The sequence below is a fragment of the Vanellus vanellus genome (genome assembly GCF_965231255.1).
Source record: "Vanellus vanellus genome assembly, chromosome: 4".
Lineage (NCBI taxonomy): Eukaryota > Metazoa > Chordata > Aves > Charadriiformes > Charadriidae > Vanellus > Vanellus vanellus.
In genome coordinates, this window is record NC_138909.1 from 46,313,179 (window position 1) to 46,384,797 (window position 71,619).

At 43.7% G+C, this 71,619-nt stretch overlaps 2 protein-coding genes across 2 annotated transcripts; both read left to right on the forward strand.

Annotated features, from left to right (window-relative positions):
* Window positions 1–3,576: 3,576 nt before the first annotated feature.
* LOC309671786 (uncharacterized protein) lies at window positions 3,577–4,528 on the forward strand (the record flags this gene model as incomplete). Its single annotated transcript, XM_082483082.1, is given in 3 exon segments — window positions 3,577–3,910; window positions 3,913–4,371; window positions 4,374–4,528. Coding segments are annotated over 3 exon segments (948 nt in total).
* Window positions 4,529–14,901: 10,373 nt separating this feature from the next.
* Window positions 14,902–54,545, forward strand: DDRGK1 (DDRGK domain containing 1). Its single transcript, XM_082482699.1, has 9 exons — window positions 14,902–15,013; window positions 21,162–21,320; window positions 31,116–31,222; window positions 33,176–33,277; window positions 43,090–43,212; window positions 45,460–45,498; window positions 50,088–50,144; window positions 51,609–51,657; window positions 52,958–54,545. Exons 1-9 carry the CDS (start codon window positions 14,926–14,928, stop codon window positions 53,128–53,130), a joined length of 897 nt encoding a protein of 298 aa, XP_082338825.1. The 5' UTR covers window positions 14,902–14,925; the 3' UTR covers window positions 53,131–54,545.
* Window positions 54,546–71,619: the final 17,074 nt, after the last annotated feature.

A 71,619-nucleotide genomic window follows, 5' to 3' on the forward strand; every position in this document is an offset into this window, starting at 1 on the left:
GAGTCTAATAAGGGGAAAGAATTAAGCCTGCAATCACTTGGACTGATTTAAATTAGGTTTTTTTCCTCTCGCTTTGATTAAAATAAGCTGATTTTCCTTTCCACCTGTGTTTCTTATGCAGGCAGAATTTCCATTAACTTCAGTCGATGCTTTTTTTAACTTCCTGAAGCTAAAACTTCATGGCATCCCTTCATCTGGTTGCCAGGAGTTTCCTTAGCACATTGCCACTCTTGTGATATTAATTATAACATCTCCCCACTTTATATACCGGTCACCTCCATTATTAAATGGACCTCCTGTGTGCCTTTCTTCTATCTTATTAAAGAACACTGACCTTCGTTATACATTACAGAATTATAATGAATATTCATTACAGAATAGTGATGATATTGAGCTTACATCGTCCCCAGGAAGATTTAGGTCACACATAAAGGAAATCCTTGTTCTGAACAGACACCGTGATGAACTGGAAAGGTTTGGGGGTGGGAGAGGGCACATGTCCCATCACTGGTGGCTTTCAAGCAGACAGCCAAATATCAGGTTTGCAGCAGGTAGGGCTGGTGCTGATCTGGGGCAGGTAGGTGGGATCCTAGCCACCCCTTGCACATCTGCACACTTTGTATGGAAGTAGGAACACTGGAAATCTTCCAGTAACTTCTACCAGTAGCCATCCAATAAAAGCAATAGCATAATGTTTATGTCCTGGTTTGAGGTAAAACAGGACCAATTTTGTTCGGTAACTTTATGTCTTAGCCAGGCCTCTTCTAACTACTGAAATAAACAGCATATTGTGCAGAAACTGTTCGCTCTCAGTGATAAGACCTATGTTTATAATTGATGCCCAGGCATGGTATGCAGAGAGGCTCCTGCTTATACTTATTGCTATAAATCCCAAGGCCAACCAACTTTGTTATTTGCCCCATTGGAGGGTCGGAAGTGGAAAAGCATAGTGGGGTACCACCTGCAGGGAGGACCAGACAGGACAGGTGACCCAAAACTGACCAACAGGGTATTCCATCCCATCTGCCTCATGCTCAGTATAAAAGCATCGGGATCAAAGGGTCAGCTCTCTTCCTTCAATGGCCGACGTCTGAGGAGGACTCTGTTCGTCTGCCTGTGATCCCGATCCTGAATCCAGATCTGGAATCCGGTTCCTGTCCATCACTGAGTCCAGCCTGGGACTGCCCCAGTGCCAGCCAGTGTCGTGACTGTCATCCTGGGAGCTTGATACGGTTTTGTATCTATTTCATTATTTTCTGTTTATTTTATTATTAATATTTCATTAAATTAGTTTAGTTCCTTCTAAACTCATAAGTCTCTTTTTCCCTCCTCTGCCTCTCTCTTTGAAGAAAGGTAGAGGGGAGCATCTGTCGGTCCCATCGGGGGTGCCCCATGTCCCAGTGGCTGGTGCAGCCCAAACCATGACAGATTTATTGGTGTCCAACGTGGGGCTCGAGCAGGGCCAGACCAGAGCTGTGATAGATTGCCTGAATAGTTTGAATCCCGGCTTGCTCAGAGACTAGAACAGACAGCTCACATCATGCCATTCTTAAACAAAATGTTATATCGTACATAATTTTCAAGCTCCGGACTAATCGTACAGTGATTAAATCAAAGAGAAGATAATGTAACCTGGGCAGTCATCACTGGCCATCAATTCGTTCTTCCAGCCCTGCGTTAACAGCACAAAAGACACTGTCCATCCCCACCACCATTGCTCTGATGTATTCATTAGTCTCCAAATATGAGCTCTTGCATGGGTCTGACCTCAAGAGGGGTTGCAAGAGGAGCCGCCGTTTAAGTAGCGGGTTTATTTGCTTGTCCCCAGGCCGACACCTGCACGGTCGAGCCTGAATCACACAATGTGGTACTGATCTCCTTCATGGGGAGCCTCCCTCTCTCCCTGTCTGATCCAGCCACTGTGAGTCAACATGATTTGGGAACAAAGCTGGGAGGGGACAAAATCAAATGTGTTTTTTCCTTGTGTTTGCACCAAAAAAAAAAAAAAGAAAGAGTTTAGCATTGTTCCACTTCCAATCAGTAAAATAAATAGTAGCTTGATTTTGAAAAGTCTGGTAAAATAGAAACAAATTCCCAGGACTAATATACTGCTTGAAAGGAAAAAAAAAAAAAAAAAAAAAAAAACACAAGAAAATACAGCCTCTGAAGTTGAACTATTGCTCTAAAATAAATGGGTACTACAGGAGTCTGAAAGCGAAATGAGACCTGGATTCTATTCCTGCTTCTCAGAGAGTTTATTTTAACCACCTACGTGTCCATGCAGTCCTCACCACATCAGAAACCACCCAGAAACCATCATTCCCACAGAACACCCCCTGTAAGTTTCTGTGCTCCCATCAGACATGATGCATCCTTTCCCAGAGAGCACAGAGAGGAGAGCTGGGTATGAACTGGGCAGCTCGAGCCCCTCTCATTTTAGTTACAGGAGCAAAGAAACCCAGAAGCTGTGATCTGAGCTTCTGTGGGAGCCAAGAGCCCCTCTCCCACCCTGACCAGGCTATTCCTTCCTGCATCCCACTCCAGCCCCAACAGGACTTGCACAGTGGGGAGCCATCAGCCTGGCTGTCAGACAGCTTCTCCCTGGCAGTGACATGAACCTGGGCAGGTGCCCTTCCTTTAAAGGCAAGTGGGGTGTCAGCACCAGATGTTTTCTTTTTACAACAAAGCAGCTACAATTATCTCTTGCCAAGGGTCTGATGATGCTGATACCGGCCATGCTGATGATCTCTGATGAGCTCTGGTAACACGGATCGGAGCAGGATCTCTATATCCAAACTGCTTAGCTGCTGGATCCCAAATGGCAAAGGGGTCCAGCTGCTCTGAGCGGGACATTTCTGCGCAAGCCCAGAGGTTGATCTGACAGCCCTGAGGGATGAGGAAATCAAGCCTGAGGGGTCTGGTGACATTCAGTGCCTGCTGGGTGGGATGGGTGGGAGTAAAGGAGAGGGCTGGACCACAGTAAAGACACAAACCTCTGCATTTCAGTCATGGGCTTTTTTTAATAGATTTTTTCCCCCAGAGTTTGTGCAGAATGACTCCCCTTTCACCTTCATATACATGGGACTCATGCACCATCCTGTTGCATCAAGCCAAATTTTTCATTGTCTCCAGCACCAAGTGACCAACCACAGCAAAAAGGTCCTCCCAATGCTCAATACAAGCTTCAAGCTAACTTCAGCTCTCAAGCACTCCCCCCAACCCCACCACTTCCTGCAGGGCTTTTCACTTGCAAGCCTGCCTACTTACACATGCAATATTTTCAGCCATGGCACACCTCCCTGCCTAATCTCCACCCTCCCTGGCCCTTCCAAGTGAGATAAGAGCAGCTGCACAGGCAGCAAAGCAAATAAAGCTAGTGGAGCAGTAGCCCACAAACCTTGTTGGGGAGCTGGGAACAGCCCCATGGAGAGAGGCGATAGCAATGCTTCCACCACCGAGACATGGTACAGAACCAGAGGCAGATGTGGTAGGTAGGTTCAACCAGCCAAGGCAAGGAGGAAGAAGTTAGGAAAGAAGCTGGGAAAGTCTATGGGAGCCCCTCTTCAGGCATCAGTTATGGTATGTAACCCTATTTCCATCTTCATTTCTTTCTTGGCATTTACCGGCACGGTAGGCAAATTCATCGTTCTCTTTGCCTTTATCAGTAATGCCATCTGGCACAAAATCCTTCAGCCCTTAGACAGGATCATTGTCAACATGGCCCTGGTGAACCTCTTACTCTGTTGCTATGAAGAGGTCCCAGCAGTCATCTCCTTTGCCGGCTCCAGTGTTTTTGGCGAGACAGGGTGCCACATCCTTCTCTACACATATCACATCCTGAGGCTGATCAGCATCTGGTCAGTGGAGAATCTAAGTTTCCTCCATCTGATAAAGATCCACAGACCTAACCATTGCTGTCCAAGTTCTTCTACAGGCACCAGGGGCAGTATGTGAACACCATCCTTGCTGGATGCTGGATCTTCAGCATCATCTTCCAATTGTCCTACCTTCAGTACAACGCAACAGCAGAGAGGGTAAGTAATGAAACCATCATATGTCTGGCTACCAGCACTTGCTTAGGTTCTCCAGGGAGTTTCATCATGAAGTTCACCACCTGTGCCTCTGTCAGCTTGGATCTCATCTTCATCATCCTTGTGATAGTCCTGAATGGATTCATCAATGACCTCTGGAGGCAAAGGAGAAAGATAAGTGCTGCCTCCACCACAGGGAGGACTTGGAACAAGCACGTGGCTCAGGCAACCAAGGTCTTGCTCTCACTGCTTTCCATTTATGTTGTCTGCTGGCTCTTCAACAACATCACCTGCGTTACTCTTGTTTCAGGACTCCTTAAGCACAATTTTGAGAACAGCATTCCAGAGGTCTCTATAGAGTGCTGTCCTGCATCTGTTACTCATCCAGTTCCTATGTCATTGTGTTTGGTTACAAGAAAGTCAGACGATACCTCCCTGAAGCTTGCTGGTGCCTGAGATGTGAGAAGCCTACCGTTGTCCAGAGCGTGGAGATGTAACGTACCAAAATCTTTCGTGGGTTGTCCAACTTTCCAGACAGAAATGCATGTCTGCTATGAGGGATTTCTTCAGGTGTTTAAAATAAACCCCTGCCACCTTTCTGGAAACACCTCTTGGATCATGCTTAAAATTCAGGGGGTTCCCATCAATCTTCTTGCACCTGTTGATAACATTGTGGGGTATCATCAACCAGATGAGGGAACTAATCAGAAAAAAAATCCAGTAGACATCAAACAATGGATTTGCCTCAGACGTGTCACAGAAAATATCCCAGAGAAAGTGCAGCAGCAGGTAAACATTTACCTTCAGCCAGATGAAAGCAAATGGAAATACTCTCATCATTGCCAGCCAGCAACAGCCCATAATAAACAAGAGATCAAGTATATATAGTCCCTAAGGACTTGTTACTTTTGAAAACTATAACAGTGAAAGTAGGCATTCTTCAGTATCATCATTGGCAGGCAAGCATTTCCATTTCCACAATAGCTCATTGAGAGAGAAAACAGGTAACAAAAAGCCATCTGAAAGCCCAGGCATTGCACTAATGTGGGCAGCAGCAGAACTGTTAGGTTCTAGGAAAAATTACTGCAAGATTATGTTTTCAGAATTCATGATTTTATGAAGATGAAAATATGACCAGACAAATGGTGCTATGCTTTAGAAGTTTATGGCTTCCAGCACCAAACATTTAATTCTCAACAAAACAGAAATCATGAAGTCACAATGCCAGGGTACATTTTCTTGTGTCAGATCATTCCGTGTATAATGCAGCTGTGAAAATAAAGGAAAATGTAACTCCAAACACTTATGTACCTTTCCCTCCTAGCCCCAAGACAGGTGTCTGGGAATAAAAGAAGGAAAACTTCTTGTGTGCCATTCTGTCGTGTGCCATTCTGTCTTTAAAAAAAAAAAAAATTGTTTCCATTATTATTTGGATTTGACTGATGTGCTTATGCATAATTAAATGTTAGCTGACATACTGAAAGGTGCTTCCCTTCCTTTCTAGTGCTGCCTAAAAACCTCCTCCTGCATTTGTGCTCCCCTTTTAAAGTGGCAATACCTGCAAAGCAGCTACTGGGGCTTTGGGGGGTCTCTTGTCTGTCTTGTCCACACAAGACTGCTAAATATTTGTATGTAGGCATCTTTTGCCATTTGGGGGTATATACCTCCAGGGTAACGACCTGCCTGCAATCCAGAGAGGCTGCTAAGTGCCTGGGGCATTTTAACAGATGCTCAACAAGGGATGGGCTATGCAGACACCTAGCCCAGGAGCTACCTAGCCTCTACACTGCTTTTTCCCTTACAATTTGGTTGCAACTGGCAGATGAAATCCAGTGAATCTCACTTACGGGGTTACTGGTTTTGCATCTCTCTCCAGAGGATCCAGTTTAGCTTCTTTTCCTTTAAGTTCTGCAACCAAGAGCAAAGATAATTTCTGAGCATCCTGACCTCTGTCGGAGATAGGTCCCTGCAGAAAGTGATCCCTGCAAAAGTGCTTTTCTTACTGCTTTTGAGGGAAAAATGTTGTCTGGGTTTCCCTGTTCTTCTTTTTTAGGGGTTCCAGGCTTTCATGATTCAACACACACTGCACATATAAGATTAACAGAGGCAGCAAAAGCCTCCTGGTAGCCCCCGGCAAAGGCCACGTATCAGTCCTGTCCTCTTCCCACCTACCCGGGGGATGCAAGCTGCCTTCCCCTGGCTGTCCCCTGTGGTCCAGGGCGCTGTGTCAACCCCAACCACTCGCCCCTACAACCCACTGTGGGTCTACACCACCATCAGCAAATCACAGCCTTCTAGAGACTCTTAGAAATTGCCCTGATTTTTGAAAATTGACCCTGCAAGGAAGGCAGACAGGGCAATATTTTGGGGAAAGGGGGAAAAAAGAATTCATTCTTCCCCTGAAGCCTTCTGTACGGCTTTTAAAATGGCCCCTGGAAACCTACCATGTTGGCCATCGAAGAAAGCAGGGTACTAGCTTACGTGTGCCTTGAGCCTAATCCAGCCTGACAGTCCTCATAATACGATGTTCCTCCGTTTTTCCACAGATTAGGTACAACAGAGACAACCACTCTGTTCCATTTTCTACACTGTCCAATTAACACTAGCTAGGAGCACCACTTGTTGGAGAGAGAAGGCAATTCAGTCGAAACACGTAACACAGGACATGAATGCAGTACCAGCAAAGACCACTAACTCACGATCCTGCTGGACCCCTACTAAGTGCTTTGATTTTAAGGTGGGTTTTTTTTAATTTATTTTTAAATAAAAATACTCTGTCTTCTCCTGCTCTCCTCTAACTTCCTCCAGCAACATAATCTATTTGGATTAGCTCCAGGAGATGAAAGTAGCCTTACTGCTCTCAGAGGTATCTGTGAACTCCATGCAGTTCAAGTAGAAAAGCAAATATTCCATGTCAGTGATGCAGCTGCCTTAGCTCTTGGCCAGCCATCGGCAAGGAGCTGCTGAAATGGAGTACTGTTATTTCAAAGCCAGATAAGGAGACCACACATACTGCTTTCAAACTGATCTCTTCTTGTACATGCAGTCCCCTCTGTTTTATTTCACAGTCATTTGCAGAATTCCATTAAAATTTAGGCTGGAAGGTACCTTGTCCAGCTGAGTGTTGAATACCTCAAAGAAAAGCAACGCTCCCACTTCTCTGGGCTTTCACCATCCTCACAGTGAAAACATTGTTCCTTGCATCCCATTGAATTTCCCTTACTGCAGCTTACACCCATTGCCTCTCGTCCTTTCATCGCACACCTTTGAGAGGAGTCAAGCGCCCCCTTCTCTATAATCTTAATTACATAGCTGAAAAGAGTGATTAGATCTTACTCAGCCTTCCCTTCTCCAGCCTACCCCAAGCCAGCTCCCTCAGCCTCTCCTCTTATGTCATGTGCTCCAGCCTCCTGACCATGTTCATTGGGACATTCACATGGTGCTACACGCAAGGCAAGACCTCATCTGGCCAAGTCGTTCATATTCAAGACAGAAAGACAGACACATGAAGAAGTGCAGAGAAGTTTGGCATCACTAGGGTAGGGAGCAAGAGGACCTGGGCTTGTTCAGCCTCACTGAAGAAGTCTGAAAGGGAGATGAACTCAGGCAGATAAACAGTCCGCTCTTGGGTTACACCAGTATTTTTTAATGCTGTTGTTCCACAGACACGTCTTTTGGTCATAAAAAGGTTATTAGAAGCTAGGATCGGTTCCCTGGCTCACGAGCACAGAAGGAAGGCACAGGTGAAGGGATGCTAAGAATGGCAGGAAGAAACCTTTAGAGGAAGGGAAGCTTTGCACCAGAGACAACATCTGGAAGAACCACAATTTAGCCTCTAGCCAAGACAAAGTCAAAATGCTTTCTTCTGTGTTGCATCCAGAAAGAGACGTGCAGGCTATGACTCAACCTGCTCATGCCAAAACCAACATGTTAAATGGTGAGCAGCATTCACATTAAATGGAATTTGTAATCCAGCTAAGCGCACTTGCTTGAAATAACTTGGCTGGAAACATGGATTTTTGCAGCTAAAGCCTCACCTCAAGCAACAATTGCCCTACAGTTGCAAATCCCCATCGGTCACTGGGAACAACCCGAGAGAGGTACCACTGTGTTACAGCACCTGCATCCCTGTTTTCTCTACCTGCCCATGTGCAGCAAAACAAATTGCATTTTGACATCTCTGGTTTTCTTTTCCATTAATGCTGGTGGATATGCGGAGAGAGAAGAACAGTTCTTCATTAATTTGTGCTGGAAAGTCTGATCATCCAGGTCTTGGTCACTACTTGCATGTTGTCAGCTGAGTCACGGACTTCTCAGGACATTTATTTCAAATGGAGACAACTGCCCTGAGAAGGAGATAGCCCATTTTAATTAAATGTGTTTAATGGAAACAAGGGAAGGGACAGGTGAAATTAAACTGGAGCTGCTGTGACAGACTTCTTAACTAATGACTTCTAAATTGGTTACAATTTACATTTTGAAAAGATACAGGAAGCTCATTAAGGCTCTAGACAAACAGCTTGGCTGGCCAGAGTGGGGAGGAGTGAGCTCTGCAGTCGGAGCTGCACTGCATGAGAAAGATACCCAGACCGATAGCAACTACTGAACATTAACACCACTGCTATTTATATAATGGTTGCCACTGTGTAGAAGGCCAGTATTTTTATCTCTGATTTTTCAGCTACAAAAAGCCAGGCACAGAAAAGTAACCTGGGACTGGGACTAAGCTCAGATGAGCTACGCGGAGTTAGTCAAGGATGATTTCCAGCAGAAAACGCAGGTCTAGCAGAACAGGTCTTTTCTGGGAATGTGTCCATTCCCAAGAAACGTTGGTTAGGAGCCATCTGGTATAATTTGTAGCCAAAAGAGATGAAGAAAACAATGCAGATGAATTGCTGGAAAGACATCCACATGCACAGATGCAGTCACAGGCACATGGTCCAAACCAGGCGGTCAGGGCATTAACCAGGGAGAGCCCCTGCTTGAAATCAAGGACATCCAGAACCACACACCCTGCATGGTTTCTCTGTTCACCTAAGAGCCTTTGAAAGGTTTTGGTTTTGCTTCAGTGCACACCAGGAAATTTTTGAGAATCACTTCTCACCCACGCTGCTCTTCCAGCTTAAGCCAGCGCCCCGTCTGCTGGGCTCCACCGCGCAGGGCTGAGTCATACCAAAAAGGTAAATCCCCACCTCTGTGGCTACACGAGAGGAAAGCATCTGAATTTCAGTCTTAGGGATTTCACTTCACCACTACGTTTTTCTTTAATCCCCCATTAGCACAGCAGTCTCCATCTCCAAATATTTTTGAAGACCTGCTCAGGGAAATCCGTGGATTTCTTTTAGATTTATATTTTTACTGGCGTTATTTGTTTCAATTCTTCCCCCAGCTTTTAGGGAGAAAGAGCCTTTACCTGATCACCGAGCCTCACTCCCTGTATCACTCAGCCAGTAATACCTGCCCCAGAAGAGGCTGTGGCTGGACGAGACCAGACACTCAAATCTTCAGAGCAGAAACAAACTGCCATGAAACACAACACAGCGGGACAAATCTTGCAACAGCTTCAAACCTTCCAGCACCTTTTGACGTGTTGTGGACTCTAAAGCAGGAAGACAGAAACGAATGGAAACTGCCACAGAGTGAGAACCAAGTTTTTGGTACCTCTTTTGCAAATGACAGTATAGCCCATGACTGTGATCACCTGGACTCCATAACGAAAAGGAAAATAAGGGGAGATAACCATGAGATCCCACCTAGCGGGGCCTTTCTCGTATAACTTCCAACAAAGCTCTGTTAGCTTTCTCACAGCCTAACCAAGGTAGAACCACAAAGCTTTGCCTGCATTCAGCGGCAGCCTGGGAGCACACAGGAGACAGAAATCCAGGGCTGCAGAGCAGAGCCCTGACAAACTGACCCCTTCGCTTAAAAGCTTCAGTAACTCTAGAACAAGAGACCCATGCAAGCAGAACCTAATTTTCCAGTCTTTTATTCATCTTGTTTTTGCGCATGTTTTAATTTTGCAGTTTTGTTATTAAAAACCAAGACTGTTCTGATTGAGTATACCTGCTACTTTTATTGAAATTTCTCTGTTTAAGGTAAATTTAAAAGTTATCTCAAGCAACAATAAGCCATGTTATTTCTCTTAAAACAAGCAATCCAAGTAGAGCAGTGAGAACAAAGCATCCAGGTCTCAGCAGACCAAGACAGGTCTCACAAGCTTCTTTAGAGGCTTTGGGGAGGTGCTGAGCGACCACATGGTGCACCCCGGTGCTGGATGGAGTTCATCCCAAATGTAGGGTTGCCAGGTCATTGCCCTGCAACTGTAAAATACATATGCAGCCCTTTAACTCTGGCACACTGATTCGGACACCTCCCAGAGGCTGATCCTGCAATCCACGGAGCGCTTCCCGGAAGGTACCGAAGAGTGGATCCAGAAACACATATTCATTAACACATTTATAGACGAGTATTTGGAAGAATACCCGCGGTTGATATCCAAGTGGGAGGGAGCAGGCAGGTAGCGCTTGCATTATTTCTCCCTGTACATACATTCTGTTATACGAAGGTCACATGCACGTTGTAAATTCAGGCATGCCCAGGCACTGGAAAGTAATCATCCATGTGAGAAAACTGTTAGAAAGTTCCCCAGCATAAATTTGGGTGCCAATTTGAATTTTCCTAGATAATTCCCAGGCACAGTTCAACGCACAGAACAGTCCAAGAACAACTCCCAGCAGGCAGTTTGCATCCAGTCACCCTCTCCTGGAAGGCAAGACAGTTTACAAGGTTGGAAGAGGGCATTTTGTGCCAGTCGGCCACAGGATACATTTAGTTCCTGGATGCACTTAGTTTATTAGCACTGATGAAGCTGAATTGCCTCTACTTAGAGTCTCGTTGCTGGACATCAATACATGACGCCACCGTACACCTACTGAATCAAACACTCCAGGACTGCACTGCCAACTGGATTAATTCTCGTTGCTATTACAAAGAAGTGACAATCACGCATGCAAGTGCGTATAAAATTCCTATATACAATGAGGCATTTGAGGGAGTAATGTGCTATCTGGCCTTTTGTCAAAGTAAAGAATAATTTGAAAAGCCACATATTTTCCCCCAAAACTGCTTGCACAAGGCTCAGGCACTGCCCCCATGCTGGCTTAGGAAATTGCATAGGTTTGCAAGTTCTGGATTACTATGATCCCACCACAGTGCAATATTTGCTAGATGGAGTGGCATGAGTTATGCTCCAAGAGGTGGTCCTTTAACTCAGGTAACACTCACTGCTCATCACAGCCTTCACATACATTCTCCTTGTGCCTTGTGTCCTGGTTTGAGGTAAAACAGAACCAATTTTGTTCGGTAACTTTGCTTCTTAGCTGGGCCTCTCTAACTACTGAAATTAACAGCATATTTTGCAGACAGCGTTCACTCTCTCAGAGTGATAAGACCAATTGTTTATAGCTGATGCCCAGGCATGGTATGCAGAGAGGCTCCTGCTTACACTTATTGCTGTAACAGCCAAGGCCAACCAACTTTGTTATTTGTCCCGTCGGAGGGTCGGAAGTGGAAAAGCATAGTGGAGTACCACCTGCAGGGAGCGGACAGGACAGGTGACCCAAGACTGACCAACAGGGTATTCCATCCCATCTGCTTCATGCTCAGTATAAAAGCATCGGGATCAAAGGGTCAGCTCTCTTCCTTCAATGGCCGACGTCTGAGGAGGATTCTGTTCGTCTGCCTGTGATCCCGATCCTAAATGCAGATCCGGAATTCAGTTCCCATCCGTCACTGAGTCCAGCCTGGGACTGCCGCAGTGCCAGACGGTGTCGTGATTGTCATCCTGGGAGGTTGATACGGTTTTGTATATGTTTCATTATTTCTTTTTATTTTATTATTAATATTTCATTAAATTAGTTTAGTTCCTTCTAAACTCCTAAGTCTCTTTTTCACTCCTCTGCCTCTCTCTTTGAAGAAAGGTAGAGGGGAGCATCTGTCGATCCCATCTGGGGTCCCCCAGGTCCCCAGTACCTGATTTGGCCTAAACCACGACACCTTGGTAGGAAGTCAACCTCAAAATCATGTGAAATCTACATGGTTATTAAAGAAACCAGAGGGACTTTTCCAGATCTAAACCAGGAAAAATACAAAAGGGCATCTGAGAAATACAGCCCAAGGGATGTAAAATGTTTCTGAAGAAGACCCCTGTGTCTTAACCAAACAGAACACCTGATGCACTGCCACTCATCTGTAGCTTGAGCTCTGTTTCTACATGGCACAATGGTGACACCTACAGGGAAAAACTCATGTGCTACCTCTGCAGTCCAGAAAGGAGCAGATGACATCACTTCATTAACATTATCTCCTTATTAAAGGCTGTAGGGACCGTGCAAGCAAATAAAATACATATCAGTCACACAAGTAAGCGTTGGCTGCAAACCAAGGTCATTAGCAGGATGATGACAAAACAGGATCTGGGAGCCACCAACTCCTTCCACATCTGCTGTAGCCACTGCTACCAAGCAAAGCACAAATGACAGCAAAATTAGGCAAACAAAAAAAAAAAAAAGTAAAATTACTGTAATAATGCTTCTTTCCAAATGCATCTTTTGAGCTTTGCTTGGTGTATACCCATGTGTGGCTCCAGGACAGGGCTACTTGTGCACCCAGAGAGCCTTGGACTGAACTACACTGAGACTATGGCTTAACACACAGGTTTGGGAGAACACCCCACCGCTTCCTGCTCCTTCAGCCATGAACTCAGTGCAGGGTAGAGCACAGGGTGGTATCCCATGCTTGGCTTGTGTGAGACTATCTTCTCAGCAGTGTTACAGGACTTGATACAGGGCTATAGAAGAATATTCAAACATTAGAGCACGTAATATTTCTTAGGAAGTTTAGTATGTTCTCTAATCAGAATGGATTTTAAGGAAGTGAAATATCCTACAGATAAAATAAATAAAAACTTTGTTTTTAACTCTCATTAAAGAGTCAGCATTTGTCAAATTTGCAAGCAAAGACATGGAAGAAAAAACCCAGACATTTGTCATTCCGTTTTTATTTTTACAAGCAACCCTGAGCATTACACATGATATAAAATAATCATTGTCTTAAGCACACCCTAAAGATAACCACCAGGAAAGCGTAAGTTCATAATTTATCTAATTGTCTATAGGTGCAATTTCCCTTGTGTTTCAAAAGTTACCTGAGGACACATCCTTTCTGACCACACAGTGATTAGACTAACCTGGTAAGACAGAAATAGACCACAGACAATACCGTTTGTGCAAAGCATGAACAAAGGGGCATTGTCATTGATTTCCAAAATGAGGCTTGAAAGACTGATATTAAAATAAAACTTTGTAATAAAACATCCAGTCTGTAGTTCAGCTCCTTTTTGAGAACTTCCCACTGTGTCACTGGTTCTACGCTGTTAAGACTTAGCAAAGCCGTTTCTGTGGCAGACAGATCTGAATTTGTCTCCAGCTCACGACAGTATGTACACAGGCAGCTGTGCAGTCCCCAGTAATGACTAATTAGCTAACAGTTCTTTTGATTATGTCTATATGTCCAATAGCCTCTAATTTCCATTTTCAATTGTGAAAGCATTTCCCAAAAAAATCCCTCCCAACAACAAAGACTGCTTTAAAAGGCCACACTAAAGGGATCTCCAAAGCAAAAAAGGGCTAGATCAGTCAGAATTTTACAGCCACAAAGCAAGTCAAATAAGTAAAAATTAAAATACTTTTCTCCTCACTCATAGGACTGGGGCAGAGCCCAACAAACGATTTCATATCTAACAGTGGGTGACCATCTAAAGGGAGAAAATTTTGTTCTCCACCCCTAGATACAAATTCCTGCAGTATCTCTTTGTACTGATACATGTTCTGATCTGGCTAAAAACTAAATCCAGAAAAAAAGAAAAAAAAAAAAAAAAAAAAGAGTTCCCTGCTGTGGCCCATCGTGTGGTCACAGGACATTGCTACCAGTAAAAGAGAAGCAACAGGTGGCTCCATTTGGCTGGACACCAGCATTAGATCAGCTTAAAGCAACTTATCATCTACAGCCAAAGCCCACCCACCTGCACTGGCTCTGCAAAGATCGGTGCAGACCTGATTTTTAAACAGATCAGCTTCCTTTGGTCAGCTTGCTTTACTACATTTTTACCAAATTAAGCCTGCTTACATCAAACAGATAGTTTGGGGCCATTTCAGGGTCAGCCTCTCCGATTTTGTGAGAGCCAGACTCGCTTTGGTTCAGGCCATACCAGGACATCATTTCTTCAGCTTCCTTGAGGTGCTGCTGACCCAGGCACCTTCACCTTGATTCCACGCCTCCATACTACTGACTTAAAGGCAGAAGTTATGGATTACTCATAGGTGTAACTTAAGCTTCATTGCCAGGGACGCCCTGACAGCCAGCATGCTCAGCGCCGCCTGCCCGGGGCGGACCCGCTGCACGCAACAGGCGCTCACCCCGCGACGCTGCTGAGGGAAGCGCGTCAGCAGCGGCCGCCCCGTTCCCCCAGCAGCCGTACCCGACGGACAGGCCCACCGGCGCCGCGTTCACGGGCAGCTTTGCCTCACAGTTTTTAATTCCTCCTTTCAACTTCCTTCCCGGGAGCCCCAGCGACCGGCCCGGGCCGAGCCGGGCCCCGCAGCCTCCCTCCCCGACCGCAACGCTCCCTCAGAGCCGCGCCTCTCCGCCAGGCCCCCTCGCCGCGCGCGGGCTGCCCGCCGTCACGCCGGCCCGGCCCCGCCGCGCCCGCCTCGGCGCCGGCCCGCTGCAGGCAGCCACCGGGCAGCCCGCACTCTGGGGCCTTTGCCATGGGACGTACCAAGTGCCGCCCCCTCCCCCCCCTCCACGGTTGATGTGGGCGGGGCCATGAGGGAGGATGGACGCGGTGCTGCTCGCCGCCGCAGCTGTGCTCCTCGCGGTCCTCCTCTTCTTCGCCACCCGCCTCCGCGGCCAGGCGAGGGCAGGTGGGTTACAGCCTGGCCGGGCCTCTCCCCCTTCCCTCCCCCATGGTCGCTCCCCGCCCCGGCTCAGCCTGCTCCCGCTCTCAATGGGTGCGCGGGGCGGGGGGAGGGGGCGTCTCTATGGAAACCGTGGGAGGGGGGCGCCTCGCCTCTAGGCCTTCCCCTGAGGGGGACCCGCCATGGTGGGGGGGGTCCCGCTGGTTCCCCCAGGATCCCTGGCGTCCTGCCCTTCCCTCCGCCCGCTGGGTTCGTCCCTCAGGCCCCAGGGTGGCAGCGCCAGGCGGCGGCGAGGCCTGCTGCTGCTGGCCGGGGCCCAGGCCCAGTTCCCGGGCGGTCCCAGGGTGAGGGGCGCTGGGTTTGCCGCAGGGTTGAAAGCCTGGCTGGGTTCCCGCTCTTGGGCCGGGCGGGCGGAGCGAAGGTGTCCCTGAGGCTCCTCCTGCACACCGGGAGTGAAATCCGCTGCGTGAGGTGACAGCGCAGCCTGGCTGGCAGGCGGGTCTTCGCCCCGGCTCCTCCCTGGCAGGTCCCGGGCAACGGCCGATTCATGTTCCTGTCAGACTTGAAAGGCAGGCCGGCCCCTTCTCCTGCCTCTGGCAGCCTGCTTTACCTACATTTCACAGAAATTGCCCACTTTTGCTCCTTTTCCACCTCGCCTGAGGCTGCGAGGGCTTTCTGGACACGCCAGGTTTAGGTGCTCCGCGGTCCCGTTCTGGGAACCGGTAGATGATGCAGCACTTCCAGTCCTTCTGTCTCTCTTATTGCTGACCAGCAGTTGTGGCAGCGTGAAACCGTGGTGGAAGCGACCTTGTGTGAGTTGAATGTTATGGGAAGAAATCAGATACACAACTTACCAGCCTTGTTGTGTTTTTCAAAGTGGAAGAAGGGAGGTTGTTTAGCTGTGGGTCTCAGATTCAACTGTTTAGCCAGGACAAGCACTGAAGCTTTGTCAACATAACACTACCCGTTCCAGGTTTTGGGCTTGAGGGTTTTTTGGTTTGGGGTTTTTTTTTTGAGAGGAGGAGGTAGCTTTGATAATCTTTTTAAGACAGGAAAAAAACCTCTAGTATAAATGCAGTCATGCTAGTGCAAGAGTACATGCTGGTAATTTTTGCTGATAATAAATTTTCCAGCATGTTTTCTCTCACACCACCTCTTGCACAGACTTGGTCTAAATCTTTCTCAACTGCTTGGAAACTGATGAAATTTTGTCAGATTCCTAGTTAGTTAAAGCTTTTGGTAAAAAGTGAGTGCACGTCCCAGAGAGATGAGACTGCTGGAAATACATAAGTTCCTGAACTTGACTTGTATCATGACTTACGGGGGCTTGGGAGGATTTCTTTTTCTTTTCTTTTTAAGTGTAAAATATTTTGACTTAACTTGAAGCCCAAACATTTGTTTTAAATGGTCTGAATTCTCAAAAGGCTTTAATTCTGTTTTTGAGCAGCTTGGTTAAAGTTAGTTTACATTCAGGATAATTTAATAATTTTGAAGCGTCTTTTTCAGTGGCATCTTTTTGACACTGCCACATCAGTCTTGCCTTTTTTATTGTGGTTTTAAGGTAATTTACCTTAATATACTGATTTCTGTCATTATAAAGTCCTTTACAGAATTCCAGATTGTGGGGGTGACTTTGTTCTCCTTACACAACAGAAATTATTTTTTAAAACCATTGGGATTGTGGTATATTTAAGATCTGCAAAATTTGGTCTTAAACAGAAATTTGCTTTCCTGTTCCTTTTTCTTCTGCGGAAAATGGAAGCTGCTACAATTCTGCTAGTAAATCTGTGTTGTCACATAGAAAAGAATTGAAACCAGGGATACCTCACGTAGACAACTGGTGGTAGCTCTCACCTTTTCTCGTTAAATGTCTGGGGATTGGGGCAAAAGCTTCTCTTTATGCTCTCTCTTCTGGAATTGTCCTTTCAAAAACATTCAAGACTTGACTGCTTTAGATAATGAAGGGAGCTAATGATCACAAGAGGTAAATCCTGTAACTTTGTATTTCCTTTGAAAGGTTATTTGGAGCAGCACAGTGTTTCCAGCAGGACCGTGCCTGGACTTGTGGGGTTTTTTTTTCCTGTTCTCAGTAGAACAACATAGCATTGCTGGCTTTTATACATAATTGGCATATCTATTTGTGAACAAGCTCTAATGTGATAAGCCGTGCTGGGCAAAAGCACCCCTTCGGGGAAGCCAAGCATACTTCCACCTGTTGCATTTTGAATCCCTTTCTCATTGAGTTTCACAGGTTAGGTTAGCATGAAGGTAGAAGATGCTGGATGCTGTCTGTGTGGTGGGAAGTACCACTAAGGTGTGAGGGTGCAGTAGGTGGAGCTCTCGCCGTGTCAGTGCAGAATGAGGGAGCTCACAAACTAGTAGCTGTGTCTTGCTGGACTGCCTCAAAACTTGCCAGCCCAGGTGTTACCCTGATGGACTTGCTTATCTGATACAATTGATGGTAATGTGCTGTGATAGGCAAAGGATTGCTTTGCAAGAAAAAAATACCTTTGCTCTGAGCAAGTGGAAATTTGCAAAGCTTTGTAAAGGAACAGATTTCTGCCTGAGGGATGTAAAATTAGATCCTAAGAAGTCTGGGCTCTGAAAGATTTCGTAGTATTCTTTGTGTTTCACACAACAACAGTGGTGCTTCACATGCAGTTTAGGAAAGAGCTCTGTTTTCAGAGCAGAGTTCTGCTCTGTTTCTCTTGTGGAAGGAGCTCTGACGGTACAACTGGAGTCTCACAGTTGCTGGTGTGTGCTGACTGACAAGTCAGATGAAATAATCTCCATTGCTGCCTCTGCACTGTGCTGATGTTTCTGAAAATGCAGAGGCAGAGCTGCTCTCAGCACAGCAGTAAACCTGCTGTCTTCAGAAAAGAGATATTACCTGGTTTTTGAAAGGCTGAGTCAGAAACTGGCAGACATTAAACTTCAAAATACAAATTAAACCCATGTCCATTTTCCAGACATCTGTTTAATTTTTTTTGGTTTGTATTGCCTGTTAATTTGAGGGCTTTATCTAATTAATTTATTCTGGCCTGCCGTTCTGCAAATCATCGAGCAACTCATGTATGACTCGTCTTGCCTATATAATGTTGGTCATTAAGTTTCACTCAGATGTTTCTATATCAAGTCTAATTAGTCCTTTTGTGACTAAGCTCTGCATGAACTGGCTAGCCTGGGGTGCCACTTACGTCTGAGATGTCTGCAGCTACAGGAAAATGAAGAGATGTATTCAGATAAGTGCAGTGGCCAAAACACGTCCTGTGCTGCAGGAGGAGATGAAAAAAACACAGGGCCAGACCCCAGAGAAGGTTATTCTTGACCTCAAATCTGACAGTCAGTCCAGTTTCAAGAGTAAGAGGGTTTTTAAGTATATCTTGTATTCTTTGAAACCACCAGTCACACCCCTCTGTGCGCAGCTCTAGTCAATCTATGATACTTCCCATTCAGAGGGAGAGAGAGCACATCTGAGTTTCTGGATACTGGAATAAATGTGTCTTGAGCCACATAGACAAATCGTTGACCTCTGAAGATCCAACCAGGTATAAGTGTGTTACAGGCAGAGTAAATGATTCTTTTCTCCTTCCCCTCACGAAGGATGGGAAGAATTGCAAGGACCAACGTTCGCATTTGTCAAATGACTGTCCAGCTGAATGCTTTGCAAACAGAAGCTATAGGGGAGGGGGGAAAGGAAAAAGCTGTATTAAAGCATGTCTTCTCCTACTAAATGACAATCCATAGCATCTAGGTGTCTTCAGTTGTTTGTCTCAATGTTTTGGAGATCTGTCCAAAGTATTGTCCAACAACTGCCTTGTGTGTTTGACCATGATATGGGTCGAGTTTGTGGGGTTTCTACTACTTTCTGAGCGCTGTTAACTCTGGTCAACTTTGAGGAATTACCGTGTCTCCAATAGAGAATTAAATTGAGACAACAGGATAGCTTGATTCACACGTTTGTCTGTGTGAGGATTAAGCACCTCAGTTTGAAATGAATACATGGCTTATAAATAGATTCCTCTTTCACAAAATGCAAAACAGTCTTTGTTTCGCAGGACAACAGGAACCAAAACCAAGGCCTAGAATGAATGAGCGCAAGAACTGCATGGCTGATAGGCTGTGCAGGGCTGCTTTTGGAAGTTATCGAGATAGACAGACTGAAGCTTTCAGGTGAAGGGATGCTAAGGTTTGAATTACACCATATCTTGAGAACTCAAGAGAAATGTTGCATTTGTATAGAAAGTCTTTTAGCAGACTGAGTATTTCTGGAATTTTAGTGTCCCAATAAGTGATCTGCTGCTCTGCCTTTGCAATATAATGCTTTCCTATAGCATGTTCTGTAGCGTTCAAAATAAGCATTATTATGCTATAAATAAGACTGGGCAAGCCTTGAAGCAAAATGATCAGATCCCTGGAGTCTACAGTCTGTAATTTATTCTAGATCTGTTTTGGTCCACAGATAAAAGAAGTGGATGAGAACAAGAGGGTGACAGCAGTGTGACAGTGCAGTGACTCAATTCAAAGTGTCATGGTGCATGTTAGTACTAGAGTTTGCTGGGGGACTGCTAACATCATTGGTGCAGCAATCCTGAACTGCTAATAGCTTTTTTGACCAAATACTTCCCCAGATTACTCTGTGTTGCAGCCTGTGCTGAGCTCAGTGCTGCTTCAGCTATATTGCTATCAGTACCAAAGTTAGCTGCATTGAAGCTAGTTGAGGTATAATGAGATGAGCTGCAAGCACACCTTTGATCGTCATGTAGATGTAGTCATAATGAATCTTATTTTCTGATCATATATATGCTAATAGTAGGGTCTTTTTAGGAAGGCATTGTTTGGATTAGAGGATGCTGGAAGCTTGGCAGACTGTAGAAAGCATTTTGTGCTCCTGCTGGGACACCATGTAATTCAGCAAAGCACAAAAATATGTGTCCTGGGTTTAAGTAAATGAGTAGTTCTGCAGCATTCCATGAGACCATTTGAAAATTTACCTGAATTAAGGCATAGTGTTTAATACTTTGCAGGATTGAGCAAGTAACAACATATAAAAATGTTACGTTTATCAACTGAATATGTAAAGCAGGTATTAAGAATGATGATATTTTACCATTATCTGATTGTTTCATCATGACTGCCATAGATGATAGCAACAGGATCATGGAGATCCAAAGAAAAACCTGGGGGAGGGTTTTCTATGGAGAACTTCTGAAATGAGCCCACCAGTCAGTTGCTTGCTCCCATGCTGTATCACGTCTGTTCCTCTGTTACGATATTCCTCATTTGTCAGATCTTAACTAGTAACTGCAGCATATGCAGAGAGGATGGCAGGGAGAGCTGCAGTGATGTCTGGTGTTCTGTCTTCCCCTACATGAGTTTCTTGGGAAACCTGCAGTTTAAATCAGTATGGTAGAATGAAGTTACCCTGTATGTATTATGGCTGTAATTTGTAATCCTTATTTGCTATTCAGGTTTTGTTCCAGGTATAACAATTCATATATTCCATTCTGATACATGCATGCTCTGAGGTTTGAATTTGGATGAATCTATTTCTAAGTTACACAAGTACAAAATAAAAAAAAAATATTAAAAAATCAGAAGGGGAAAAAAAGTACTTCTGGATCCTTGCCTTCTGGTAACTCAGAAATGATTAGACTGGTAGTCCTGCCAGATAAAGGGAATTCTTTTCTGGCAGAAGGGAGAAACAGGTTATCATTAGATTAAACTATTAGATTAAGTAAGAATATTTTTTGAGCACTTTAGGGGAGGGGTCTTTGTTCTGTGGTGTGGTTATTTTTTGTTGTTTTTTTGGGGGGGAAGGGCTCTGTCAGATCAAATAACATTAGCAGCACATAGCTGTAGTTTCTCTTTACAATGATCTATGTGCTATTGTAAAAAAGACTGCTGTCAGGATAAAAAGAGCACTGTGCGCAAATAAGAAGGTTCCAGTGCATGATCTTGCTTAATCATGGGAAGGCAACTTGCACACATCTGCTGCTGTGCAGGGAAAAAAAACACATGAGAGTGGGGAGGCATTTGCTTATTTGGAAAACAGCACTGGTATTGCACTTCTGTTTGCAAAAGTTGACTAGCAAAACAACTGCATCAAGCAAAGATGGCAAATCTCTCATCAGTTATTATTTCCCTTTTGCAGCTGATGAGGAACACCAGCAAAATGTGGCGGCAGCAGCAGTGGCCAGGCCTCGGCTCCATGCTGAAGAGCGGGGAGATGGCATGCCAAGGCGCCGGAGGAACATGGGAAACCGGATGATGGCCCAGAGGAGAGCACAGCAGGCGGAAGACTGGGTGGAAGGTAACGTTTGGTTCGCTTCATCTTGCAAACACTGAAGTGGACCTTAAGAGCAGAATTTAAGGCCGGTGAAGGGATGTGATTGGCTCATGAAGAAAGTTTCTCAGTTTTGCTGACTGTGAATTATTTACAGCTTGACTATAATCTATTTGACTGTCCACCTTCTGTCTGTACTTCATCGCTTGTCTCTAGGTATCACCTTTAACTGAAGTGTTAAGCTCCTTCTGTGGTGAATTGAGGCAGTTTGTTGTGCCAACAGTGCATCACAACACTTTTCCCTTACTTCCTGGAAACTGCCTTTTGTATTTTCTGCTTGGCTATGCAGGTTAAATTTGGGTAAACAGGATCTGCACATTGCATTAGAATAATGAGCTGTAGTAAAGCATTGTTTCTTGAAAATCAGTGGGAAGCATTAATTCCTAAAGTAATATCTCTAAAATCTGGAGTCTTCTTTCCAAGAAGCCATCCAGGTGGTGATCAGAATCAAGACGATTAGCTGGAGATCACCTCAGACTGCAGCACTTCATCTTACAGGTTGTTGAGTCCTCTGTTCCTGTGCTGGATCTACAGTTAATAGCTATACTTCTGTGGTGTGGTTGTAGACAAGAATATGGTGATAAATAACATATTTCTACAGCCTGCAAGCCTCACACTCTTCGCTGGTGAAACTTCACACACTATCTTTATTACTAAAGAGATTATATCACCATGATTCACCTAACTGGATTCCTTCTACTTTCAGTTTGTAGCTTAAGTGTTCAGGGTTTCTGCTGAAGTATTGATAAAAGTGGGCTTTGCTTCGCTTGAGTTTGCAGTGGAGATCAGGGTGTCTTTTTGGTCTGCGGTGGGCAAGAAACAGTGAGCACGCATCTGTGTGATGCCTTGATTAGGGGCTCGTTGCACTTTCTTCAGCTTTTGTCTTGCAGTTTGTGGAAAGCATCATGCGCTCACATTGGCAGGTAAACATGCTATTTAAGTTAATTATGTTCAACAGTTTCACAAATGCAAAATTGACAGATCTGAACTTTTCAACTGTGATTATTTCTTTTCATGTGATAACATCCTGGAAAGAAAATGGAATCTAAAAATCTTTCACTTTAAACTCCAGACATCAAAAGTTTGAATGCCGAAGGCCAACAGTGAAGCTGTCAAAGCAAATGGCTTATCTTACTTTGTCACTTTAGCAACAGAAGAATCTGTGTCATTGGGCTTTATAAATAATTCTTTTGCAGCTTACTGTACATCACATGCAAGTGCTATGGCCCTTGCATGAAGTCTTCTTTGAAATTACATCCCTGTCTTATTTGAGGTGTTTTAATTTCTTTTTCAAATTAAATCAACTTCTTGGTCTTTGCTTCTGTTTTGTGATTCTTTGTGTGTTTTTATTCATATTCTGGGATAGTCTTTCCAAGTGCCTAAGCACTGCTGCACAACAGTAACACCAAAGCCTTTGGAGATTGAGCATCGACTTCAGCCATATAGCTGTGGAGAGAAGCATCTGTCCCTGGTTCCCCAGTGCTGAAGTGTGGAATGACTAGTGGCTGTATTGGGATTAGCACCCCTCTGTCACGGACTGTCTGTGTTTGTGCTGCAAAGCCTTTAGCCTGGCCCTGAGCTACATATATTAGTGTGGGGTTTGGCTTTTTTTTTTCCCCTCTTATAGAAGGTTGTGTTACATGTTTTGAAGCTTACTTTGGGGGTATGTGGCATAGGCTTGGAATCTCTTCTTCGATTTGTCCCCTTTCTGTGGGGCCATGTGCTTTTATTGCTGTTCCATTGCAATATAGAGCAGTTTTGTCTAATTACTGCCTTCCTATGAAATAGCAAGTTATTCCCACAGCAGAGTTTTGTGTTATAAAAATTAGTTGACTCACGTGGAAAGAGAGCTCAGAATGCATGCAGTGATGTACAGTCGCAGGCAATGCAGGACCAGTTGGGGCACCCAGGGCTGAAGAGCAAAGTTATTTGGCAGTGTAGACAGATACACTGGAAACAAGCCAGTCCGTTTTCTTCAGTCTTGACTTGTAAATGTTCTTGTTGCTTTAGAAGGCTTCTGAACATCTGCAACTGAAGTGGATTTTTTTTTCGTTGTTAAAATATTGTTACATTTGCTAAAATGTTTTACTAGTAAGTTTCTGTTCTGTGTGTGGAATTTCCACTCTGGGCCTGTGTTTAGCTTTGGGCAAAGCTACCTGATCCTCCTCTGTGTCACTCTGACTTCTGCCACAGGTTGGTGCAGGCGTAACACCAACCCAGTGCTGCAAGATGTCTAGCTCTGAACTCGGGAAGGGCATTAGGGTGCCCTGGCTGTATCTATGTTACCCTTACAAACGTAGAAGTGGAGTCAGGTAGGAACTGCTGTTACCACCAAAGTATTCTGCCTGCCGAGAGCCAGTTTTGCTGTCTCTAGGAAATGGTCTCAAAGCAACAGTTGCAGGCTTTGGAGCGTGGTTAGCATGAGGGTTTTCTGTTTTCCATCTAACAATCAGATTTCAATTCCAGAATGAGAAAGAAAGCTTCAAGGATGAAATAGTAGCCCACAGTTTCTGCTGCCTGTGCTAAGTTGTTGTGTTGTGCCCGGTACTCAAATCTCTTGCTGAATAATGGGGGGGAGAACACAAAACAAATTGTGGCACTAAGATCAGAACCTTGATAACTTTTAATTGTCCGTTCTGTCCTTGAAATCTTAATCTTATTTACTGACAAATCTGGATAAGGAGACATTTAATACAGGCAAAAATAGTAAATAATTGTTTTGAATACTCAAATCTCCACCCATTGTCAGTGGAGCTAAACCAGATTATAATTCTTCCTTTAACTCAGTTGGGTGGGTTAAGACACCTAAAGTACTTGCAGATTGGCACAGACAGAAAATAAAGGGTGAAAGCCTTGACTTTCCTACCAGAACTGCAACCCACGCCACGTACGTAGGTTCCTTATTCATGGGTTCCATGTGGGCTGCGCTGTACTGTGGGGGCAGGCCCGCTAGCCAGGTGCCTACGCTGGCTCGGTTTGCCTGAGTAATGTTTTTCAGTGGTTAGTTGAGTACTCAAAGGAGGTCATCTGTTATGAGAATATCAACATCTATTAATATCCTCTGATGACCAAAGATTGCTGGGGAGATATTTTTTTGTTGGTGACAAAGTAATTCTCAAAATGACTGAGACCCCTGAGCTGTGTTCCACCAGCGTGTCTTCCAGGCCGGCTTAGAAAAATGGGTTTGGTTGGCCTATATTGCCCAACATATTTCTAGTCATAACACTACTGTCTTTCATGCAGCGCAGTGCAATCTAGGCAACTGTTGTTAATGTCTGTGTGCCTCAGAGGACATCTGCTCTGGACATTGTAGCAGGGTGCCTATGCCTTTCTGTGTGGAAAATGAGTCTGAAAGAGTTCTGTATTCATGTGGTTGGGTTGCTTCTGATATCCCAGCTAGCAGACTTAATTAGCTCTGTTGTATCTTAATTTAAATTGAACCCAGACAGAAGTGACTTTGTGTGGCTAGCTACAGCCAAGATGAAAATAAACTCACTGCAAAGCATAAACATGTGTGGATTTCAAGCATTAATAATTTAGGGCAGGAGAGGCCAAGCTAAGCAGCGGAAAGAAGCAGGAGAAAAGGGATAAACTGGAGTTGGGTTGTAGGTTGTTTGGGGCATGCGGTAGTGTGAATAAATAGCATTAGCTATTTTCCAATTTCAGATCCCATTTATTTACTGACTGAGGAAGGGTGTCTTTGGCTATTGTTTTTGCCTGACTGATGCTGTGAGCGCATGTACTTGGATCACCTCTGGGTACATGTTTTGTTGAGAGCTTTTATTTGGTTGCTGATCATGTGCGGAGAAAGCAGTTGCCCAATTCTCTAGTTGAGCTTGCCTTGCTCATTGTGCCTTGAACACTGCAAAAACCTCTGCAGTGAAGTAGATACTTCTCTTGATGCTACATTTTTTTTTGCTTCTTGGAGCAGAAAGAGACCCAGCCAATCTGATGTTTGCATAAAAGTTTTAGTACTGTAACTTCCTATCAAGTGGCAAGAAAGTTGTGGGGATGAACCTACAACGGCAAGTATGGTTGGGTCGTCTTGATCCCACTGTAGTAAAAATAACAAGGGTGATGATCTGAGGCAAATGTCTGTTTGCTTGAAGAACTGTTATACATTAGTCCGAAGGTAACTTTGTACAAACATGTAGTGAGAAAACCTGACTGCCTCAGCACATGATATAGAGTTTGCAGAGACAGAGGCATGCACAGACAGACAGAGTGCCTTTTCCAGGGTTGTTTTATCAGTCAGTGTGTAGGACACAGGTTTTGAGGTCCAGGTTTTCTGTCACTTGGAGTGGCGTCTTGGACCAAAACTTGCTGCTGTTGATTTGGGGGGGTGGCATTTTTGTTGGCTGAAACTGGTGGGTGTCACCACACCATGATTTAGGGTAGTTACAAAGAAACAGACTTCTCTAAGAAATGATAGCAATCTCCAAACTGCCAAGCAAAAGAAAGACAACTGGGCAACCCTCTGGGTGGAAAGCTTTGGTCCATGTTGTGGGTGAGCTGAGCTAGAGAGAGGAAGAAACAAGGCAAAAAGAGAAGGACGTGCCAGGAGAGCCTAAGCAGCCCAGTACATTTCCAGGGAATATTTTCAAGGGTTTAATTTTGAAAGATGCTTACGTCCACATCCTACAAACAATTAACCTCTCTGACTCGTTGCAAAAAGTGTTGCCAAAAAATGGGACTTTTGTTGGTTTGGGGGTTTTTAACAAACAGAAAGTAAAGACTGCATCAAAGAAATAATCTGTTTTTGTCAATGACCTTTATTCCAAACTAGTACAAACTATAGGCTTTGTACATTTGGTAGCAGCATATAACTCCAAAAGGTTAAATATCCCAACATCTGCATAGCTTTTCTCTGAGCTTTTAGCATTGTACATCTGAGCACAGGTGTAGGAATGCCCAGTACAGTGAACGTTAAGTTAAATTTACTTAACTTCCACAGAATCAGTAACAATAAAGCCAACAGCTTTTGACAGTCTGAGTGCTCTAGCTTGTAAAATAAAACACGATAACAAAAAGTTAATGTTTCCAACGTAAATTAAATTTTACGTTCCTCTCCTCTTTTGCCTGGCAAGACTTGGAGATCTCATGTTTTTCTTCATAAGTGTTAATCACTATTGAGGAAGAAAGCACAAAACAAAGTTTTTAGAAGTTTAAAAAAATACAGTAATTAGGCATGTTAAAATGCTCATTATTGCTTTGTGTAGCGTCTAAGTCCAGCATTTAAATCTTGCATCTAAAAAAATCTTGCACAAGTGTTTTCTGCTAGTTTTGAGGAAAAATAATATAAAAAATAATGATAATGTTTTAATCCCCATTCAGTGATGGTTACTGTGCCTAACTTAGAGAAGAATGTGTTTGTGCTGAAATTTCTCAAACTAAGAAGCGCTATTCCTGAGTGGATTCTCTACTTTGCATGTAATGTTTTATGTCCCCATACTCTCACGTGCCAAAAGATATGGAAAATGTGTAAACTTTGAAACACTGATGTGGTCCCATGCTATTCTTGTTTTAACAATTGATAATAGAGCTATATTAACTGATGGAATAGTTGAAGTAATTTTAATGCTTAATCAGTAGTAAAACCTTTCTAGTACAATTAAACTTTGACTACTAATATCCTAACTAGTGAATCAAAAGTTAATTTTGGCTTGCTACTATTTATATAGAAAGTGACTTTATGTTATCAGAGTATCCACAATGTGTGCCCTTGAGACATTTCAAGCACAGATAGTGTGTGGAAGAGGTAGGTGTGTGGTTTCTGAGTTATGCCATATGGTTTTATTCAAGAAAAAAATTAAGTCATTTGACTTCTGCTCAAAAGGGTTAATAGCCTTTGTTTGCTGTCCTTTTTCTGTCCTAAGTGTAAGATTATTTTGTGGCTTCAGATTAATAAGCCAATGTCTTGTTTGGTTCCTAAACTGGATACCTACCAAATTTAAAAAATAAAATAAAATTAAAAATTGTTACAACTGTACCACTGCAGGGCTTTGTTACTTATGAATGCCCAGACCTTTCCATGTGGTGGACCCATTCCTTTTCAGTGGCTAGTGTCATACATCTACTCAATGTTAATAACACGCATATGTCTTCTGCCTTCAGGATGAACTGTTTGTTCTGCCTGGCATCTTACCTCCCTATCTCTTACTCCTTTTGTTAGGTGCTGCATAAGTAGTAAATAAAGCACCTAGCCATGCCCAAAGGACTTCTTGTGAGAGCCACGTGTGCAGCTTGCATCCTTTTTCATGGATGGGAATCCATTTGCTTCACTTCCAAAACTTAATAGGAGGCAAGACAGTCCCTTTGGCATAGATGACAAAGGCAACTAAAATATGAGATGCAGGTTGTTTTATTTGGAGATTTTTCATATTCTGTAAACAGTAGCTGGTAAATTCCTGTCCTGATAGAGAGCATCAGCATTCCAGCACACTTTCTAATGGTATTGGAAAGTATTTTTAAAAAGTACTCTGTAAATTTCAAGAGACTCAAAATTCTGTGTGACTATTAACTGTTTCCTGTTGTCCTGGCTTTCAGAATGTTCAAAACATTAAGGAAAAGCTAAGGTTTCCTGAAGCTACCTCTCAGCTGTCTAGCTGAGCAAACCCTCTGTTTTTGTAAAGCAGAATATGTAAAGTGGTGTGAAAGCATCGCTGTAAGTCAGACTACTTCTGCTTTCTGTCTTCTAGAGCTGGAAGCTGGTGGGAATGCTTTGCAAGCTCTGGAAATGTTGGTATAGTTATGTTGGACTCTGTAAAGATGGACCAGAACATGATGGTAGGGTTGTGACTGTAGATGAAGCTGTCCCATTATGTAAGATCCAAGCAGTTCAAGTGAAGAGGGTCCTGTGTGCCTTGAGGTTTAGCGTTCTTTATTAGCACCATATTGTGAAGTGGGAACAGGACTTTCATGTCCTGTGGTACTGTGAGTGGTTAGGCAAAGTTACTACTGAAAAACTGCTTGTGTCAAGTTTGGAGCACTAAACTTCTCTCCCTTTCCTGCCACAACTCTACATACATCCCAGAACTGCCACGTTTTAAGACATCAGATAAATTGTACAGAGAGTGCGCCACAGAAGATTGGCCTTCAAAAAAAAAACAACCAACAAAACAAACAAACAAAAAAAAAACCCAACCATTTTTGGCTTCAGCTATACGATGATGTCTGATATTAGGCTTCCCAACTGAGTACGCATGCAGGCTGGCCAACCTTAGTCATTTGTGTGATAATAAACTGCTTTCACAACAAGTGAGCATAATTAACTGAATGTCTCACATCTGAAGCACAGGGGCAGATGGAGTGCATGTTCCCGTGGACTGACCCCCTGTCAGGTCTACTAGTGTTGACAATTATGAGTATGTGAAAAGTGATTGTTAAAAGTTGCTGAAATGATAGCTGCTTCATGTGTTAAAAAAAAAAAAAAAAAAAAAAGGTGCAGCTATTCTGCTATAATAACCAATTGATTCAGCAAATCCATTTGACCGTGTGCTTATATTCTTGTCAGCATGTTCAGGTTTATTTAACACATACTAATTGCACACAGGTTTAGTGCACTGTTGACCTTTAATGCTCTGCTGAATCATGGGCTGCGTCTGCATCACTGTCTCTGTCTTTTTTTGGGTATAACTCCATGCGCTAGAAAAAACTTGGAGGAAGTGGTACTTAAGGGATCATCACATCAAATGCTTCAAATGGGAGGAAAGCAAATGCTACTGAACAAAGGCGTGTTAGATTCAGGACTGGAAAAAGGCTTTAAAAGCCTTTCTAGACTTCTGCCTGACTTCTGGCTCAGGTACTCTTAACATAGAAGAAATCTGAGAAGCACTCAGTGCCTCAGGTTGAATAGTGTCATAGATGGTGTTTTATACTTGTGATGTTTTCCAGAAATAATTTTCTAAAGAATAATACCATTATTGAACTTTTAGTTTTGGAGTAATAACTGCTAATGCTGGGTTGCTCACCCATTATGTTTGGAACTCCCCTTGGCCTGGTATTTAAAAAATAAAGTTATTTTAAGCTTCAGCAAAATTGTAGAAGCAACTGTTTCAAGCCTGAGTGTCCCCTGTTGCTCTCTTTGTTTGTGGCACAGGAAGGGGGAACCCCTTTTGATCATCTCAGTAATCAGATACCAGTAATTCTCTGAAGCCCCATTTGGCAAGCCTGCTTTATATTAACTTCCATATCCTCAAAACAGCTAAGTTATTTGAGAGCCACCTACACAGCTCTCAATTACATTTGTTTCTGATGATGTGTCTTGGTGGCTTAACCATAGTACCATACTGTGTATTGGAATTAGTAAAACAAGACTGTTTCAAATCTAATTCTACATATAAAAGAAGGGTGAGTCTCGTTCATCCATATGCTCCTATAACAGCAGCTTTTTGGGGTTCGCAAAAAGGGGGACCAGGGTCTCTGGAGAGAGCTCCCTACAGAAAACATCATTCTGCCAGCCCTGCTAAACCAGTTCTGGTGATTGGCACCGTACAGTCAGCTCCAGGTACAACTGCTGCAGGCTCTCATGCAACTGGTTATCAAACATGATTGTCTTTTTCTTCTTGTTAGCCCTGCCTTAGAAACCAAGGGCTCAGAGGTTGTGTGAGTGGGGAATTGTTGGGGTTTTTTTACCCCCCAATGACGAGGGCCAAAACTTAACTGAGGAAGAACTTCCCCTGCACACTTCTCCCCTTCTCCCTCCCTAAATAAACACTGCATGTCAGGAAAATTGCAGGAGATGGCTGTGTCATTCTTCAGATTACCCAGCAGACTTCAAGTGTGTGGATCTGAAGTCAGTATCAAGCATAACAGCACTGTGGATGCTCAAAGTGTAAATTACTTTAACCAAAAAAGGAATTTCTTTTTGATTCTGATATCTGATTCAGACACATGAATCTCTGTGTATTGTGTAGTGTTTCATGAAGTGAGCTAATGATTTCTCTTTGAGTGTTGAGGTCAATCCAAAGTACTTGTGTTGTAGGACCAAGGACTAATTTAGATTAGCAACTAAAGTGGCCAAGATGTTCATGAGACATTGGTCTGGGGGAAGCAGGGAGGAAATGGCAGTCTTTAAAAGTTCTTTTGTCTTACTTAGCCCCTGGGTGAGCTGAAATATAATGTATTTGTACATCATCTGAGCATAACACTTTCATATTTCACAGTTGCAGAAATCATCCTTGCAAACAACCAATTGTTGTACAACAGGGAACTATTTACATGTAGTTTTATTGCAGTCAGGCCCAAGATCTGCATTGCAGGGATTTATTTTTTTCTTCCTCCCTTAAAAGTTAGTTTTATCAGGCTAGAACCAGTGGATGAGTGGCATGCCCCTGAATCCCACTTTTTGAATGGATGTCTGTTGTGCTAAGCTTAAAGGTAACTGGGAAGAAAGTCTCTGCAGGTTAGTGTTAAGCAGTTATATAATGACAACTATTAGCACATTTTACGTATAAGAGAAAGGATGTCTTTTAATTGTGGAAAGCAGGAAATGTTTATGAAAAGCCTTCCTTCAATAGATCAAGTAAATTTTTACCTCTGGCTTCACTTGAGTGTGTTTGCCTTGTTACTTCTACTCTGTGGCTTTGGCAGTCCTGTGTGGGGTTGGTTTTTTTTTTTTTTCCTTTTTCCATCTAATAGGTCTTGTCTGAAACGTATGTGTGTCTCCTTTTCATCTGCTGCTGCTTTCCTAGGAAGCAGTGAAGTTTCTCAAAGGGATTTTTTACAGACAATTTAAAATTTGCCGTTTATGCAATGTTGCAGAGGAAGATGATGCTGAGGAGGTGCCAGAATTTCAGGTGTCTGGGAAAATTGGAGCAAAGAAGCAGAGGAAATTAGAAGAGAAACAAGCCAGAAAAGCACAGAGAGAGGTAAGCATTTCCTGCCATGTACAGAGATCAGAGCAGAGGCTGAATAGCAGTACTCAGCAAAGAACTGGTGATGACAGACACCCCAGAAAGGCAAAGTCAGTATCATCACTACAACAGTTGTGTATTTGTTTTAAAAATGTAAATCCAGCTTTTTGTGTAGTACCCCAAGAGGGCCATGGAAAATGTTGTCTGGTTTTCTTTCCATTAGATTCTCTGGCATTCTCATGGGGAGGAGAGAGGAATTAAACTCTTGAATGCTTTTTATTGGATGTTTCCAGTGGCTTACAGCTTTATGTCAGTACTGTCTCCCCTTAAAAATACAATCAAGCCCACATAGCATTGTTGTAACACTGGGACTGTGACCAAAACTGTGGGCAGTTCTGAATAGTGTTGCATGTGCTCTCATAGTGCAAAAACTTTATATGGGTTTATCTATGTTTAATCATGTTTATTGTTTTTAGGGATTGGGGGAAATAAAAAGTAGGCCCTGTAGTCCACTGAAATCTACGATGCAGTCAGATGCAGGTTGAAGTTTGGACCTTAAACCAAGACCACGTATACAGAGTGAACACACTGTAGCTTTTCAGTTATTCTCTCTTACATCTATGTGTAAAAGTACTTAAATACTGTTGCATTTTTTCAGTTTTGCCCAGCATTTTGCTGTTTACTCCAGGGAAGCAACAGGCTTTTTGAAACTTACTTTCTGAACTGTGCTCCTGGATGGCAGTAGGTTATACATTAATTCCTTTTAATTGTTCTATATATTTTTTGCAAACTCTGTATTGTTCTGTAACTTGAAGCATGAGGTTGTAAGAAATAGATAAAACTTAAACGGCCTTTGTATAACAGAGGCTGGAGTGCACAGTGGACTTCACACATTTTACAAAAAGACAGGGTTTATGAAACTACGAACATTTCTAATGTGTAGAGGGTCCAAACAAAGCCAGTGAAATCCCATCTTGAGAATTTTAGTGTCACCTGAGGTTTAAGTCCAGTTTCTGCTTAACACTGTGGTGATATGCGCTGTAGATAGGGTGGTTTGTAATAAACTTGGTTATTATGTTATATATAAACTTCCATTACAATCCTTTTCTCACTCTATGCTTTAACCATTTCGTCATTACTTTCCATATTCATTCTATTTAATTAACCTTTTTTTTTTGTGGAAAATTTGAGCAAAGTTGAATGAAGTTAGATAAGCATCGGTTGGTGGAGTGAGGAATCTTTTGTTTAATTTTAAAACATGCTGATTTTTATTTTCCCGTATAGACAGATAAATTCCTTGGTTAGGTCTTTTTCTCTGAAACATTCAAAGCCACAAATCCTCCATTTGAATGTCTTCTGCTTGTTCTCTTAATGTATTTTCAAATTTTAAGTATACTGAGACTAAAGACCAACTTAAAATAAATCTCTAAACAATACAGTAAACGCCCTTTTCCCCCCATTTTGCAACAATCTCTTTGCTAGGTTTGGTTTAAAAACAAATAATAAAATGATTTGAAGGGACCACTACAACTTTTTCTTTAAGAGATTATGCCCAGGTTAATGACAAATTTGAATGTACTTAGTTTTACAGAATTTATATTCCCCTTTCCTTTTTTTCTCCTCTCCTTAGAGTCCATTGAGGAGAAATGGAATGCCATGACACAGTATTACCTAATATCACTACAGTAATAAGCTCATATGCACATAAAAAGTTTAAACCCTTATTGAGATAGAGATAATGCAAGTGAGAAGAGTGATTTCTAAATTTACCACAATGTTAAGTATGCTGAAGATTGGGGGAGGGGGAGTTAAATGATAATGACTTTTTGGTTTTAGTCTTCTTACTGTTTCTTTCTGAACGTGCATCTAGGAAGATAGTAAGACACACACACAGTGTTATCACAATATGAAATTAAAAAAATGTGTATTCTGGAAGAGTAAGGCTGGGCTTGCACAATTTTTTTTTAGGCTGAAGAAGCAGAACGAGAAGAACGGAAAAAGCTTGAGTCAAAAAGAGAGGAGGAAAGGCGGAAAGAAGAGGAGAAAATACGTCTCGAGGAAGAACGACAGGTGGGATTGGTTGTATTTATAGATGGAAATTTTGAACGAGGTTTGTCTTTGAGATTGTTTCTATGTAAGTTCTGTGATTGGCAGAATTCACTTTGGCTTTCGTTATATTGCATACATCTTTTATTTATTTGGGGGTTTTCTACATTTTGTTTGAATTACAGTTATACTCGGTTGTTTGAACTGTAGATCCCAGCTTTGTTCCCCTAAGTGCTTGGCAGAAGTGAAAACTGCTCCAAATATCAATACACACATGTAGCAGCAAGCACTCACCCAGTCAAGTCTAGGGCAAAATGAAACCCAGTCTCCTGGTAGTGGATCTGCTACCCCTGTATGCCATAGTGACAGATTGTTTGGTCAATTTGTTGAGTTGATAAACGTAGCTGATAAAGTTGGCCAGTAGTTCATCTGGGAGCTGTTTAAGTGCAGGTATATGAAGGAAGGAGTTGTACGTAGTAGCAAGAGAAATTCTGGGGGTTGCTTGCTTGGTGTCTGACAGGAGAATTTTGTTTATCACAGAATCATAGGATAATGTAGGTTGGAAGGGACCTCTGGAGACCATCTGGTCTATCTTCCTGCTCAAACCATGTCCAGTTAGAGCAGGTTGCTTGGGACCTTGACCAGCCCAGCTTTGAGTGTCTCTTAAGGAAGGAGATGTCGCAACTTCACTGGGCCCCTGTTTCATTATGCTCATTTAAGCTGCCTGACAGCTGTAACCAGCAGGGCAGAAAGTGAAAGACATCGGCAACCGATTTTACAGCTGTTGTGTAAAATGATACAATTTTATCCTAATTATACAAATTTACGTGTGCTTTAAATTAAACATTTCTAAACTATGCATACGAATGTGTGTGTTAGCAGGAATGACCCAGAAAAACAGGTACTGTGCAATTGAAATGCTTTTGTTGAATACTTTCATCAGTGAGGGAGGCAAACTTACTTCAAAGCTGCTTTGTATATTCTGGGCATCAGTGCTACTGTCTTAAGAACTAGGAACAAGTTTCATGCTCTCTGGTGCTTGAGCAAGTTGTGTGGTAGCTTTGCAACATGCTTCTGGAGGCAAGGACCAAAGTGTTCTGCACAATCCTATGCTTAATAATTGCTGTCCCAGAGGAGCATAGCTCCCAGCTTTCAGCATCAATTTTTGGGGATACTTAAATGTGCATGGAAATTTGTGTCCCTGCTTTGTAATGAGCAGATTTATTTTAATTTGTTCTATGTGCAGGTTGTGTAAGTAGGGTGTGTTGCTGATAACATTTTAAAAGAGGAAAAGACAATTTTTCCTTTCCTTTGTTTGGGGCATGAAGGCAGAATAAAGCAATTAAAATTTTTTCCGTAGATTACACACACATGTTGTATCCATGAGATCTTTTGTAGAATGTACATTTACCTCTGGGGTTATCTCCCCCCAAATCCTTTATCTTCTGAGCTCTGTGTTTCCTTTTCATCAATAGAAGGCTCCTGAATTTTAGAAATTGAACTTGATGAGGAGGGTGTCAGTACGACAACATCAGGATATGTAGCATGGCCCGAGACTTTGACTTCTAAAGCAACTTGGAAAAACTTCCAGGAGACAAGTTGTTCCACAGCTGCCCTTCTGAGAAAGATGTAGTAATTTAGAAGTAACTGGTAGTGGTCAAAGCATGAATCCTGAGGTTGGATAACTGATCTCAGCTAGTCTGAGGCACTCCTGTGCTTAGCCAAGCTGTTTCCTAACAGCAGAACTATCGGCCTTGGCTTCCTGTGGATCCACATCTACCACATTTCCCCTGCCCACACACTTCAGTAGCACCAGCTTCTGCCGTGTGGTCCCTGTGACCACTCTGCTTTTCTCCTAAGTATCGCCAACTTCTCCCCCTCAAACTTGCAGCTCAGAAGCAGGTAAGACAAGCTCTGGCTGCCTCTAAAGCACATGTCTGTTGCCCATCCTGCTGGCCATGGAGCTTGGCAAAACAGAGATGGCAGTTTCCCTCCAGTGGGGTATTCTTTTAAGTGTTTTGTCTCCACTCAGTTCACTAACTTATATTGAATTCCCAGAAACTTAGGAAAAAAAAATACTTGAAACCCTGAAGAGTTGTTTGAAATGAATCAAATGACGCCAGTAGTCTGGGGGGAATTAGGAGGTCACACTGGCTGGATGCTAGCGTTGTTTAAATGTCACTTCCTTTAGAGGAGGCTAATGAACAGAATTTTAATTCCTTGCAGAGTGGTGTCAGCGTGGCAGGTGAATTGCTAAGCAAATTGCAGTTGAGCTTGGCCAACCTGCTCAAAAGAAGCTGTAGACCAGGACAAAGATCTTATCCTGTTGATTGCCTACAGGTTTGACTGGGGTTTAGTGGTGCAGCTGACTAATCAGGACCAGTCAGGCATGGTTGAAAAGTTGAGTAGAAAATAAGGGTGAAATTCTAACTAGAGGTTTCTTCACACAGAAAGTGCTTATTAACATATTTAACATTTTTTTTTAATCCATGTCTGTTCAATTTAGGGCTGAGTAATTTATTTTTGCTGAGTGTGAAAAATCTTATTTGTTTTTAATTTACTTTTTAGTATTCCTAGTACAGATTGCACTAAAACACTTCCACCTGCATTTCACAAGGCTCAGTGAAAAAGAGGAATGTGAACTGAGGCTTTGGGGCTTTTATTTTATTTTTTTAAATTTTGTTCTCAACAATCCAAAGGAGTACTTACTAGAATTTTGAAATTTTCTCAGATGCCTGAATCTAGCTTGCTATTTGCTTTAGGCAATAACTTCCTTGGCTACTTAAATTCTGTAATTTTAACCTTTTTTTTGTTTGGTTTGTGTATTTTTCCCAATAGTCTTTAGCAGGGCAGCAAGCCAATCCATCAGGCTACATCACAAACATTATTCTGCTACTCAGGCAAAAGTGCTTTCAATATTTTATTTTTTCCTTGAGTCTGAGACAGATAATCCAGTAACCGCTGAATATTTTGAGTGTGGATTGAAGTAAACGTGTCTGATAATATTTAATATACATCCTCAAGTGGTTTTTAGTAATTTCAAGTCTCTGTCTTCATCCAAGTCTTTAACAGGAAACAGAACAATTCAAGACTTGTACATGTTTAGGCTGTGTTGCTTGAGTTCCTGCTTTAGTCAGCAGAGAAAGCAGTATTACAGGGAGCACAATAATAAGAAGATTTCAGTGTTTTAGTCTTGACTGGGTGATAGGAGGGGAAACAAATAGAATGAATAGATACTTGATTACTGTGCATGTAAGCATAGCCTGTCTTTATGATCATAACATCTTATCTATCAAACCTTGTTATAGACTGATTCTGTGATGTAAAAGATACTGACTGTCTCTTCTAGGCCCCTATAAGGGATAAAGGGATTATTTGATTTATTATGTTTTTATAGAATACATAGGAAAAAATGTCTTTTATACGTTACTCTAGAGAATTCTTCATTTCTGTGATTCTTCATTTCCACAAGTAACGTTTTGTCACAAGTAAGCCATTGTGGACTACACATGTGATAGCAGTATTCCCCCATATAAGTTAGGAGATGGAAAGGCAAAATTATGAAACGTAACTCAAGTAGTGATTGATAGTCATGAGATAAAAAACAGAGGGTAGCTGGTTGTATGATTTTTGGAGCCAGTTTGATCACTGACACTTCTGTAGTTTATATAATCCCACACAAGAAATTTAATTTATTACTAAAATTTGTCTAAGGAATGTTACGGTTATCAGCTTCATTTTTTTTCCCTTCCTTTTCTGGTACATCAGAGTATTTCTGCAGGTTTAGTAACAGTGGCAACTCTCCAAACAAGCACAGCCAGCTTTGTTAGCTAAATTTCAGTTTAACTTTTTTTTCAATCTCTTTCCCAAGAAGTGCTACCAAAATTGTGCAAACTTCTGTGAACATTGAGATTGGCTTTGTGTAAAGCAGAGTTTCCTTTCAGCGTTTCAGCTACAGCCTTAAACTAATAGCTGAATCCTGGTCAACAGCAATGGGCGATTCCTGCGCCATTCAATACCATCTAAAAGTTTGTCAGATGACGAGGGAAGTCAAATAGATCAGGAGGATATAAAATCATGTTGCAGCATGCAGATCTTCTAGAAATTCCCCAGCGTTGATCTTTGATAAAGTCACCAGGACTGTTAACCCTTTCACACACACACCACTCAAGTGGTTTGAGAGTCGGAATCTAGTGGAAATAGTGAATTTTTGAGTCAGATGAAAACCCATGTTGTTTTAAAGGCAAGTTGATATGTCTCCTCAATTAGTTTTGGGCAATTGTACACACTGCTGTACTACAAGTGGGAACTGTTCCTTCAAGGGAGTTATGGGGGCTAAAGTCTTGAATATTCTTGAGAAAAACAACCCCCTGGTTCTATTTAAATGTATTTGTATGCATATATAAATAAAATGTGGTTGTCCTTTGGCTCCAGTGTTGCAAACCAGATAATATATTTTTAAATTCATGTTTCCTTTCCAGTGTTCTGATGACCTGATTGGCTATGCATGTGAGGAAGCTCCTTTATAATTGGCATTTGCTTCAGCTCTGCTTTACCCTGGGGATTTCCCTTTCACTCTTGGAGTTTTTTAGTGGTGAGATGGTTTACCAACTGCCACCTTATCAATGAGAGCGAACTTCCTCTGATGTTGCAAAACAGTGTCTTTATACAAAGCCTTGCAGATTGCTCACACAAGAGCTTTTTTTTTTTTTTTGCTTTCTTTTTTTTCCTGTGCACAGGGATTTTTGTAGAATTTACTCCCTCAGCCTAGCTTTGCCATACTAAGGAAAGTGCTTGTGCAGATGCAGGGTTCACAGCTATCACTCTTCTATACTAAAATGTAGCGTTGAATGGGGTGCATTGCCTGCAAACCCATTGCAGAGTGGACCGCTCTGGAAGCGTAGCTTGATACAGTAGAGAAACTACCAGCCTTCCAGGGAGCAAGTTTTTAACTGTTGTGAAACAAAAGGCCACAGCAGGAGTGGGGACTGGTGTTTGTTTACTGTTACATTAAAACGAGATCTGGCGCAGCTGGGCCCAGTTTCCAAACTAGGGCAATTTAATTAAGCTTTCAGTTTTGCATTTTAAGTGCCTAAATAAAAATGGTCTGTATCTTAAGAGCTATAGAAATGGAGGATCAGCTAGTGATCCCAAGGGTCCTGTTGAAGCTTTTGAGAACTAAGACCCTAAGGTTTTGTCCCTTTGATTTGATATTTGATCATGTAAGAATAGGCATCTGGTTTTAGAATGTTGTTTGTTGAGTTATTTTACTATGTGTAGCATTAAGTGAACATCGAGATTTGAGTTCTTAGCAGAGCTTTCTATTATCTGTTTGGCGTTTAGAGCCAGTATATACATAAACAGTGCATTTCTGGAGGCTGATGGAGACTACTATGTCATTTCAGTTTAAGCATCAGCTTTCAAGTGTGTATATTTTCCTGAAAATTAATTTCTCCTCAGAAAGTACAAGTTGAAAAGCTTGCAGAGAACTCATTCTACTCTGATTTTGATGGGATGAGGACTGGTAAGAACACTTATTCTGTCTTTCTATAGGTATTTTTTTTATTTTGGGTCTAAGCAGTGTGGGGGTGGGGAGGAATCCTAGAGACCCATCTGCTCTATGCCAAATTATTTACTCTAAAGTCCCTTTTCAATTCCTGCGGAACCTGCACTAACAGCATGAAAACTGGATGTTCTACAAAGAGGGTTTCTTTGGTCTCTGAACCTCAAAGCATTTGGCACAGGAACTAGTATGCTTTTCCTCAGTCTGCATGTTAAGAAACAGCTGCAAACCAGGGATGACTGGTAGCAGGTAGTGGTTGAAGAGAGACCAGCGTTTGGTCTACCTTTCTCACTAGCAATGAGATCTCTTCCACTTAGCAGTCAAATAAGATGCCTGTAAATGATTTGTTTGTCAGCAAGTTGGTCCTTTATCTGATTTGGAGGAGAGTGGGCATAGCACACAACTAGCAGTTTCCTCTCAGGGAAAGCTGCTTAGGCAAAGCTCTCAGAAAAGCTACTTACTCTATAGGCCAATATCGCTTAGTCTCAGTGTCACCTTAAATGGGTTATTCCATTGAAAGCTAGAAACAGTAGTTCAGTATCTAGTTGCTGGACAATATTGTAAGGGTTCTCAGCCTCTGCTAAAAATAGTGGTGCATGATAAACCTTCAAAGGCTGTAATCTGTCAACCAGCCAGAACAGTGCAGTTATTCAAGCAGCCATCCCAGGACTCCAGAGGGATTTGTGATCCCAAGAGTCAAGGTCTGCTTCCAGCTGTAAGTCTAAAAGAGTTTTCAAGTTGCTATGGGTTTCATCCGGTAGAAGATTGGTCTCTTGTGCCGTTGGCACAATTAATGTTTTTGATATCATGGAAATAATCATTGTGATCAAGATAAGAGGCAAACAGAAGGTAATGACCTGAAAGGAGCCACACAGCAAATGCAGGTCCTCAGTGGGCAGGTGGGACGGAGAGAGCCTGGAGAGCAGTCCCCTGAAGGACTGGGACTGGCTGTGGTGGGAGGTTGGTGCTGACCAGGTCTGTTATAGAAAGGGGTAAGAGTGTTGGAAAGTGTCTCACAGAGTGCTGGAGATCCACAGACTGCATAGAGATCTGGAAGCTCTTGGGTGTCTGCTATGCAAGGTGGCAAGCACGCAGGGTACAGTCAATCCAGCAGTAATAATGTGGACATTTTGTCAGAAAAATGAGAGAAGGAAGAAAGGTTTGAGTGATTAAGTTGGTCTTGTTTTGTTTGTTTGTTTTTTTTTTCCTGTTAAAGACATGATCAAAGTGGGAGAGTTTGTGCTTCAGGTGTGTATAGTAAACTGATCAAAAAGAAATCTTTACAATGTAGCAAGCCCCCAGTTTGGGTAACATTTAGGTGGCTGAGAAGAGAAGCAAACCTGCTTTAAAAAAAAAAAAAAGGCAAGCAGCTGAAGGTGAGCATCTGCAGTTACCAAATTTCCATGATGCTGGGATTTCCCCACCACCCCACCCATCGTTTAAGGGAGGTGGCCCAGCTATTATCTCTCCTCTGAGCCACATGCTTTACCACTTAACTCCACAGCAGTTAATGAGATCAGAATGGAGAGAGGCAAAGAAACCTGACTAACAAAGATGTGGTTTTTTTTAATTTATATTTGAGCTGAGTGCCCCCTGTATGACTTGCATGAAGCAAGTACTGGTCTCTGTTTCATTAGTAGACCCTGGGGTGCTGAGAGTGTTTCCGTGTGTGGGTTACGCATACAGACAGACTGGTTTTTGTGGGAATGCAACCTGCCTCAATTTGACCCTGCACCTACCATGCAACTGCTGCATGACTTGGGCATGTGAAAGAAGAGTGCTAGCATGATGGTGAAAAAAATAACTGAGAATATGTGTTAACAGACAACCTGACTTTGCTACAGTTCCCCCTGCTCAGCTTCCACAGCTGTTGCTGGTTGCTTCTCCCAGTGCAGTTATGAAAAATCATGTCTCCTCTTGGCTTTGAACTAGTTTACAGTTTGGCTAAATCCTCCTTTTTCTACAGATTGAATCACAGGTGAATTTAGATAGTAAAGCATGTGAGACTGCAGGAAATGGCTGGGATTTTTAGTTATTAGATTAAAAAGCTTCTGGAAATACTTAGTGTTATGGAGGAGGCTACAACCACCAGGAAATACACGGCTTTTGAGGGCTGACACGCTTTAGCTACTGAATCAGTGACTCAGACCACGTGGAAATGCTCTGCGAATCATAACATCAAAATTTAGGATCTGGAAAACAAACTAATGTTGGCTTTTAAGGGGACCACAAAAGAGGGACTGGTAGCTGAGTGCTTTGCCAGTCTCACAGCAGAGATGCTCTTCTGCAAGTGTTGGAAATGGAAGTACTGATAGTAGCATGCTGGTATGCTTTAATAAAATTGAAGGTACTATTCTCCAAGTAGATAAGGAAGACAGGAATGAGTCTAGTTCATTTGTTATTAGACTTTCCAGAAACAGGAAAATGCTTCTTAGTTATTGTTGTGCTCAGTTGTAAATGGGACACTGTCTTCTGATTTTTTTTATTTTTTTTTTTTTTTTGGTAGAACCACCTAGAAATTTGCCTAAGCAATTATCAGGTTTTGTGATTATTTTTTTTTCCTCATTTCAAATGCTGTTGAATTACAACCTCTGTAATAGACCAGGGGAAGAACCTTATTCTTGTGTTTCCAGGATCAAGATTAAATTTAATGCACTTACAAGAAAAGAACAATTGCTGTCACTTCCAAATGAAATATGGTTATGTTGTTCTTGGCACCTGTAGTGCTTATAAGGAAAAAATCTACTGTTGGGCTTTTGCTAATAATCATTAGTGATGAATGACCCAGAAAATAGTCTTGTTTTGTCTCAAGAGCTTCCTCAGATCTGTAGTTTTTTCATGAGGTAGCAGCTAAAAAAATGGTTTTGACTTTGCACATACAGTAAGATCATTTCAGTCCTGTTTTTCTCGTACTTGTATGTTGATAGCATTCCTTCTCGTGACTTTCTGGGAGTTTGATTAAACACAATTGGGACCAAATACACTTTCTCTTCAGTGTTTATTGAAGGGCAACCCTCCCATCCATGTTTCTGGTATCTTGCTGGTTTTGGCCTTACATGGCATCTTTTTTAATATAGACATTTTTCAATATACTTAATTACCTGTTCCTGTCTTTTCCTGTTTTAATGGAACAAGTGTTTGCTTTCCAGCCATTTAAGGAAGCAATAACCATATTAGTGTCAAAGATGTAGCATGGCAAGCATTTAGAAATTGATATAATTATTCTTTAAAAGATCAATTCCTTGTTAATAGTAAAGGAATGCCCAGACATTCTCCTTGAAATTGAAGAACTCATCTTTCTAAGTTTTAATCAAGCCTTTGCAATGTGATAGCAACCAGAGACCAGTCAAATTGGAATCTCATTGTACCAGGTGCTGTACAAACAAATTTCTCTGTGGAAGAAACCATTGTGTAAGGAAACATTTTTCTTCCGTGTGAAGTCTTGGAGAAGAACAAACCAAATTTTAAAAGAAAATAATGGAAAGCTGCAAATTGATGAGCTCCCAGTGAAAACCTTTTTTTATTTGAAGCATTTGTTAAGTAATCTAGGTTGGCTTTTTTTTTTTTTTTAAGACACTAACATTTCTTTCAGGGTAGGTAACTGAAAGTATTTTTATTGCAAATAACTAAAAGCAGAGCCTATAGGTTTTGGTTAACAAACGTGTAAAAGACTTTAACATAATCATATCTTTTCTTCTATTCCTAAAATACTTTATACAGTTCTTTATATTCCATGTAGACATAGTTTGCTTGTATGTCATAAAAAAAGAGATTTTACTTGAACCTTTTACAGCTGCTTCTCACACACAGGTGGATACCAGTGTAGCTCCGCCATTCTTTGTGATCATTCCCAATGTACACTACTGCATATCAGAGCAGAATTGCGGCCAGTTAATGAAAATGTGGATGTTGCATCAAAGTACAGTTAGGGGCAGGGACTTCCTGTCATGGGATCTGCAGAAGAAACATATTCATGCAAATTAAGAAAGCAGGTTCTATATAAGAGTGGTTTTCTCCCGTGTGTCAGATCTGTTAGGAGCCAGCCTAGGTGTATTGCGTGCAAGCATACACTATTATGTGAGATGGCTACTACCTTAAGGGTGGCTTGTGAAATTAATGATGTCATCATTTGAGAACTTATACTCGTTTTAGAAACTTTTTATCTGCTGTCTGTCCTAGTAAAACCAGACTGCAGATAAAGATGATGCCACTTTACTTAAAACTAACTGATTGGGGAGGAGCAAACTGACCACTTGTCATCTTTTCTGTCCAGGAAGAGGAAAAAAGGAAGGCAAAGGAAGAAGAAGAGAAGAGGGAGTATGAAGAGTACTTGAAGCTGAAGGAGAGTTTTGTAGTTGAAGAGGAAGGTGTTGAAGAATCAATGACAGAGGAAGAGGTATGTACGTTAGGCTGTTACTGCAGTTTCCTTTATCTTTGTTAGACTCAGGTCGCCCTTACTGCATTCTGTCTCGTGTAAAATGAACATGAAATAGGAGTCAGCCAAATGTTTTTGCTTGTAAAAACTAAATTATGTATATGGCACATGTTACACTGGAATATTTCCTGGGGAATGCTGCAGTCTCTAGTTCCAGACTCCTACAAATTATTCTAGAGTACTAAGGCAAATGCATATCACTGGAATTGAGTTTTCTCCTTTATGTAAGGACTGAAATAAAACTCATTCTGGAAGTCAAATACTCTTACTGTCATCAGCTCTGCTCTGCCCGTATACAGTGGGTCAGATAAAAGCAAGGCTAAATACAGAATTTGGTAATGCCCACATATCTTGGGAGGAATTGCTTGGGTTTCGTTTTATTTTCTAGACCAATGGAGCTGCTGTGAAATCAAATAAAAAACCAAGCTCTTGTCTTAAAAGTCTTCTTTTAAGAGAATTCATAGGATACAACCTAGGTGCTTGCGGGTTGTACGCTGGAAAGCTCTGCATTCAATGTTGCAAATGATTGCTATGGCTCATCGTATTTCAAACTCTGCATAACATTCTAGCATGCTCCTCCTGTGGCTGCCTGCAGACGCGCTGCTGGGGATGGTGGTTGAAATGTGATACTTGACATAATATCACAGCAAACTTGAAAAAGTTCCACTGTTGTGGGAGGCAGTGTTCTTGTTCTGTCTGCCGAAAACCTGTTAGACTAATTTTAATTGCTATCAAATGCTGAAATTGCTGTTGGGTTGTAGCTGCCAAATTTGAGCTGTCCAATGTGTTTCATGATAAGTATTTTTTTTTTTCAGGGCCATGTGTGCATTTGCTCCTCTGCTAAAGCAGCCCTGTTGAATTGAATGGATTTGCCCTTAGCATGACTGAGAGTGGCTTTAGGTTGAGGGCTTTGTAATGAGTTAATATTGCTTGACATTAGTCACAAGTTCTCGCTATGGACCCCTTTCCTTTAAGAGAAATTCTTCCATTGTGCTGGGATTAATACCAAGAGAAGTTGTATCTGGTGGTAGGGAATTTCCTAAGATGCAGAGAACAGTGAAATGCATACTTTCTGTTGCAAGTGCCTTCAAAAATGTGTGCCTATCCTGTTAGAAGATCAGATCGTAGCTAAAATATTAAATTGTTCTACTTTAGACTCCCTTTAAAGTTAGAATGTGTTTGTTGTCTGTGTTCCTACAGCTGCCTCTCAAGGAGAAATTAATCTTTCTATATGTGGGAACAGAGAAGGGTGTTCCTCACTCAAAAGAGCCTGGCAGGCAGTTGATGATGCCTGGATCACAACATAAGATAGCTTTGGTAGGGATGGGGAGATAGTACTTTAATAGTAGGCGATTTGAAAGTCATCTTCAGAAGCCATCACAGGTACTTAGTTATTTGGAGACACCAGCCTTGCAGAAATGGCAAGCCACCCTTCTGCCTTGTGGTGGCTAATGTACTGAAGCATTTTAGTATCCTTTACAATAGCTGACTGTGCCTTGTGTTGTTCAGGCTAGTGTGCTGAAACTCATGCTGAAAATTAAGGTCCTGAGACCAGACCTAGGAAGTTAATTAAGGCTGATTGATTTCCAGGGTTGCAGAGTAACTTGATCTCCTGTTAACTTAAATGCACATTGTTTGCATTGCCTTTGAAAATTGAGCCGCTTATACTGAAATGCTGGATTACAGGTGCATAGCTTTGAAAATGGCTTGAGCTTACACATGTTGCACAGCTGTGTGCTACACTTGACCATCTGCATGAGGTCTCTCCTGAATCACTCTGTACTTTACCTCTGTACAAAATGTCCTCGGTGTGTATATGTAACCTAATACACGATGCACAAACGCACACATATGTGGTTATTTCAGGGTATTTATGATGTGAAGAACAAAAGAGTCAAAGAATTCCTTTCAGAAAACACAATGTCCTGGTTTGAGGTGGCCAGTCTGGCCCAAACCATGACACACTTAAACACAGATTGTACTTGAGCCATATCCTGTCTTAGCAAATACCTATCATAAATTCCTAGTTAAGATTAAATCTGGTTTGATTTTTTTTTTCCAATTCAAAAATCTCCCTCGGGGTGTGTGTGTTTAAAACTTTAGAAGTATGCAAGCTAAACACTTCTGTAATATTTGTAGTCAGCAAGTTTGTGATGCATTTAATGTTCATGAGTTCAAAATAACAGTTGTTTTCCTTGCTGTATCCAGTCTCGCAGCTTTCTGATGGAATTTCTTGAATACGTTAAGGTAAGCCACTATTAGTCTTTCTCCTCCATACTTGTTAGATTGTGTAAAATACCTTTGTCAAAGAGCTGAGTTGTAGAAAGAAGGGAAATCTTCACTTACTCTTTTATTTATTTAAGCATTTGACAAGTAACAAAAGTAATACCTTAGATGTAGTCTGCATTATTTACTTAACCATGCATGAGCATGCCCGTCATTGTTAAAATGGTTTGCAGTTATAACTGTGTCTTGGCTTTTGGGGGCAGGATTGTAGCTTTTATCCTCTTTCTTAGGGATAGGCTTTATAAACTCTGCACCTTGTGGATCACCCTCAGAGTTTATGAACAGCAGTGTTTGCTGTTGATTGGGACTTGGGACATTCAGGGTTTTTGTTTATGAACATGAGCTACTGATTTAGAAAACAATCTCTATGTCTCAGCCCAGCATGAATGAGAATTGCTGTACCAGCATGTGGCCTGCTGTGTAGGATGTGTTTGTGTCTGAAACACTGGCATTGTAAAGGTCAATCCAGCTTTTCATGTTATTTCTTTTCTTGGTTTTTATCCATGCAATTTGTAATGTTGTCTTAATGTTTGGAAGGGATATTTAAGGAGAAGATCGCTTGTTAGTCTCCCTTGCGTCATATTGTATGGTTGGTTATTTAAAACCTGTGGTGTACTCATGAGTATTTCCACTTTTGATCTGCAAGGACAAATGCTTCTGTCTCCACTATTGGTATATCAAAGGTCAAATACGTTTTCCTACTCTTACCCTAACAATGTTATGCAAATCTTTTATCCTAATGAAACCCTTTCTGCCTTTACTGGAAACTGGACTCTTATCTGACAATGTATGGTGTGTGTGTGAAAGGCTTCATTAGTAAGCGAATCCCTTGTATACTTAGTGAAGTCCTAATCATTTTGTTAAGCCAGAATCTCACACTCTGAGCCAGTTTTGCATGTCCATTACTCCAGCAAAAACCTAGAGTCACAAGCAATTTTGTCTCATAGGTAACTGTTCAAGAAGTTAATTTGAGTGATTACCTTGCAAGTCTGAACAATGGCTTGATCATTCTAGGGTCCCTGCAAAGTTACTATGCGAGCGTCTTTTGCTGTGCTGCTCTCTCTCTCTCCTGAGTCCTTGGCACCTGTGGTGGTGTATCCCATTGCCATCAGTCCACAGAGAGAGAGGCTGCTAGATTTGCAGCTGTCGAGTGCTTTCTAATCAATGCAATCTCAGGGGAATTCGGAAATGTCTAAGTTAGTAGCGCTCAGAGTTAGGACTCACCTTCGTTGCTGCAGCCCGAATGAAAATAGCCCCCGTTCAGTAACCAAGTCCCCAGCATAAGCCAGTCAACTTTGATCAGAAGCACCGCCAAAAGTGCATGAGACAGCTGAGAATAAATTGGAAAAGCTATGCATAACATGTTTAAAGTGCCTAAATAAAACCATGGACTGATGATGAGCCTTCAGATGGCACATTTCATTTTGTAGCCATGCAGCTATTTCAATATTCTGTTTTCCACAGAAGCCAGAAAGATCTGGTTGAAAGGGAGTGAAACTTTGAAATGGCCATGTCTGTTAAGACCACCCTCTGTTTCAGTTACTAACTGTGGAAATGGACTACATGGCACGGTGTGATCCCAGTTCACCCATTCCCATCTAAGGCTTTCAAGATACTGCCAAGCTGTGGATTAAGGAAAACACTGTTCTTTATTGATAAACAAGCTGCCCTAGGATAACAGTAGGTCGAACAGTAGGATATTTCAATGTCCCTTGGGATCTTCCACTAAAATTGGGAGGGTTTCCAAGGGATAATGCAGTAGGGTCTGATTCTGCATGTTGCCCTGGTGGTTGTGATGGATGGAACAGATTAGTCACAAACTCTCAGTTCAGTGTTTAAGCACATATGTATAGTTTTATATTAGTCACTTCTACTTGACGTCAGAGAAATTAAGCACAGGCTGAAAACCTAATTCAGAAGTGCTTCAACACCTGATTTCCTATGTAGAGATGAGTTGCAGAACTGGGGCATTGCTTACTTTTACAAGTTTTAGTCTTTTTTTTTTAATCTTGAAAGTATGCTTAATATATAGATTATACATTGCCCTCATCTTCTGTTCTATTCACAGAAACTGTTGACTTATATCAAGAAGCAGTGCTAAGCTGCTAGTAGCTGTCTGAAAAATGTGTAGATTAAAAGAGCCATTGGCATTTAAAAAAAAAAAAAAGAATTCATTTAGCTCTTGTGTTGAATAACTTATTTTACTGGTGTAATGGGCTGGAGGTAGCTCACCCCATGCTTCATTCCTAAGGGTGTTTGAAATAAAGTGCAGCCTCTTCTCCAGCTCTGCCTCATGGGATTGTTTTAAATGGGATTTTTCTTGAAGGCACCAAAAGTATTGATGCCCCCCAATTCTCCTTTTATGAAAGCTGAGCACCTCCCTTCCTTTGGGAGTTTCATAGCAGCCCCCCAACCAGTTTAACCCATCTGCTGCAATGTTGCCACTTTACACATCAGGCTGTGGCATTGTTTCTGCTGCAGTTGCCATCCTGTGTGTTTGCTTCTTACGGTGGCCAGTCCTCAAGTTACAGACTTGACTGCTCTGCTCTCCGAGGATTGGAATAACCAATTCTTGATGGTTTTACTTAGCAGTGCTGTAGCTGCCGAACAGACCTTACAAACCAGCTCTGTGGGCTCTCTGAGCACTTCAGAAAAAAGTTAATAAAGAGGGCAGAGGTTAAAGAGTGGCTGAGCAGTTCCCTTGCTGTGGAGCACTAGCTCTTTTGGCCCAGGGAAATATGAGGCTGCGCTTTGTCCATCACACTGTTCTCACCTGCATTGACAGTGTATCAATGAATGCATCTTAATTACAGCCAATGAATTAAAACAACAAACTACATTTGAAAGGGATAGTAAACAACTTGGAGGCTTTACCCCTTCCTATTTTTTCTTTAAGAAAAATAATGCTTACAAGATAAGGAAAAAAAATACTACTTATCTTAATCCTGGGAGCTCTTGCTCTGTTTTATCCCTTGATGAGGACAGCAGCAGAGTTGTACCTAAAATTAAATTAATTCAGTAAAGTGTAGATGTAAATATTTTGCTCTATGAAAGTTAAGCCTGTCTCTAAACTGTGAAGTGTGTGGTGAAGTGTTTTACTGGCTTGGGACCTCACAATGTCATTAAATTTCAGAGTGTGTGGGGAGTGCATCCTAATTCCACCCCACCCTCGGGCATCTTATTCACAGCAGGATCTATCTTGAAAAGTTTCCAGTTAATGTGGTCATTGAGGCTGAATATCTTTAAGTGAAGGTTTAAATCCTGTTTTTCTTGTTTATGTGGCTTTGCACACATGTGTCCCTCCCCATGCTTTTAAAAGAAGATGTGACGAATCTTGGCAGTTCCCAGCTCTGAGAACTGAATTCCATGGACTGGTTCCAATTCCATGCATTCAGTCCATGGTATTCAGTTCTCTAGCTTGGCTGCATCGAACTTCACAACTACTAAGTCTGTGTGTGGCTTTTTGTGTCTGATTTTATTCATGAAAATGATTCATCTATTTCAGCCTCTCTTTATTTCTTCAGTGTCCTTCCAGTGTACTCTCAAGATCAGAAACAAATGCATTTATCATTTGAAGTACTGCATCTGATAATGTAAATGTAGTTCTTGTGACTGTACATGTATGGCTCTTAGGAATGTAGTCTAGAATGTTTTCAAAAGTTTTCAACAGTTTTCAAAAGTTGTCTGTTTCCCAAGCTCCTTACAAACAGTGCATCCTCTTACTGCATCTAAACAGATGAGTTTCTAAAACTTTTGCAGACAAGAAAACAGGAACGAAGTAGCTCCAGACAAGCGCACCGGGTGTTTTCTCTGTAATTCTCTGGAGCTACAGAGAAGCATAAAACCAGATGTGAGCAGTGGTGACTGCGTCCTGACTGAGAAAGGCTGCAGTAAGAATCTCTGTCAAGAGCAAAATGAAAATTTGCAGTTCCTGCTTCTGCCTTTGTTCTCAGAGATCACCGTGCTGCCTGTGCAGGAGTGCGCTAGCAGTACACTCCCAATGCTGACAATTTAAATAAGGTGTTCACTTGCTTAGAAAGATTATTATGGCATTAATACGCAAGACATTAGTAAAACAGACTAAAGCACTTAATGCTTCCAGTCTTGTCCGGATTTTTAGGTATGCGCTGATATATACCAGCGATCACTTTAAAATCTCTCAACATCTCTCAAACAAAAAGGGATCTTGCTAAAGCACACTGGACATTAAAGGTAGCACTTGAGAAACTCAGGTGACGGGAAAAACCAAGCCATGGCTGTTTATTTTGCTTGTGCTCATCCTGTCCTCCAAAGGTAAGAAAAGGTTCAGGATGAACGCTAGCTATGTATTTGAGTCTTCGCTTAAGTGGGTCAGAGCATTCAGTCTTTCCACAGAGCCGACTGGTAACTTACAGTAGAGTTTTTGGTCAGAGAAGAGTGCTTACTAGGAAAAGTTAGTCAGAATGACAAGTTCTACTTAGTCTATTAAATGCATTTTTTATTTGAAAGGAAAAGAAATATGCTTACTTTCTAATTCATTAGCTGCATTTAACTTCTGTTTGTTTCCATAGAAAACAAAGGTAATCCAGCTCGAGGACTTGGCTTCACATTTGGGTTTAAGAACGCAGGTAGGTACTAATCTGTGTTAGTACTTACCTTATCCTTCTTAGTACTTATCCTTCTAAGACCATTTGGGGTGCAAGTACCCCAAATGAGTTTAAAAGGACAGGAGATGAAGTGGGTAAATAAGGGTAATATCTATGCAAGTGTCTCAGCATTACTGAAAATGCTTGGATTTTGATGAAAATCAGTGAAGTCGGCCCTAAAAATGTGGCTGTTCATCCAAGTACCAGCCAGCCAGTGAAGGATTGTTGGCATATAAGATTGTTTCAGTGAAAAGTGCTCAGTCTGTCTCTTGCACAGCTGTCTGTTGGCTAATGGATTCTATAGTGTTTGCAAATCTAGTAAAAGAGCAATTCAGGGTACTTGGGAATCAAAAGCAGAGCTAGAAGAAAATTCAGACACTGCCTACGTAATTGGACAATGTTATGTTTGCAGACAATCAATAGATGAGGTGTTTTGCTCCAGTTGCTTGTGTGTTCTTAGAACATTTAAGAATTTGTATCTTCCAGTGCAGTACTCATGAAAATTGTCCCCCTCAGCACCATATAAGCCTGAAAGTGAATTCATGTGTGATATCTGTACTTTTTTTTTTCTCCCCACCTCTGTCTTTTTTCCGTTCTTTAAACATTTTATGTTATGAGTTTGAAGAATAGTCATGGCCTGGTTTATTTTAATTTGAGCACATTTGACGTATATTTCTAAGTGACCATTGTTTTCTGTTGTTCTGTACCTGATCTTATCTTGGGATGCCCCTTCACAGCAGGTTATGCTGCTGTAAGTGGAGGCTGCTGTGCCCCTGCCTCTCTCTTAAACCAGAACTTCATTTAAGCATGCAGTGAGTCAGTTAAGGACATTTATCTGGTTGAAATCTAAACTATAATTTGCTTCTGCAGTCACATAAATACAAGAAAGGGAGAGAGGCAGAACTGTGGAAACCAAGGTTAAGATACTAGCTTCAGGTGTACTGGAACTGCATGCTTGGAGTAACTATAGAGTTAACCCAGCAACAAATTCAACAAGTTGTTCTCTGGATTGGTAAAAGAGATTTCCTCTTAAATGTAGCATGAAAAAAAATATAAAAGCCTCTGGAATGTATTGACTGTAGCCAGGTTCTTGGAGAAGTACCTCGGTGTACTTATGTAACTTGCATGTTGCATTGGCACTATACAGCCTTTCCCTGGGAGGATATGTATGACCACCCCCCTTCCATAAAATTGGCAGCGAATGTAGCAGTTAAAGTCTCTTTTGGGGATAGGGAAATTATTTGAACACCCCAACATGCAGAAGCTCACTTTATCCTTCTAAGGGCTTATTGCATCTGTGTGGAAATACTGATACTCCTTCACTGAAATCTTTAACACTGAGGAATTAAATGTAAGCCTCCATCTGCAGTTTATATGAACATGTGAAATGTTTCTTGCCTTCTTCTTGATCAGTTTATTTGTTATTCCTTTTTCCCTTCTGAACAGGATGCAATTAACAGAATCCAGGACCTGATGGCAGATGGCACTCTAACAGGTGACAGCCAAAACACAAAGGGGACTTTTTTTTAGCTGGTGAATTAGGTGGTGCAGGAAATGTCTTAACTGTGGTAGAGAGAGACTTCAAGTGTCGTTTCTGTTTTAAACTGTAGAAGATCCTGGTAGGACTTGACAAATAGATATTTTTATTATCCCTGCTTCAGCTGCCATGAAACTACTGTTTAAAGCACTATGGGATGTGATTGCTGCTATGATACATTATACAGAGGTGGGAGGTGAACGTCCCCAAGAGTTCAGGAACCAGCACAAGGTTCTGTGTGTTGACTGAGCCCTGCTGTGAAGGCCTTTAGGGGTTGCTGAGCAGCCAGCTGCAAATGATGTCTTCTGAAATCTGAATTCAAAAGAATCACTAGGATGTTTTGAGGTAGTTTGCAAGCCTGTTTCAAAGGTGCTGTGGGAGAAGCAAACATCCCAGAGCACTCCAGGAATCTGTAGTAAGTGAAGTGCTTGTTCCTAGCCGCGTACCCACACAATCAAAATTGGAATGTAAGCAGAGACTGAGCACATGGGTAGCTCCCTGTCTGAGCAAGTCTGTTTATTGCTGGGCAGTCTTTTTCTTTCCAAGGATGAAGTAGGAGAAGGTGCCAATGCAAACAGTTACTGACCTGATACTGTGGTCATGGCTGGGAAGCAACTGTCTTGGTGGGTACATGTGGATACCCATTTGAGTGACCTAAAAATGGTCTGAATCAAAGTGTAAAGATGTGTACTGTCCTGGCTGTTTCTGTGGCCTAAAAGGTGTGCTAGTGAGACTCTCTGCCATGCATTTGATCCTGCAATGTGTTAAGAACAGAGAGGTTTAGTCTTGCTCATGATGGAGCAACTGGAATATGGAAATTGAGCTTCATTCCCTTTTAGAAGGTAAGTTGGAATGGCGGAGCTGGGCCCCATAGGGTCTCTGAATCATCTCCTGGGCCCTCCTGCTGCTCTGCCTCTCTCCACCAGCTGTCCAGGCCCAGAACATCAGCACCAAAATTACATAGTTGAAGTAGCTGCTGCGGCACTACCAGCTAGCTGCGTACGATGAAAGGAATGTGTTACTTTGCTGAACAAAATTAGGCTTACCAAGGCACTCGGCTATTGTCATAGCCCCGCTCAAAGATCCAACAGCAGAGAGGAGATAAAAGCCTGACTGCCGGCACGTTGTTCTGCCTGCCCTAGATATGAAATGCAGCCTCAGCACTTTGAACGTCCCTTCCAAAAGAAGTGACTGATGTCTGTTGGGAAGTTAGAGGAGCCAAAGTGCTGACTTCAGGGTCCTTTCTTTCCACCTGTAGGTGTGATTGATGACAGAGGAAAGTTCATCTACATCACTCCAGAGGAGATGGCTGCCGTGGCTCAGTATATCAAACAGAGAGGACGAGTATCCATCGCAGAGCTGGCCCAAGCAAGCAATTCCCTGATCAACCTCCAGCCTGAGAGCCAAGCTGTTGCTCCAACTGTGGCATGAAATTGTGGCGTGAGAAAAGTACAGCAGGAGTTTAACCTTCTAATGAATAAGCCACATAATTAAAAACAAACAAGAAACCCTTTAGTCCATTCACGGTGCTTGAAGATAGGATGTTCTTTTGAAGCACCAGCTGCAAGACTTGATCAAAAGTTTTGCCTTTGATCCTGTTAGAGCTGATATAAAATAGGACAGCCTTTTGTACAACAGACTAGCCAAGAACTTGGGTCTAAAACACTCTGATGCACCTCCACCCCAGGAATATCAGTACTTTTTACTTGGCAGTTGGTTTCATGTGACTGTACCCCGACTCTTTATTGTTTCCAGATTCAAATATATTTGATTTTGTTTGTATTTGGGATTCTCCAGACTTGCTCTGCACTTATTCTGAGCTGTATAACTTTGTGGCAATGAGACATACAGCTCAGAATAATAGGTATGTAGGGGTGAGGCTTGCAGATTTTGTCTTATCTATAAACATTGGAAGGATAGAGTAAAAAGAAAATACTGCAAATGTGTCTCTGTTCTTACTGAAATATATACTGAAACTGTAGAAAGAGCGTGCTTGCTATGTTGTGCAAGCTTCCAGAGGTTACTTCAGAAAACCTTTTTGCTTTGTTTATATAGTGTAAAAAGTTTGCTCGCAGCTGAGCTGCGTTATTTTTCTGTAGCCAAGAGACAGAAACACCTCCAGGGAAAGGCCAGCTCTCCTCGTTTATTGTGCAGGCCAATTCTACTGGTACCAACCAGATTCTGATGATTCATCCTTTGAAGTAAGAGCCAACTCAGTGTGTCTGAAGGCCTCAGACACCCCCACCCCATGGCCTTTGTGTTTTGGATGGTTGGGGTTTTTTTAAATAAAAAATTCAGGCACTATGAGTCATACAATTAACATCACAAGTAAATGTTTATTAATATATTAATTGTAGGGGTCGGTATATTTCCTGCATAAGAGTATTTATGTTTTAATAGCCTAATTGATGCTTTGTTAATTCTACTTTCCGAAATCAACAGAATCTCTGTGGGTATACAGTAATTGGGGAGGGCAAGAGGGGCTGGTTTTGTCTCTGCCAAACTTAGAGATAACTTGAGTAGATTAAAAGCTGCATTATCAGTGAGATGAGAGAGCAATAAAGCAATAGAAGAAAGCATATTACCTTTTTAGTCTCTGCACTATTGCTGAATGTGATACTCTGCAGGAGCGCTAAGTTACAGTGCAGCACCACATGTTGCTGTGAAAGACCAGTAGGCCGTTAGTGTTGCACAACAATAACCAGCAGAGAGATTACTTGAGATTTGAGGCTTGTAAAGTCTCTTAATTATTCAAAACTTGATTTTGCCATGATTTTTTTGTTGTGCCCTAAACTGTTCTTGTAATAAAATAAACAATATTGAAAGGATTGCAAATATTTGTATTGGAGAGATTTTTTCCAATGTGTTAAAGGATTTTATGCGATAAAGAAGCCAGCCAGCAATGCTGTAGACTCCAGAGTGCCACTTAAAGACCAGAGGTATTGCATTAAATCCACTGAAATCACTCCAAAGTACACTCAGTTTTTGTGAATGTAACAAATAGCACCACATTCAAGATGTGGTGCAAGCTTGCTTCTGCTCTGCTGGGACAACTGCACCAGCAAAACTGCCTTGCCGCTTCAGCACCGGCCAGCTGTCTGCCGAGAATGGTGCATGTGATCTCCTTTTACACACCTCTATCTTCACTTGGACAACATTTGTGTCTGGTAATACAACGTTATTTCATTATTGGAGTTTCACGGGGCTCTGCCAAAGCCAAAAGAGTTGTTTGTGATTGACAGGTCACAGAAAGACTGATTAAAAGCTGCAGTTCAGAGGAGGTGCTAGGCAGAGGAATGTGATAGCAAAGTATTTACTACGAGCCACATTCATAGTCTGTTAGAGGGCTTTAAGAGTAACAGGTGCCTCACAAGTGCCACTTGCCTAAGCTCCCGTTTCGAGCTCTGAAGGAGTGTTTCCATATTAAGTGAAGCCTGTGAAGCGGGCAAGGTACAGACCAAGCCCTTCATGTGAGACAGGGGTCACCAAACAAGTTTTGTAGATCTTTCTGCATGTTGCCTGTCATTGTGGGAGACTAGATTTAACCTGTGGGGCCTTCCTGGTGCTGAGCTCATACCTAATGTGGGGGCTTGAGGGTCTGTGCTTGCTTATATCCACAATTCCCTACTAGGGATTACCAGTACTGCATTTTGGACCTGATTCTGGCCGTGCTGTTCCTAATGTTGTGGAGTTACTGTGTGGAAACTGGAGCACAGGTTTGGTGATGGTCTTTGGAAAAGCTAACGTGATCTGGCTTGACCATATTGTAGTCTCAGATATAACATCAGCCAGGATGAGATGTGACAGCGTAGCTATGCCAGCAGCTGATCTCTCTGTTGTGATCCTCTTCCACCATTTCTATTTCTGTTCTTTGCACCCAATTGCATCGTATCAGTGTTCAGGAAAACTCGTTTCACTTGTACTGGGTTTGGATGCTACGTGGTCTTTGCTGCACTTGAACTGAGAGGCCAGTCAGCTGTATGAGCCATATAAAATATATAGGGGGAAAAAACCTACAGATAACAGAAAGCACATGGAGGCTGCAAACTCTTACGAAAATCCATGCAGAAGGCAACTGCTCTGCCTTGAAGAAGCCCTTGGTGAGGCTTCCTAGATTGCTGCAGAGCCTGAGCCTGTGGGAGGTCAGGACAAGGGGTGTTGGTGCTCTGACCCACAGGTCCCGTTCTGGTCTGTGCTTTGGGGAACAGCCGCCACTGCTAAATTATAACTGATTTTTCTATTAAAGAGCATTATGCTGTTTTCCAGGAATCCACTTACAGAGTCCAGGAAGACAGTTTAAAACTGTGAGCACAATTACTGTAGGCCATTTGTTTGGATGGCTTATAAATGAAGCCTTTCCGACTGATGCTGCTTCTTAAATCTGTGTTCATGCTTTTTTCTGTGGAAGTGAAGGGGGAAGAAATTGAGGGCTACGCCCCAAAAATTATCCCACTGAAAGAATTCATAAATTACGTGATAACTCACATTTCATATATCCAATGAGAAGAGACACCGAAGGGGAAGGCATTTATCGCTGCTGGCACAAAATTAGGGGACACCCCCAGGTGTCATGGCCATGGCTGAGAGGGGAGGTGTCCCCAATATCCTGGGTTGAGGATGGAGGCTCAGGATGCTGGCAGAGAGGTGGAATAGTCCGTCAGCACTTGGGGTGCTCTCCTCTCCTCCTTCCCCGACTTTCCAAACTGGCCCTGACCCTCCTTCGCAGGGAAGGGCAGTCCTGCAGGATGATACAAGATTCACCTGACTCCTCCAGAGCACCGATCCTCCTCACGCGCTTACAGAAAATTTTATGGGGTCAAGCATAAAAACCCAGTCCATCAGTGTCAGTGTGGTCCCTCCTGTCATGTCTGGCACAGTTAGCAGTAAGATACAGGGCAGCAAAATACCGGTAGAACAGTAAATATAGTAAAATCTACGTAAAATCTATGAAACTTAGATTTTGGGTGTTCTGGATGCATAAAAATTTAAAAGCTCTTCAGTGACAGCTTTTGTGGAGTATCTACCATTTTAAAAATGTAGACACATGTAATCACAGATATTTTTGCAAGTGAGCGTGAGCTGTTTGTACCTTATGACTAAGAACCGGTGCGTGGCTCGGCTCAGCTCAGCTCTACCGGGGCTCTTCACGTAGGGGTGATCTGTATGCAAATCCCTCATCAGAATTAGCTTTGGGCAAGGACACCTACTCCCACTACCCCTCTTTCTTAGAGGCAGGATGGTTTCGGTCTTTTGCTTCCTGCTGATTTGTCCAGTCTACTTTTATCATTTTTAAAAAGCTGGAACATCTGCCTATTTTTTGGCTTTAAAAAAAAAAAAAAAAAAAAAATCCCTGTTTCCTGTTAAACTTTGCCCATGCATTATGCAGCATTAATCACTGTGTTTTTCCTCTCTGAACTAGTACAAAAGCTCCCAGGTACTCTGCTTGTACATGGAAGGAATAATAATAGCAATTACTAGCTCATCTGAGCGAGCTTGTCCTAATTTTGCCGTTCCACCCGAAGGCAAAGGCCAAAAAAAATTAGATTGAAAACCTTGTCTTCATATCATACAAAGCAAGATCTAATCAAGGAAAACTCCAGCTTCTTTTTCATGCGTCTCGGTGAAAGAATATAGTTTTTTGTGAAGCATTAACTGGTCATAAAAATGTAAAAGCAACAAATGTTACAAGTTTTAATTTTATTTCTTTGTGATATGAGTTTAAGTGCCCATCAGACTCACAGTTTCCAGCTTTTCCCTGTAGCTATGGATACAAGGAACAGATTTGGAGTGTTTCTTTGTTGTTTGGGTTTTTTTTTTTAATTGATATTATATGTTGATCCTTTTAGGAAAATGCTAAATATCACAAGATGGCAGTGAATCACGATGCTGCGATATTCCCCTCTGCACAGGAACAGCTATGTTCTGGATTCACAGATTTATTTTTTTAACCCCAAAAGCAAATTCAGAGCATTAATCCCGGGCTGCTTGAATGCAGGGATCCAGGGAAGTTTTGTGCCCGCAGCACTGTAGAGATGGGACCTTAATTCTTTTCATCTTCTCTCATATAAAAAACCGAGTGAAAGTCAAGTAAAGCAAAGGAGCGGGGGAAAAAAAAAAATCCCCTTCCTGCCCTAAAGACAAAGGAACTTTTTATGATCTCTCTGGATACATCTGCATTCATCAAATGGAACATTTTCTGTCCCTGGGGACAAGTCATTCCCAGCTGCTTACATGGTGAAACAAAGAGTGGCAGCAGCTAAACTGCTTTTTGGAACCCTTTTCTGGAGGGTCCCCCAGCTGGCCTGGGACAGGGCCCCACAGCAGCAGTGCCCCAGCCCTTTTCAGCCCACCCGGTCCAAATTTATTCTTCACCCTTCAGAAGGCTTCTCCTTACAGGGAAGGCCAGTTTGGTGGTGGGACAGAGGAACAACTCCAGATTTGTCAACCAGTAACCCTTTGAGTTAAAGATCTGCACTTCCCTTTCTGACGCCAGATAACCCCCCCGCCCCGGTGTGGCTTAGCTCCTTCTGAAAGTGCCTGCACGGCTGTTTGATGTTCTCAAAAGCGCTGAGCTTGCACATAACATCAGGACAAACAAGCTTCTGCTGACTGCACCCAAAATCGTTGAACAACTGGCATGGCCCGCCCCATCAACAGGGGAGGCTGCAGAGAAAACCAGCCCCTAAGAAGAGGAGCTCCAGGGAAGAGTCGGTTTTGGAGACAGATCATTGCTTGGAAGCCAGCTAGGCTGTGCTCAGGGCTGCTCAGCTGAGGATCTGGCCCAGAAACCTAATCAGATGCCTAATTAATTTGGTCCAGCAGGAATGTGTCTTTTTCAAGCCTATGGATTTTGGTGTGCAGCTGGAGAGATGAACTAGAATTGTGAGATTTAAAAGTGAAGTTATGATGTACACATTGGTCCTATGAATGACCAGAACTGTCCTTGCTGCAGGTGGGATCTCGTGCAGGTCTTGGATGGTGGCATTCACACTGCGGTTAGAAACATCTCTTCAGCATTCATCCTGCATTTGGCTTTCCCTCCAGGACCTTCACTGGCAGCTCATGGTGGTTTGGGGAATCATCCAATAACCCCCAGTATCCTCAGCCAAAGTCCTGCTCAGCCATTTCCAGTTGGTGAAACCCAGTTTACCCCAACTTCTGATTACCCCAAAGTCTAAGGAGTGGAAGGTGGAGGATGAGGGGGAGCTGGTATGGGCGGGCAATTCCAGGCATGTTTGATTTACCTTTAGGTGAGAACTTCTAATACATCACTACAGGAACAGAGAAAGGTAGGGAAAATCACGGGAGGTTGATCTAGGCACTGTTTCTGTGCATTAGCTCCAATGGAATGATCAGAGGCACCAAAAGCCGGGAAACCCATGCGTCTCTCCGGGAGAATCAAGCACTGAGCTTCATGCCCCTCGTGTGTGCACTGAGGGCATCTGTACAGCTGGCCACATATGTAGAGGAAGTCTGAAATGTCTCTACCCTTATAGTTTGCATATGCAAGTCATCTCTGCCAGGCACTTTTGCAGACTGCAGCCTCGCGGCTCCTATATATGACTGCCCTGGAAATATCCCCTGTGTTAAATGCATGTATACGTGTATGTATGTGCAATTGTCTTATTGACTCTTCCAGAGATCCAACAAGTTTTCAGGGGCTGATGGCTATCCCCGAATCCCTGGTGAATTAAGAGTTTCCATCATTGTCCAACCAAACAAAAGGTATGATTCAGGGTTACATGTTAACACTGAATAGATCTCAAATGATAGAGTTTATAAAAGAAAAGATCCATGGAATGGGAACTGCAGACCGCAAATTGAAGGGAAGACAATGTTAACAAGGTCTTGAGGAAATAGGACACTGAAGAACTCTGCTCTCTTGCAGAGACCTCTCTTGCAAAACCTCTTGGTTTTGAGGGCATGGTGGAAGTGAGTAGAAGATGCACAGGCACATACGACCAAGAAGCTGCAGGTATCTGCTGAGCAGGAGGTCTGAAGAACAGTGAACCCACAAGTATGTATTTGGGGGAAGAAAAAAGAGGAGAAGGCCCGATGGGGGAGGAGAAACAAAATTGAGAAAATGAAGTAAGATGAAGTAAGCAGCAGGTCTGACTGGAAGAGAAGATGATAGCCAGAGACCAGAGACCAGAAAGGAACCAGAGGGTGCAGAGAAAATGGTGAGAAATCACAGCCCAGCTAATGCAGAGACGAGAGAGAAAGGACCAGACATCCACACCAGTGCCAGGTGGAGTATCTGTGTGACAGTAGACTTATGTGAGAAAATGCCGTTGGTCTGACAATGGGAGAGATCCAAATAGAGACTAAAGTGCTGCCTGCGAGGAGCAAATGCCACGGGCATGGCCATGAGGCTTGGAGGAAACTAGGAGAGCCTGGGCAGAAAATGGCACGACTAGAGCTGCCAGAGCCTTGCTTGAAAGAGAGAACAAGGGAACTGCAGAAACCACGGTGGAGTGGCGAGTGAACACGCTGAGATGGAATGGATGCAGGCTAGAGAAATCAATAAATGCAGAATAAAGGGTTGAGTGGAGGCTCTGGAGGCAGGATGCCTCCCCAGCCCTGCGCAAAGCGTGGACCACCCAGATCAGCTGTTCTGCAAAGTGCTGGCCAACAGCACCACAGTATTTTGGAAAGGAGGGGCCCGAGGAGCAAACAGAAAACCTCTCTGGGACCCGTTCTCCTTCATTCAGGTGCTTGAAGCAATTGTGGTTTGTATTTATTCAACCTTGTGTTCGTCTTCTCTTTCTTTTCTCCTTTGGCACTGCAAGTCATTCCCTTGCACCCAAAGGGTTTCAGCTTCTTGCATGTGCTGATGGAAGTGGTTTCCTTGGCATCCTCGCTGCCTTCACTGCTGTCCTCCTTGCCTTCATAAAAATCAAGTGACTGGCACAAATATGCACAACAGTCACAACTGTCCTACATATTTTGGCAGGTAACTCTGGGCATGGGAAAGGTTTTTCCTCACTTTCTTTTATCATCTACACAAAAGGGGCATTTTCTCTCTTAAGGAGGGTTTTGCCCTTGTTGTGTATTTTAATTCCCACCCGCCCCGAGGAAACCCCAGCGCTGGTATTCCTCGGGGAGGGGTGGAAATCGCAGCTGCAGCTGGCAAACCACAGGGTGAGAGTGAGCACGCTTCAAAAGCCAAAGGTGCCGGACGGGTTTGTGCTGTGCAGCCGGGTGTGAATCCTCATCCTCTCCCAAGGCACCACATGGTTTCTCAGGGGTGGAGGCAAACCCAAAACTCATCAATCCAGAGAGGAAAATTAATTAAACGGTGTAACTCAGGATGCAGTGGGCTGTGGAGCATCTTGGCCAGGTGCCATTGTCCCCAAGTGGCTTCAGGGCATTGAAATTGTCTCGTCGGTGGCAATGGAAGAGCCTGAACTGCTTCCCGGCCGCTGTCTCTGCTCTAGGGGAGCCTCCTGCTGTCATAGCCTCTACCCTTGTGACCACAGGAGTTAGGTCCACCCATCACAGGGTCCTCACTCAGCCCCAGTGCTTCCAGTGTCTGCTGTGCCTGGACAAAGCTCAGCCCTTGAAGCACATCAGCCTGTGCTCTGAGTTATTTTTCTTTTTCTTGAGCATCTGTGGAAGGGGTCCCAGAGCAGTGGGATGCTGTGGGAAGGGTGTAGGGTCTCCAGCTCAAATGCTCCAGCAGAGAAACTGGTGGTGGGAACCCTCCAGTTTCCCAGGTGGCATCTGAACTTGGCAGCTAGTAGACAATCTGATGCTGCATCGGGGCTCAGACTCTCTTTCTGCTGCATGGCTCCCTGTGGATAAGAGTCGTGCTCCTGACCTTTCAAAGGCTGGACCCCCCTGGGCCCGTGTCCTGGTCTCCTGATGCATCACACAGAGACAGACAACTCAAGTGCCCAGAGGATGGAATGCAAACCCTCCTCTCTGGGCTATGGACACCCAGCTCAGCTGCACATTGTGCTCCCAGCCAGCTGATGTTGAGGTGGACAATCTCTCCTTGATTCTTGTGCCAATGTAAATAGAGGACCAGGTGAATTCAGGGGTTTCTTAAAGGGTGGGTGCAGAGGTAGGAGCCAAGATGCATGTCTGCCCATTCTGGAGGACAGAGAATGGTCACAGCAGGACTTTCACAGCTATAACCTGATCTTTGGGCATCTTCAGCATAACTATTTACCCATAACAATTTGTATGGTTGTCTCTAACGCCTACAGGTCCTACACAGACCTGCACTGTGGGATGCAGTCTGGCAGCAGAGGCACAGTTCCCTTTGGTCTTTCTTTTTTCAGACCATTTTAGTAGCCTGAAATTTAGTTAAGATGACCTAAAAGCAGGATCAAAATGGTTACAAAAAGGATCACACTGTATGCTCAGAGTCAAATCGGATGTGAACTGTAGGAGGGACTGGCATCTCTTCCTGAAACACCCCCTGGTCGGGTGGGTCCAGGGTCACCGCAGATGGCAGAGATTTCTAGTTTGTCTCAATGGAAAATTTCTGCCAGCATCAAATTAAGGTCAAGGGACAGAGCAGAACAACGGCCTCATTTCAGCCTGGCAAGGGAATGTGGAATGAGGAGCGCAGGTACCGCAGTCACGTTTGTGCTGCACGGTGCAAGGCACAGGTGTCCTGGTTGTGCTGGTAGCTTTGGACAGTGTCCCACACCAGAAGAACTAGGGAACATTTGTGTGACTTTTTTTCCTCCATTCCCCTGCTAGCAAGGTGGTCCTCAGGGCTGTCGTGTGTGAGCTTTTCACACTTTGCATAAGCTGTTTGGGGAAGGCAGGATTCAGATGGCTGAGGGATTTGTGGAGGGAATGCTCCGAGCAAGGAGAGGGACAGTGATGGGGAACCATTGCAGAAGGGACTGCAGGAGGTGCTGCTGAAGCTGAAACTGAGCTGGCAGTAGGGATGATCCAAGCATCTCTCTTCCACTCCAGTGTAAAGTCAACCCCAGGGTGGGATGAGGACATCCCAAGGGGGAATAGCAGCTCCTGAGAGTGCCTTTCCCTGGATGATGACGACCCAGCACAGGGTCAGGTTACCCCCATTTAATATAATTTAATACTGCAGTGATTTTGGCCATGAGCACAAGCAGTGCTGTGTTTCAGCTCCGGTCATTTTGTCCCCTTAACAATCAGCTACAGGAATCCAGGCTGCATCTCCCATCAGCCACCCCACAGTGGGACCCATATTGGGTCCCTACCATCTAACAGCCCAGCCCATGACTCATCTCATCTTCACCACAAGGGAACCTTCTGCAGCCCGAGGTTTCCATCCGGATGGAAGCAGCTGCTCTGCCCTGTGGGCTAGGGTGTCTGATCTCCATGAGCCACCTGCTTACAAGAAACATGAGCGTAAATTGCGATCTGCAGAAAAGCTAGAGCTCTTGGTCGTAACACTGAGAAACAACCATTGGGTGCAGCTTCTAGCATGTCCCACGTTTGTTGTCTGTGTTGCCTCCATGCGTGCAGCTAAACCTCACACCCATTCTCCGCCATGTGTCTGATTTACACATCACCCTGGACTACTTGATGTATTTCCTTGCTGCCACTTCCATTAGTGCATTAAGGATGGGACTAACTTGTCCAGGGCTTTCTCTTCCAAGAGCAGACACCTCCAAGCTATCCTCCATCCTTGAGCTGACTTCACCAAGCCTTCAGAGGCCTCCCAGAGAGCCCAGCCCAGCAAAAGATGTGCCCAAAGCTCCCTAGGTGAAGCTAACCAAGGACAAACCTGGGGCCAAAATACTACATGGGCAGATTTGAGCATGATTTGGGTCATGGGCATTTGAATCATTAACGGTTTGTTTGGCAGAGAGTCCGTTGATTTGGGGTGATGCTCTGCAAGCTTCTGGCATGTAAGAGGTGGCAACAGGTGAGTGCTGCTGGGGTCCAAACGGCACGGTACCGATCTACCTGGTCCAGGCATGCCTGAATTTGGGCTGAGCCCTGCCTGAAACATCTCCCCAGCTACTTGTGCTCTTTCTAAAACACCCCGCGCGATCCACCTCTTCTCCAGGAGATGGCAGCAGCACATCTCGCATCCCCCCGTGCAGCATTTCTATGGCAACGGGAGTGAAGCATCCCCCAAGAGCTTGGAGGGCGACCACAAGGTTAGGGAAAGCCATCGCTTCCCAGCAAACAGACCGCCTCCCACCTTCCCTGGGCTAGGGAAAGGTGGAAAGAGGCTGCCTGCCGCTTTGTTCCTCGCCTGGCGTGGCAGCGAAATAATTGAGGTGACAAGCAGGGTATTGCAGCTGAATTAGCCAAGGTTGCTGAGTTTTCTTCTACTCTCTTCTTTTCGCGGGAGAAAAAAGCTGCTGCAAAACTTGCACAGATCCTGGATGCACTGAGGAGGGAAAATGGCAGTATCGGCAGCAAAATGTTTACAGCAGCATCAACCAAGTCTAACGGCCGTTGGCAGAGAGCAGCCAGAGCAGGGAAACATTTGTGAGCTTAGGTGGCTCCCTGCCGCTCAGGAACAGTTGATCTCCAGCACTTAGAAAGCCGACTGCTCCCTCTCGGCTCCCTGCTTTCCAGTGTGCTACCACCCAAACTAAGCTGCTTATCACATGTGGTATAATCCATCTTCAGGCTTGTGGCAGGAGCAGCAGTGGGAGCTAATTAGCATGCGCTAATATGCATGTTAACAAAATCTAGCTCTGACAGCAGGAAAATTGTTACGGTTGTTGCCATTTATTTGCACACTGAATTTTTTGCAATTAGGCACCATGTAACATTGAGTTCCCGCTGGGGACCTGTCCCTCCATCTGTGGCTAATGCCACTCACATGAGGGGAGAATTATGGGCAGGCCATGCAGCAGAGCTCTTGGGACCCAGCTCAGACCAGCTCTGAAAGGCTACGAGGAGGGGTTCTGTGGCACAAATGTGCCATCATTCCTTGGAGTCAGGGCATAGTGCAAAGAGTTGTTCAAGGAGGGTAAGGGAGATGTTTGGAAAGGAATTTGTGGTAAGGTTTCAAGGCTGCCTGCATATGGCCACTCAATCTGATGCTCTCAAAGCTCTAATGCTAGTTAGTCCCTTCAGCGCTGGTGAGGATAAGCCACCAACCGTAACTTGCTCTCCACATCTTTTGTAGAGTTATAAGCTGAGCCCTGGAGCTGGTTTATCCTTCTCCTTCCAACAGAAAGCAGGAGCTGGTTCTGTCCCAGGGCTGCTCTTGAGTTGCTAAGTCTTTCCCTTTGGCACTGTAGCTCCAGCAAGAGGTGCTGACCGCGCTGGTGTCACCCTGCTAGGACCTGACACAGCATAACCAGACATTTCTCTTGTGTTGTTTCAGCCCTGACTCTGGCTGATGAACTGCTGTGGTTTCAAGTCCCAGCTATGGACTGACACAGCAGATGAAGCTCTGTAGAAAAAAAACACATCATTGGGCCATCAGGATACTGTGGTATCTGCCAGATGGCTCCTACTCTTGTATAATTTCAGGTTTCTTCTCTGTAAGGATTATACCCACTTTTTCTTTGGAATTCTCCTGTTCAAGCATTGGGCTTTACCTTGCTTTATTTCATTTTATAATTTTATCAGCTCTGATGGGCTACAGCTTTTATCTGCTCATCAGTGTGTGATATGCACTGTTCCAGGCTACATCCCCAAGGGATGGAGAGCCAAGAGCCAAATGAGATGGCACAGAGGCAGTGCAGGGACTTCGCAGGGAAGGGACCTCACCAGCTAGTGCCCAGCTCCACAGGAGCCAGGCAAGGTGAGCAGGAAAGGCCCATGGATGACAGCCATGCTCAACCAAGAGGCCAGATCATCAGGCAAGTTGGTGGTGATGAGGCATGCCCAAGGCCAAGCCATGAAGTCAACCTCCAGCTCAGGGCCAAAGGGTCCGTGGCCAGCCATGGGCATGGCTATGGCTGAGCTGGAGACCAGCACTCTTCCAGTGAAGCCTGGGCAAGGACTGAGAGCCCTCGGCTAAGCTGAAATGGGAGGGTGCCTCTCAAACACAGCCCTTTGAAAAACTGGTCCTCATCATCCATGGGACCCATTGACCCAGTGGAAAATATTGTGTCATCCTCTGTCTTGGAGAATAGATAAGCTAAGAACTGAAGCCAGTCCTTACGTCTCTGGCTGACCACAGGAGCACGTCTCATCTCAGAGACCTCATGAAATGGCAGGCACTTGCCATAGGCCAGGTCTCCTGGCCTATTTGGTCATTCCCCAGAGATGCTGCATGTCTTTGTTCTTTTTTCCTTTCCTAATTTTCCCTGCTGTAATTATTTGCCTGACTGACAGAAAGGATTCACACTGAGTTAGCAGAAGTTTATTCACATACGCAGTCATCCTAGAGAACTGTCACTCACCAGCATACCAAGATGTTTGGGGTAAATATAAAGCTAGAATGCAAAGTAAACTGCTTATGCAGATAACAGAAAGCACCGGCAATGTTTGCAAAGTACATTGATATCCTCTGCTAGAAGGTTGCTTCTGTGAGAAAAAGTAATAGTCCACACTGTTGTACAAAACAGAGCAAGAAATAACCAGCGGCTGAGCTTTGTTTCTAAGCTATGATGAACTGCATGAACCACCTCCAGGCCAGCCCAGCTACTTCCAAGAAACAAAATCCTTTTCTTAATACCCAGGCGTTGCTCTGCCCAAGAGATAACCGCAGCCTTTCAGAGCAAAAAGAGCCTTGGACATTAGAACTCTTTCTGAAGCGTTCCCTTGGCCTGTTGGGGCTCCTCTTTGTGAGAAAGAATAGAAAAGGAAAAAACTCAACACAGAAACACTCACCTAAAAATCTCATAAAATTCTGTACTGAGAATGTGGTGGTCTGCTCCACATTTCAGGTACCAAGGGATCAACTACAGCAAGGACTAAGGGCTCCCTCCCTTGTAGACCATAAGAACTAGGGTTCATCACCAACCCGCACTTCTCAAACATTCTTTCCAAGCCCAGACCCAGCTCTAATCCAGACACTAATCTTGGATAGGCAGAAACATGCAACCAAGGCAGGTAGATTTTTTTCCAGAGGACTTTACTCATGCAAGGAGTCCTTTTACCCTCCCAACTCGTAGGCAGGGTTATCTGCAGCTCAACAGAAACATCAGATCTTGAGTTTGACAGCATCTGCACTGAGCCCAGGCCAGAAGAAGGGAGGGCAAGGAATTCTTCTTCCTCTGCAGGACTTAACGCTGTGTGCTAGAAACCAGATCCCTCCACTCCAGCTCTGGGTATTAAAGCTAGCGTGTTCTTAAGATGCATATATATCTTATATATGGAAAAAACCTACACTGAGTGGCAACTACTAGTCGCAGCCGGGCTCCCATGGCTCTTTCTTCTGCCAACAGCACATAGCTTTACATAGAAACTTTATTCTTTAACATACAGAGGACAAGGAACCTGAAAAATCATGACCTGTCAGGATGGGTAATGACCTATGCCAGCACAAAGTCTAAGAGGTCCTTCAGGTAGAGGAGAGATCCTTCAATGTCTCTGGCAGCAGGTTAAGATGGGATGCCAGCAGGGCAGATCTGAGGGAGGCCAAGCAGGAAAGAGGAGGACCTCAGAAGAAACCAGGCACATTCAAAATGAAGGCTATGCTGGAGCCTGAAATCATCTCTGCTCCACTCTTCCTCTCTCTCCACCTTCCCGAGAGAATGTCTGGGTTTGTTAGCAGCTAGGAAAACATTTTGGCCCAGATTCAGGCAGCCTATTAAGAGCCACAGTCTCGGCGGGAGCTGTAGGCTCCTCAAGGCTGCGTGGATCAGTGAGCCAGAGCTGGCACTGGGGAAAGGCCATGTGCTCCCACCAGGTCCCAGGAAGCAAAGGGGTCTTCCCAGCAAGAAGGACACCGTTAGCGCGTCCCCCTGTGCCCATCCGGCTTTGCCCGCCCAGCCCTGCCAGCCGCTGTCACACAATCTCCTTAGGTTTGCAGGAGACGTGAGCTCACTTGCTGAGATTAGCCAAACAAAACAAGCTGTGTAAGACTATTCCCAGCTCCGCTTTGACATTTGCCAGAGGAGATTTCAAGCGCGAGAGCTGCCGTCTCACCGCTGCACTGCAAAATGCAAATCTGTGGCGATGCAACATCCCCATCTTCTGGTCCCCTGCCCCAGGAGGCATCCCCACCTGCATCCCCTCCGTCAGTGACACCTGAACTGGTTGTCATAGAAACCGGTGGTCTGCCTGTCTCCCCGTGTCCTGTGTGCCAGGGTATGATGCTCTGCTCCCTCCGGCAGTAGCTATATGCAGTCAGAGGGACTCGGGGCAGCTGCGGTTTCCCCGTGCATCTGGGAAGGGAGCAGCCCACGTGGCCGGGAGCGTGCTCCCAGCTGGTGATGCTGCTATAATTAACGGGAAGCGAGGGCAGAATGGGGTCACGGCGAACCCCCCGAGTATTTCGCCGGCCGCAGGATGCTGTTGTCTGATCAGGCTGCAGCAGTTCCCACCTCTGCCGAATTGAGACGGCCTTGTTCGCGTCTGCATATTTTGGAAGCCAGTGGGGATATGAATGAGTGCAGCGAGCTGCAATGCCTACTGAATATTGCAAGGAAGCCTTTCATTCAAAAAAAAAAATAAAGAAAGAAAGAATCCACCCCCTATTCCACCCAAATATCAAAATATATGTAGGGTTTTTTAAATAAAGCTGCAGAGGGTATTGACTACAATTAATGTTAGGATGGGGTGATGCTGTTGGATAAAACCCCATAGCCTCACATTTCTTTCACGACAACAATTTTGGTTTTGAACCTAAATTGTTTTTCTGGGAAACCTTGTTCTGCAGTGATCATAACTGTGAAGACGAGGCCAAGGAGCTTGTTGGAAGACAGTGATCACTCATCACTCAGCACCTCAGCTTTTCTCCCTCATCCCCAGCCAAGACCTCAAGGAGAGGTTGTGCTCAGGGCATCCAGCCCTGGCTGTGGCTGGGCAGCAATGCCATGGGGAGCAAAACCTGGTTTCCGTAGGGAACCAGGCTAAAAATAACCGAAAGCAAAACACTGCCTTCAGCCAGCTAAACAACCCCTGAACAACTTCACTCTTTGGTTTGTGGCAGGGACCCAGGGTCCAGCAGCACCCAGGGCATGAATAAATGGGCTCCCTGAACCCCTCCTGGCTGCAGCCAAACCCCCCGGATGGGGTGGGATGGGATGAGAAGAAAAGGAGATAAGTGATGCTGCACATGAGAGGCATGGAAATGAGGACAGGTGAAGCGTCAGATGTCCCAGAAGATTTGATGGGCCATGCCTGGTGCTACCCGGGTTCAGCCACACCATCCAGGGTGGTTTTGGCCCCGCTGGCAAGGAGGGATGGGGGCTTTCCTCTGCCTCTATCCACCGTTCCTCCGCGGGCCACTAACCAGCCGAGTGTTTTCTCCCAAACACGAGTGCTAATCAGACAGAATGTTGTGTCTAATTAGGACTCGTGACAAAGTGAATCAGCCTCCCCCCACTTCCCCCACGGCAGGACGATGATTTCATCTGAAGCCAGGTGTTAGCAGATGGGTGCCAGCTCCACATGCACACAGCCAAGCTCTTCTTAGCATTAATAAAACCCCTCCTCAACAGGCTCTGGGAAGGATGAAACTGGCCACAGTAGCATCCGCTCCTCAACCTGCCTGCCTGGACCCTCTCCCCTGTCTCCTCTCACCACCCAAGAGCTGGCTGCTGCTACCTGACTCGCTTTTCTGAGGTCTTCTTTTGGGAGGATAAGTCTGTGTTCCACCAAGCAGGACCTGATTCTCACTCCTGATCCTTCCTCCATCCAGGAAACAAAAGGCAGGAGCCATTTGACTCATCCCCACCAGGCACTGAAGCCAAGAACATGCATGGGAGCATCCAGAAGGTCATGGGAAACCTCCGCATGAAAATGGGATCCGGTAACAAAGCAGCAAAAGGGGGTAAGGAATGAGAACAGATTTCACAGGGCGCTCCAAAGCATCTGGTGGCTTGGAAATGAAACAAATCTGAATGTCTTAAAGAGGCCTGGGATGCTGCAGAGGAGGCAGAGATCCACCCTTTTGAAAAGAGTTGAAGCTGGTACTTAACCAAAAGTGGATCAACGGTAGTTTTTTGATAGTATCATCCCATTTTTTCTAGGGGATGGTACATCCTGGGAGTGGATGGGATGCTCAATCAGGAACTTTATAGCTTTGGATGAGGACTCTATTTCAAGTTTTTCAGGGAAAAAAAGTGGTGCCAAAGAAAGTTCTGTGTCCATTCCCTCCACCCAGCAAGCAGGCAGGTGACAATTTATCAGCTTCTTCCAAAAAGGCGCTCCCACACAGAGAGCGGACGTGACAGCAGCATGGATACAACTCATCTAGTCCATGGGAAGAAAACAGCAGTTTGAGGACATTAACGTGAGCAAATGGTAGAAGTTGGGCAGCTTTATACGACAAGACAGGAGCAGTCCCTGAAGGCAAAGTGGCCACCTGGAGAACATAATTAGCAGGGCAGGTCTTTTAGAGTCGTTAATAGAGATTATTTTTATACTTGTCCCATTGTTAAGGGACAGTTTTTTGCTCTGGTTCTTGGTCAGACAAGGCTCTCCCTGACCTCCTGGGCATGGCTGGACAATCCCCTGGAAGGAAATGTTGTTAAGGCAGGTGGTGGAGTGGTCAGAGGTGCACTCTCCTCTATAGAGTCCATCAGCAGTAACGTGAGGTCTTAGGCAGCTTTATGACACAAACCTTCCTGTTTAGCTGGAGAAGTAGAAATCTTTCCTCTTGGCTCTCTCTAAAAGAGTTTTTTTTTGCTCTGAATGGCTTAATGAAAAGCCGAAACTCCATGCGGAAAGCAACCTTCTCCAGCTAAGGATTTATTTTTCTTCTTGTGGAGCAAACTCCATCACTTTCCATCAAAACTGTTTGTGCTGATTTTTCAGCACACTCTGAGTATATCTCTGCCCTGCTCTGGAGCAGGGGAAACTGAGGCACGGAGCACAGCACCTCAGGATCTGACAAATGCTTACACTGACATCATGGAGAGACCTTCCCAGGACAACCTGCTTTCTGCTGAGATGGCCCCAAAGGGGAAACTAAGGTAACCTCTTACATCTAAAACATTGCAATTGATTTTCTGTCCTGGTGGCCCTACAGGCTCTCTACTGACCATGCATGGTCAAGTGTCTGCTGTCCACCTCCTATAAAAGGCGTTGGCTGCTTGATTTCTTGATGCCAGACCTCCTGGAGTTGTGTTTCCCTTTTATGAAGGAAGGTTCCTGGGCCAGAGGGCAAAACCCGCCATATCTCAGCTCTTATTTATTACCTCTCTCTATAATTAACTACTCTCTGAATGAGAGGCAGCAGTTGCAGCCCAGGGGTGGACCCGGCACAAGGAAGCCAGAGGTGTTTTCTGGTCCAGCTGTGCTGAGTTTCCATGCAAATCTCCCCACCCATCTCCAACCTGCTTCTATTTATGGGTGTCACTGCGAGGCATGCGATCCAGATGAAGTCAGGATGCTTAGTGCTGTTCTGCTTTGCCGGCCAAATCAAACAGCAGAGTGATGCAACAGCCGTGGCTGAGGGTTGCACAAACTTTCCAGTCGGAGGAATCAATCTTTTAAATACAAGTACGGAAAAAAAGCAGTAAGCACAGAGGGCAGGCTCAGAGCGTCTTTCTTGGAGCGGCTCTCTGCGAGACAGGCTGCAGCACATGTTGTTCTGGCTTCCTTTTGTGAACTTTGCTAATAGCGCATTGGTATTTGCTGTGAGTGTGCTTGAGTTGACCTGCTGCTTCTCTCCAGGCTCCAGCCTTGAAGGACCTGGTGCCTCATGGGTGCACTGCTAAGGAGGGACGGCACTGCCCCCAGACCTGCAACCAGTCTCTGGGATGACCCTGAGCCAGTCCTCTCCCAGGACTGTCTCCCTGTTCCTCCTCCAGACCTGGCAGATCCATGGATAACGCTCTTGCCTGGGAGGAGAAGGTGAGACTCACCTAGGTGGGCAGCTATCCT

Bases quoted from the DNA above. Each gene is read 5' to 3' on its own strand.
- DDRGK1 (XM_082482699.1), top strand. From the start codon at position 14,926: ATGGACGCGGTGCTGCTCGCCGCCGCAGCTGTGCTCCTCGCGGTCCTC. The intron at 45,499-50,087 runs GTAAGCCACTAT...TTGTTTCCATAG, and splicing joins AATTTCTTGAATACGTTAAG to AAAACAAAGGTAATCCAGCT. The intron at 51,658-52,957 runs GTGACAGCCAAA...TTCCACCTGTAG, and splicing joins GGCAGATGGCACTCTAACAG to GTGTGATTGATGACAGAGGA.